At 45.5% G+C, this 71,679-nt stretch overlaps 2 protein-coding genes and 1 pseudogene across 3 annotated transcripts in view; 2 read left to right on the forward strand and 1 right to left on the reverse strand.

Moving 5' to 3' along the window:
• The first annotated feature begins 10,516 nt into the window (after nucleotides 1–10,516).
• Nucleotides 10,517–16,176, forward strand: LOC114886945 (annotated as a pseudogene). Its single transcript, XR_003791462.1, has one exon. The product of XR_003791462.1 is annotated as a keratin, type I cytoskeletal 18 pseudogene (transcript).
• Nucleotides 16,177–27,741: 11,565 nt separating this feature from the next.
• VSTM5 (V-set and transmembrane domain containing 5) lies at nucleotides 27,742–55,041 on the forward strand. The gene is made up of 4 exons (XM_029208129.1): nucleotides 27,742–27,957; nucleotides 52,087–52,413; nucleotides 52,525–52,665; nucleotides 52,796–55,041. The coding sequence occupies exons 1-4, from the start codon at nucleotides 27,867–27,869 to the stop codon at nucleotides 52,837–52,839; spliced, it is 603 nt and encodes a 200-aa protein (XP_029063962.1). The 5' UTR covers nucleotides 27,742–27,866; the 3' UTR covers nucleotides 52,840–55,041.
• A 13,043-nt stretch (nucleotides 55,042–68,084) lies between these two features.
• Nucleotides 68,085–71,679, reverse strand: part of MED17 (mediator complex subunit 17) — a 20,276-nt gene continuing 16,681 nt past the window's right edge. Inside the window, exons 11-12 of the mRNA XM_029208128.1 lie at nucleotides 70,058–70,217; nucleotides 68,085–68,864 (exon numbers count right to left, since the gene is read on the reverse strand). Coding sequence (XP_029063961.1) covers nucleotides 68,653–68,864; nucleotides 70,058–70,217 — 372 coding nt within the window. The 3' untranslated portion in view covers nucleotides 68,085–68,652. The remainder of the gene's footprint in view (nucleotides 68,865–70,057; nucleotides 70,218–71,679) is intronic.

Consider the following 71,679-nt stretch of genomic DNA (forward strand, 5'->3'; position numbering starts at 1 on the left):
CCACTACCATGTCTTTGGAGGACTCTCTTCTTTGGCCTCTTCAGAGAATAAATCTCCTATCTTCTGCCTCACTTTGTGGGTGGAGGAGGGCATCTGGAGTCTAACACCTACTTAAACAGACTTGTAGCCAATCCTCCAATGTTTAGCCTCACCTTTACCCCTCTTTCCAGAAGGACTTGGTGCCACCAATGTGTGAGTCTGTGGAGGGTCTTGTGGCATTAAATGGGTCCTTGGCTTTTCCCCAGAATTTCTCTTCTGCTGACCCAGAATTAGCTCCACTCCTTTCCATCTTCCAAAGCTTTGTTTCTATCATCTCTTTTCTCTTCTATTAATCCTTAAGAGTGTGTGTCTTTTTTTTTTAAAGTCCTCTTCCCATTCTTAATTTAGAGAGATTTCAAGAGGGAGCAGATATGAATGGGTGTGTTCAAACTGCCTCCTTCAGTTAGAAGTCCAGACCCTGGGTTTTGGGTTTTGGTCCCCATTAAGTTAGCTTCAATTACATTATCACTTTTGGTTGAGCATTCTTTTCCTTAAACCTGTCCTGGAATCTTTCATATTCTAGACCTGGGTCTGGGAGAAGAATGGATGGTGTTCATCATCTGAGAAATGTGACACTTGTCTCCACTACTTTCCATGAGGATTTCAGGTGTTACCCCAAAAAGGACTTGCCTTTAATGGCACACACTTTGGAAAGATCCTTTTTAGCCTAAGTATCTCTCATATCCATGTTTAATCACATCATTTACCAATCAAATGAATGGATTGGATGAGCAGTTAAGAGTGGGACTCAGTGATTTTTCTATGGGGAGATGTCTAATGCAGAGACTCCCAAACATCTGTCCACAGGCATCTCCACCAATCCACAATAAAATGAGAAAAATAGGACATTGTATTAATGTTCATTCAGCCAAATGCATTCAGTGTATAAGGCTATTTTGTGATTAATACTTCCCACCTTGGTGTTAAATTTTTTAATGCCATGCTAGAAAGAGTGGATTTTGGTTAGGGTTTATTGCTTTGCTGATTTTTGTTCTTCCTCAGCAAAATAAGACGTTGTCGGCCTTATTTTAGCTAATTTTTTAAAATTTTGCAGTTCCATGAAATTCATAAGCCTGGGAGCTGTGGGTGTAATAAGAGTTCTCAGTGGAGAGGACTTTCTGAGTCATGCGGGGGGGCATGAATGGGACCAGCAGTGGATAAAACAGTGGCGTCAGCCTGCTGTGTTTTTTTGTTTTTTTTTTTCGGTACGCGGGCCTCTCACTGTTGTGGCCTCTCCCGTTGCGGAGCACAGGCTCCGGACGCACAGGCTCAGCAGCCATGGCCCACGAGCCCAGCCGCTCCGCGGCATGTGGGATCATCCCGGACCGGGGCACGAACCCGCGTCCCCTGCAACGGCAGGCGGACTCCCAACCACTGCGCCACCAGGAAAGCCCCCTGCTGTGGTTTTGATGCCTTCCCACAGCCGCCCATTTCACTCTTCCTCCTCCCATGAAGCCTTTCTGGGGTCACACCCAGCTCTGAATGCCTCCCTTAATGGCCGCACTGTCCAGACTTGAGAACTGCCTGTCTCCTGTGACTGCTGTTGCATGTTGAGAGGTGTTCAGGGAAAGAGGCTAGAGGAGCCTCACTCGTCACTGTGTGTCAGGTTTTATTACCTTGTCTCTCACTGGGGTATTTCTACCTTATCTTGGCCCCATATTCTGGGACTTCCTTTCTATATATACAACTTGACACACTCTTGCTGTGAAAACAATGTGATACAAGAGAAAGAACACTGGACTCACAGCCAGAGCCAGGACACCATTTTCCAGCTGTGTGATTGGGGTAACCTCTCTGAACCACAATTTCCTCATCCCCAAAATAATGATGCCACCTTCATGGTGTTGTTGTAGGAATTAAAATTTTTTTAAATGTATGTTTTAGTCTGTTTGGGCTGCTATAAAAGAAGTACCATAGGCTGGCTTAAACAACAAACATTTATTTCTCACAGTTCTGGAGGCTGATTAAGTCCAAGATCAAGGCATTGCATATTCTGTGTCTGGTGAGAGCCCCCTTCCTAGTTCATAGACAGCTGCCTTCTCTCTATGTCCTCACATGGCAGAAGGGGGCAAGGGGACTCTCTGGGGTCTCTTTTATAAGGGCACTAATCCCATTTGTGAGGGTCCACTCTGATGACCTCATCACCCACCTCCTAATACCATCCCATTGGGGGTCAGGATTTAACATATGAATTTGAAGGGGACACATACACTCAGTCTACAGCAGGATGTGAAAGCAGGCATGGTCTCTGGCATCTCAAAAGTGCTCAGCAAACATTATTTCAACCTGATAGTAAGAATACAAGAGCTGGGACTTCCCTGGCTGTCCAGTGGTTAAGACTCCGTGCTTCCACTTCAGGGGGCACGGGTTTGATCCCTGGTTGGGGAACTAAGATCCCACATGTTGCAAGGCATGGCCAAAAAAAAAAAGAATATAAGAGCTCAGAGCAGTTCTTCCTCCATTTCCCTTTTCACACAGGATGAAATGTTGAAACAGAAGTAGCTAATGGTGGAGTTGCAAATGTGGATGACAGGTTACGAGGGAGCTGTGAAGCAGATCCTGACTCCTCAGCTCAAGCCCTTCAGCCAGTCCTTGTCTTCCCATTGTCTGCTCACAACCTCATCACACTTGAGTCCCCTCAGTCACTGACTCGCTTGGCTTCCCTCTTAACTCTAATCCTCATGTTGTAACACCTCGGATTTAATAACTGGGGCAAGAACCTGGCCTGAAAACCTACTGGGCTCCACTTCCATTGTTCCCAAAATTCATGGGTATCACACATCTACTCTGCCCTCACCCAGACCTCCCCTCTGCTCCCCTCACACAGCCGATGGGGGAAGCCAAACCACAAAAAGAATGACAGTGTAACACGAGAAACCAGAATCACCAGGCTTTTGGTGGGGCTTCCTGCCACTGTGCCCAGCAAAGCCCTTCTTTTAGGGTCAAGCAGGGCCCATCCCTAGCAGGTACAGGTGGCTATATCAGAGGGCATTGCCTGCCCAGGTATGTTTGGTCTGATTCCTTAGTCTAAACTTGAGTTACCACAACTAGCTGGTGAGGAGGAGATATCAGTTATAGGAACTAAAAAGCCATGTTTTCTTAGCACATCTCAGTGTAGCATGAAAATGTTGACCCTACCTCAAAGAGAGGGTGGGTTATTCATTTAACAGCTGTCTCTCCTACTGGACCTTGCTGGTTTTACTCACTATTGCATTCCCAGAGCCCAGAATGTAGTAATAATTAAAATTTTTTTGAAGAATGAGTAAATAAATGAACAAAGGAAAGAATGAAAGTGTGGGTGGATAGAATCACCTTGGCCGAAAGAAAAGAAAACTCTTCTAGCATCACGGGAGGAGAGCAGAGGGAGGATAGATGAGAATATGAGTGATGAGCGGATTCAAAGGTGCAGAGTTAGGAAGCTAAGTGAATCTCCACAAGATGTCTTTTTGTTTATCTGTGAATTGGAGGGGGCGGGGGGCGAGGGGTTATCTCCTGAAAGGAGGGGTGGTAAGGAACAGGAGGAAGGATTGAGGACAAAACCGAAGATGTGAAACAGTTACTGTGGGGAATGGGACAAACCGTCCACCAGAGACTCATGAAGGGATTGCTGAACAGAAGGGTGGCCCAGAGGATCCAACCGCGATACCAGGGCAGCAGATGCCAGCAGCCCAGAGAGGGAACAGAGGGGGACGAAGCCTAATTCAGGGAAGAGTTATGGGGGTTCAGACTTGCAGACAGAGCTAGTCATCTCAGATCAAGAATCTGTCAGGCTCCGGGAATAAAGACACAGACCTACTAGAGAATGGACTTGAGGATATGGGGAGGGGGAAGGGTAAGCTGGGACAAAGTGAGAGAGTGGCATGGACACATATACACACTACCAAACGTAAGGTAGATAGCTAGTGGGAAGCAGCCGCATAGCCCAGGGAGATCAGCTCAGTGATTTGTGACCACCTAGAGGGGTGGGACAGGGTGGGTGGGAGGGAGGGAGACGCAAGAGAGAAGAGGTATGGGGACATATGTATATGTATAACTGATTCACTTTGTTATAAAGCAGAAACTAACACACCATTGTAAAGCAATTATACTCCAATAAAGATGTTAAAAAAAAAAAAATTTGTCAGGCTCCTACTGTGTGCTGGACCTGCTCACTGAGTACAAAGAAAAATCGGAGAGCCCTGACTTGGAGGAGCTAGAAAATGCATCAAGTATGAGGGAGTCAAAAATGCCTAAATAGGGCTTCCCTGGTGGCACAGTGGTTGAGAGTCCGCCTGCCGATGCAGGGGACACGGGTTCGTGCCCCGGTCCAAGAGGATCCCAGATGCCGCGGAGCGGCTGGGCCTGTGAGCCATGGCCGCTGAGCCTGCGCGTCCGGAGCCTGTGCTCCGCAACGGGAGAGGCCACAACAGTGAGAGGCCCGCGTACCGCAAAAAAAAAAAAAAAAAAGCCTAAATAAAACCACAGGAGGTGTCAGACGATGGCTCAACTGTGAATGCAAAGGATGCCAAGACCAAGATGTTTTCTCTTCTTTCTCTCCATTCTCCTTTCAAACCAAAAATCACATCCTCGTCTCCGTTTCCAGAATTCTTTCTCAGCAAGTATGACTGACACTAGGCAGTCTTGGAACGCCACCTGGTGGGTCTTCAAGATATTACATATTTAGCTTCCAGGCGAAAGGGTTCTAGATTATAAGAACAGGAGAAAAATGCATTCATTCAGCAATATTTATTCCCTAAAACTCTGTAACAGTCCAGAAATACAGAGATACCCTCAAGTTTCTTCCAAATTAATAAGAGGAAATTTAATTGTTTATTAGGACTTATACTAATTTAGTAATTGAAAGTATATATGAATTCAAATTTAAGAATTAAGATCTGTTGACTGAATTATGGTTCCTCATAGAAGAGGACATAGTATCCACTGTTAAATAGAAAATAGAAAGTCTAGTCCATCTATGTAAGCTGTTTGTTTGTTTTTTTTTCTGAGCCTACTCTCATCTCTAGCTTCCCAAATTTTACTCTGACCAGATACTACAAAACACCATATCTTCAAAGGTGGCAACAGGGGGGTAGGGGAAAGAGAACCAGACTGAAGTAAACAGTCCTGAAGTTGAGCTAAATAAAGCCAGATGAACTTAAGCAAGTCTTTTTATGTTTCTGAGCTTGTATCCTCACTAGCGAAATGAAAATTAAAATATTTACCTTTCAGGATGGTTACAAGCATTAAATAAGATAATAAGGTAGGGGGACTTCCCTGGTGGTCCAGTGGGTAAGACTGCGCTCCCAATGCAGGGGGCCCGGGTTCGATCCCTGGTCAGGGAACTAGATCCCACATGCATGCTGCAACTAAGAGTCCGCATGCCACACTTAAAAGCCCACATGCCACAACTAAGATCCTTTGTGCCACAACGAAAATCCCGCATGCCACAACTAAGACCCAGTGCAGTCAAAAATGAAATAAATAATTAATAAATAAATATTAAAAGATAATAAGGTAGGAAACACATTTCAAAGTGCTGATCAAATTTTGGTTATTACTGTTGTAAGTCCATAGAAGGGTACCTTCCATAAAGGAAAAACACATCCCTTTCTCACTGATGAGCCATCACTGACCCCGGTAAATGAGGAAAAGGTGAGGTGAATGCCATGAACATCTTAACAAAGCCATTTTTCATTTCACAAAAAAATCGAAACTACATAGAAAAATTATCTGTATCTATGGCAGACAGATTCTACCTTTTATAAGCACATCAAAAAATATGAAGTACATAGGAATAAATAAACCAAAAGTTGTGCAAGATTTTAACAAAGAAAATTACCAAACTTATTGAGAGACGTTAAAGATAACTGAATTAAATTAAGAGATAGACCATGTTCATGGACTGGAAGACTCTATATTACAAGATGTCAATTCTTTCAAATCAATTCTAAAGTCAATACAATTCCAGTTAAAATTCCAACAGGTTTTTTTAGTGACATTTGACAAGTTAATTCCCATCTTATGCGAAGATGCAAAGGGAAAGGAACAGCCAAGATGTGCTACAAGAAGAAGAGGAAGGAGGATGGGGGGTGGGAGGAGGAGGAGAAGAACCAGAAGGAGAAAAATGGAGGACTCGTACTACCAAATATCAAGATTTGTCATGAAGCTATAATATTTAAAACAGTATGGATTGGTACATGGGTCAACAAATAGACCTATACAATAAAGTCCGGAAGAAGAACTTTGTATTATGTAAGCACTTGATACCTGATAGAGGCAGGCAAAGGACAGTTTTTTAGTGAGTGCTGCTGGGACAATTAGCTACCCATATAAGTTAAACAGAAATCAATTCCAGATGTATCCAAGCCCTTAAGGTAAAAGGCAAAACTATAAAGCTTTCAGAAGATAAAATGGGAGAATATCTCCATGACTTTAGAGAAGAAAGCTTTCTTAAACAATCATAAGATGTACTAATTGTTAAAGAAAACACTGATAAAGTTTGACTACATTAAAGTTAAGAAGTTCTGTTCATCAAAAGATACCATTAAGAGAGTGAAAAGGCAAGCCACATAATCACGACATACATAACTGATGAAACGATTCGTATCCAAAATATATAAAGTAGGGACTTCCCTGGTGGTGCAGTGGTTAAGAATCCACCTGCCAATGCAGGGAACACGGGTTGGAGCCCTGGTCCTAGAAGATCCCACATACCACAGAGCAACTAAGCCCATGCGCCGCAACTACTGAGCCTGTGCGCCTAGAACCTGTGCTCCTCAACAGGAGAGGCCACCGCAATGAGAAGCCCGCGCACTGCAACAAAGAGTAGCCCCCACTCGCCGCAACTAGAGAAAGCCCGTTGAGCAGCAACGAAGACCCAATGCAGCCAAAAATAAGTAAATTTATTTAAAAAAAAATATATATATATATATAAAGTAATCCTTCAAATCAGTGAGAAAAAACAGACAATCCCATAGAAAAATAGGAAATATATTGGAATGGAATCAGTATTTCGCCAAAAAAAGGGGAAAAAATATATGTCCAATAAACTTCATTTACAGAGAAATACTAGATTACAATGATAATGATACAACACTACAGACCCACCAAATAGGTAAAAAATTTTTAAGTTCGTATTATTAAGTGTTGGGGATGTAGAGCAACTGGAATTCTCAGACACTGCTATTGGGAATATAATTGGTACAACCACTTTGGAACACAGGGGTTATCTACTAAATCTGAATGTGTGTATATTTTCACTCTTAGACACCTTCCTTAGAGGAACATATGTACACCTGTACCAGAAAACATGTACAAGAATATTCATAGCAGCATTTCTCAGGAGCCAAAACACTGTAGACCACTCAAATACCCATCAAGAATGTAACAGAAAAGTAAATGATGGTATACTCATATACAGCTGGGGTCAGGAAACGTTTCCTGTGAAGGGCCAGAGAATAAATACTTTAGGCTTTGCGGGTCTCTGTCTCAAAATCTTAGTTGTTTTTTCTTCCCCAACTTTATAAATATAAAAAACATTCTTAGCTCATGGGCCAAACAAAAACATGGCCCATGGGCCATAGTTTGCCAACCCCTGATGTAGAAGAAAACTATACAGCATTGAAAATGAATGAACTACAGCTACCTGCAACCCTGTGAATGATTATTACAAACGTGACATTGAGCTAAAGAAGCGACACAAATACACATACATATATACAAATCACATATAGAAGAATCATAAATAAAAACCATAGGAATATAATTCCATTTATATAAAACAGGCACAATGACACTATAGGATTTAGAAATGTACAGATAGGCCTTAAAACCACAAAGAAAAGCAAGAAAATGTTACCATACAAATCAGGATCAAGGATACTTATACGTGAGGGAGGGGGTTGTGACCTGAAAGGGACCTCTGGGCGTCTGGCAGTATTTAATTTCTCGACCTGGATGATGGTAACAGAGGTGTTGGCTTTATCACTATTTGTTAATTTGTACGTTTGTGTTTGTTATTTGTCAAATTGTGTGTTTATGTTTTATGCATCTTCCTATGGGTATTGTGTTTGGATGGATCATCACCTAAGGTTGACAAAGACAACAGTACAGGAGAGAGTTGAAGACAAACGTATGGGCAGATGGCATACCACTGAAGTAACATGGGAGGGCGTCTGAAGGGAAGAGGATGATGTCCCTAAGAATAGAGGAGGCTGGTAATGTCCAAATATATGGACTTCAAAGGCGGAGACGCTATTGAACCAGAAGGAGAAGCCCTGGTTAGAAAGCAGCTTTGGGCAGTGGGGAGAGGGCTGCCTGATTTTTCTGGTCCCAGTTGGGGGCTGGTACTGGAAAGTCATTCTACACATTTCACCAGAGCATAGACACTGGATGGGCTGGAAGGACCATCAGGAGAAAAGAACAGGGCTGACAGGGCGTGGCAGGGCAGTTTGGGGCAGGCCTGAACAGTGTAAGATGATAAGCAGTTTGTGCCCCCTCTGACCCCTCAGCCCCCAAACACTCCTTCATGGGCACAGGGAAGCAGTCAGAAGAGCTGTGTGCAAAGGGAAGAGATAGAGATTTTTTTTTTGCGGTACGCGGGCCTCTCACTGTTGCGGCCTCTCCCGTTGCGGAGCACAGGCTCCGGACGCGCAGGCTTAGCGGCCATGGCTCACGGGCCCAGCCGCTCCGCGGCATTGTGGGATCTTCCCGGACCGGGGCACGAACCCGTGTCCCCTGCTCATCGGCAGGCGGACTCTCAACCACTGCGCCACCAGGGAAGCCCCAAACCCGTGTCCCCTGCTCATCGGCAGGCGGACTCTGAACCACTGCGCCACCGGGGAAGCCCCAAGATGGAGATATTTTAAATACATATTTCTTAATCTCTATTTTACAGATCAAGAAATTGAGAATCAGGGAGGTTAAAGGATGTGTCCAGGGTCACAGATTAGTAAATGATGCCTGGGACCCCAACTGGTAGATGTAGTAGTCAGAGTTCCCAAGAAAAACAGAATAAATAGGGGAAGGAGAGAGAGACAGAGACAAAGACAGAGAGACCCAGAGAGAAAGAGAGACTGACTTTAAGGGATTGGCTCACACCATTGGCAAGTCTGAACTCAGTAGAGCAGGCCAGTGGGCTGGAAACTCAAGCAGGATTTCTATGTTTCAATCTTGAAGCAGAACTGCTTCTTTCAGAAAATCTCAGTCTTTTGCTCTTAACACATTTAACTGAGTGGATGAGGCCCACCCACATTGTGGAGCATAATCACCTTGACTTAAAGTCAACGGAATAAATCATAGAAACCTTCACAGCAACACCTAGATTAGGGTTTGACCAAACAAGTCAGCATCATAGCCTAGTCAAGTTGACACATAAAATTAACCATCATAGATGGATATAAGCACCCAGTATTGACGGACTCCGACCTAACACACGGTGATCGAGTAAACTTAAGCAGGTGTCTCAGGTAGGGAGCACGGCCACATATGTGTTCCCACCATACAGTGAGGAAAGTGAGGCAAGGCCATATTAACTGACCTGCCTGGGCCTCCCAAGTAATTAGCATCAAGGCTGGGTCTGGCTCCCAGTATCCAGCCTCCAAACGCCCTGCTCTCTCCTCCCAGCCATTCCACTGTCTGTGCTGCTCCTCACTTTCCCTCTGCTCTGGAGCAGCTCAGGTGCTAAGCCCAAGCCTGCCAGGCTTGGGCCTTGCAGTGCTGTCCTGTTTCACCCTCTTAATGAGAACATTGAACTGTTCTTGGAAATTCATTTCTTTTTTTCTAGACTCTTCAGCAGAACTATATGAGGGATGCTTAATGCTAAATCATGCAAACTCCTGTGTCAGGAATGGCCTCCCTTCTCTCTGGGCACAAAACAATCACTAGCCATCCTGTGGCTCAAGGGTCCACAGAGGTCCAGGCCTTCTCTCTCCCTCTCTTCTCACATGACCTGGTGGCCCAGGTTCAAGAACAATTCCATCAGGTCAGAGACTCTCTCTGGACCACTTGGTGGGGCATAGTACTCATCAACCAAGGATCCCCAAAGGAAGCAGACCACTCCTGAATTTCAAAAATCATGTTCCAAGCAACTTCCCGTGCAACAGTGACCCTTGCTTAGCAAAGCAGAGCCACACCCACTTGCGGGTTCGGACCCAGCGAGCATGTTTGGGCAACTGTTGGCCAGGAGCCAGTTTTACATCAGGAACAAGTAGCATCCTGGCAAATCATTTATCCTAATAGAAGAGTCCCTCGTATTTGAAGGGGTCAGCGACACTGGAGGAGGAGGAGAGGTGTGAATCTCAGTGCTGGGTGATGTCTACCTCTCAGATTGTACATGAGGAGCTGTAATGAGGAGTGTGGACCAAGAAGCGAAGGAGTGGTTCGCCTGCTACCTCTGCAGGACATCTGCTCTGTGGCCTGTGCAGGAAACACTGTGCAACACCAGTGGGAGTGAAATGTACTTTCCCCGCTTGGAGTGAGGGCTGCAACTCTTAGGGGTATGAAAGAGAAATGGTGGGGGATTGTCTCTTCCAGAGAGATATGGCTAGAAAAGCTTAGTGGATCATAGGTCAGTTCAGATCAGATCAATCCCCCTCTATGTGCCAGGGCCAGAGATGAACAGATGAACAAGACACAGCCCTTGTCTTCCCAGAACAGACCAACTGGTGGGGGAAATAGACAGATAATATCAATAAGATACAGTAAGTGCTATGAGAGAGACATACCCAGGGTGCCTTGGGAGCCTGGTGGAGCCTGGTGGAGGGACACCTCATCACGAAAAGGGGTTGGGCTACGTGAAGGAAATGACACTTGGGCTGAGTCTTTAAGTATGAACAAGAACTTACTCATGAAAGAAAGTGAGAAGAGCACTCAGGCAGGAACAACAGTGTAAGCAAAGGCCCAGAAGCATGAACAGCATGGGCGAGTTAAGGAAACGAGCTGAGAGTTCATAGGTCAGAAAGTAGGAAGGTAGGAGGGCAGGGAGCTAAGGTCATTAGTGAGGGAGGCGCCAGGCTCTGTATGCCAAACTCATAAACAGGTTAGACTTTATTCTATAGGCTATAAGGAGGCCCAACAGGCTTTAAGTAGGGGTAGGACCCATTTATAGAGCTCCAAATTGCAATAGGTGTCACTGATTTCCGTATGCCCACCTTCAGGCTATCAGGTTCCAGAGTGATCTTTCTAATGCACAAATCCAATGATATTGCATGAATGAATCAAAAGAGTTATTCAGGAGCAAAGAGAAAGGTTGTCAAGCTGCACTGAGGATCCCGCGGAGATGAGAAATCATGAATTTGCAGAGCCGCCAACTTGCACTGCTGTGTCATGTTCTCCATGATGGAGACAGAGTCAGAATTTTGCCATGTCAGGCTCGAGAGTGAAGAGTGCTGGTGAGAGAGCAATTTTGATAACTCACCACAGTGGTGAAGGTTGGGTAAGAAGGAGCATAGCGACGGCCCAGCACCTGAGTCCTGGCCTCGCTCTTTCCGCACGGGACAAACAACATGAGCTTCAGTGCCCAGTACACCTTCTCCAACTACCGGTCCCTGGGCTCCACGCATCACCGGGCCACGGGGTCCGACTGCTCACCAGCGCTGCCAGCGTCTGCAGGCGCCAGGGGCTCGGGCTCCCGGATCTTTGTGTCCCACTCCACCAGTGTCCAGGGCGACTGGGGATCCAGGAACATGGGCACCAGAATGGCCAGGGGTCTGGTAGGTGTAGGGGGCATCCAGGGCGAAAAGGAGACCATGCAAGACCTGAATGACCGCCTGGCCTCTTACCTGGAGAGGGTGAAGAGCCTGGAGGCCGATAATAGGAAACTGGAGTGTAAAATCCGGGAACACCTGGAGAAGAAGAGACCCCAGGTCAGAGACTGGGGGCATTACTTGAAGACCATCGAGGACCTCAGGGCTCAGATTTTTGCAAGTTCTGTGGACAATGCCTGTCTTACTGCTGATGACTTCAGAGTCAAGTATGAGACGGAGCTGGCCATGCGCCAGTCTGTGGAGAGTGACATCCACAGGCTCCACAAGGTCATTGATGACACCAGTGTCACCTGGCTGCAGCTAGAGCCTGAGATCGAGGCTCTCAAGGAGGAGCTGCTCTTCATGAAGAAGAACCACGAGGAGGAAGTAAAGGGTCTGCAAAACCAGACTGCCAACTCCGGGTTGACCGTGGAGTTGGATGCCCCCAAACCTCAGGACCTCAGCAAGATCATGGTAGACATCCGGGCCCAGTATGACAAGCTGGCTCAGAAGAACCGAGAGGAGCTGGGCAAGTACTGGTCCCAGCAGACTGAGGACAGCACCACAGTGGTCACCTCGCAGACCGCTGAGATAGGAGCTGCTGAGATGACACTCACGGAGCTGAGACGCACCGTCCAGTCCCTGGAGATCGACCTGGACTCCATGAGAAATCTGAAGGCCAGCTTGGAGAACAGCCTGAGGGAAGTGGAGGCCCACTATGCCATGCAGATGAAACAGCTCAATGGGGTCCTCCTGCACCTGGAGTCGGAGCTGGCCCAGATCTGAGCAGAGGGGCAACGCCAGACCTAGGAGTACGAGGCCCTGCTGAACGTCAAGGTCAAGCTGGAGGCTGAGATCAACACCTACCGCCGCCTGCTGGAAGATGGGGAGGACTTCAGTCCTGGTGACGCCGTGGACAGCAGCAACTCCATGCAAACCATCCAGAAGACCACCACCCTCAGGCTTGTAGACGGCAAAGTGGTATCTGAGGGCCTCAGACACCAAAGTTCTGAGGCATCGAGTTAGCAGAAGCAGGGTGCCCTGGGGAGCAGGAGGCCAATAAAAGTTGAGACGTTACTGCAAAAAAAAAACACAAAAAAACAAAAAGGAGCATAGCACAGTGCCTGGTACGTGGTGGGTGCTCAGTACATTTTTGTTGAATGATGAGAAGATGGGAAGATGGGTATGACAGTTACCAATTTTACGCACTGGTGAGTGTGTGTCGTCCCGTCCCCACCCCACCCCACCCCACCCCTGGTCTTCTAGTAAGACACACCCACTTTCCTGACATGTGATCCAGGGCTGGCCAATCAGAGTACTCCACTCCTCTCCCACGACCACGATAGGCCCCAGGATGGTCATGTGACCCACAGCAGGCCAATTAGTGCTCTTCCCAGCACTGCAACTGAGACTAGCTGGAAGCCAGCCTTTTGCCTGTAGAATTATACTGGAAGGATGAAAGTCTAGGGCTCACCGCAACCATCTTCACCACACAGAGGAGCCCTCTCTACAACAGTGGGGAATGACAGAGCAGAGCTGAGAGTTGAAAGCACTGCGCTATGCTCCTTCTTACGCAACCTTCACTGCTGTGGCGAGTCATCAAAATTGCTCTCTCACCAGCACCCTTCACTCTCGAGTCTGACATGGCAAAATTCTGACTCTGTCTCCATCTTACACATCTGTCTTTTCTGCTGGCCTGTTGCTGGAGAACATGACACAGCAGTGCAAGCTGGTGGCTCTGCAAATTCATGATTTCTCATCTCAGCTGGATCCTCAGTGCAGCTTGACAACCTTTCTCTTTGCTCCTGAATAACTCTTTTGATTCATTCATTCATTCATGCAATATCATTGGATTTGTACATTAGAAAGACCACTCTGGAACCTGATAGTCTGAAGGTGGGCATACAGAAATCAGTGACACCTGTTGCAATTTGGAACTCTATAAATGGGTCATACCCCTACTTAAAGCCTGTTGGGCCTCCTTATGGAAATGAAAACACTGGCCAGGGTCATCCCAGCCTATATAACACCTTTGTGTGAATTAGGGAAAAGCACCTTTGCCTCAAGTTAAAAAAGCTCTATGTTAATATATCAGGGTACAGGGAATTCCCTGGCAGTCCAGTGGTTAGGACTCAGTGCTTTCACTGCTGTGAGCCCAGGTTCAATCCCTGGTCAGGGAACTAAGATCCTGCATGCTGCATAGCACTCGGCAAAAAAAAAAAGAAAAAAAAATATATGTGTGTGTGTGTGTATACACACACACACACACATCCATATATATACACATATATATCATTATATATTCCATATATATCCCATATATACATATATATCAGAGTACAACCTGAACAACCATAAGTCATGGGCCCTGGAAATAGAAACAGAGGCGGCTATGCCCTCTGCCATGTTCAGTAACCCTGAAGGAACGTTCTAGCCCCAGTGACCATCCTGCCCTCTGAGGAAGGCTGGAGTTGGAGGGCAGGGGGACAGGAACGTGTCTCTGAGAGCCACAGGTGAGAGAAGCAGTCTTAGGGGAGGCAGGAAGTGGTTGGGACATGCACGGTTGCACCTGTGTGAACATATCTCCTGAGCCTGTTTAGGGCTTCGTATGCCAATGTGGCCTTATTAAAGAGGGGATTCTCCCTCACTGCTCCAGGACTCAGCTGAAACTGTCCCACCTACCTCATGTGGTAGGTGAGATCTGACCTCATTCACATTGTATGTGAATGGCATGTATTTCACATACAATGCCATGGGAATGGTCCCCCCTTAGATGTGGTGCCGTTGTGCAGTATACAAGCTGAACAGTTATACACAGGGACCCTGAGCCTGACAAGCTCCTCTGACCCTAGATACCGTACCCCTGTCCTTCCCAGTTAAAAAGGCAGCAAAACTCTTTCTCTCTGAGCAAGTGTAAAATGGGTACCTACCATTTGCCACTGGAAAAGCCCTGACTATTAATACACACTGACAAACAGAATGAAGTGTAACAGACAGATCAGGGCCCAGACCCCAGGCTCTGGAGGTTTCTGTAAGTATTAAAATGGCAGTGGGAAGGAGACGATAAGAAAGCCGTTTAAGATGTCTGAGGTAGAGTTGCTCTTGGTAACAGCAGAGTTGGAGATGGGCCCTGGGGGTGGGGACTGAAGCAGATGGAGGGAAGGGGAGAAAGTTGAGCGGAGAGGCTGAGCCACCCTCACAGGCACTGAAATTCCCCAGGCTGGTGGCAGGCGTGACGTAATCTACCTCAGAGAATTATGGCTAATTTCCTTTCCCCTCAAACCCTTCCCCTCCTCTGTCCCACTTAAACTTGATTGGTTAGTTTGTGCCTAAATTTACAAGGAAGCCCAGCTACCCCAGCTAATGAGGACTGTTTACTCTTTCTATCGCTGGAGCGGGGAACGGGGGAGCCAAATAAAATCCAGTGTGTTCATCCCACAGGGAGGAAATCCCAAAGTGCCCCTGAGGCCTGGAGACGCACAATTTGCACCCTTCGATTCCCACCCCATGCCAGAGGAACTGTGATTTGCTGAAGAGTCTCAGAAACTTCGATGTTATCACTTTGCTCATCTCTTTCCAAAATCACCTCGAGTAACCATGATGCAGTGGAAAAAATGTGAACTTCAAAGTACAACAGATCTAGTTTGAATTCCAGCTCTGACCTTGGACAAGTTACTTGATATTTCTGAACCTATATTTCCTTAAGTCTAAAAAAAAGGGGGAGTGGGTCACTGCGGAATTCCCTGGTCCAGTGGTTAGGACTCAGCGCTTTCACTGTGGTGGCCCAGGTTCAATCCCTGGTAGAGAAACTAGGATCCTGCAAGCCACGTGCTGTGCTCAGCCATAAATAAATTAATTAAATAACAATTCCCATCTCATAAGGCTGTTGTGATAGTTACATGAAATCATTTCTGTAGAGCCACTCCCTTAGTACCAGCACAGCGTTCCCACTTCTACCACCATAATCCTTCCCCCCGAAGCCCCAGTGGCATCAGACCTCCCCCTCCATCAGCTGTAACTGAACATGAGGATGGCCACACGGAGTGGAGAAAGAGAACTGGCTGAGGTATTAGGAGCCCTGCACTCCAGATGTGGCTTTAGGACTTCAACGGGCAACACCCAGCCTGTCTGGTCCTCGATTTCTTCATCTGTAAATGCAGGTGGTGATTCCAGCCGTGCTCAACTCACAGAATGGATACGAGTTTTAAGGGAGCTAATGTGATTTGTAAATATCAGCAAAAATGGACATATTAAAATACTAGTGAGTGACAGCCGTTTAGAGTGCTACTTTCCTGAGAAGTATCGCATTTTCCCCTGCAGTAAAATGGAACCAGCCATTCATTTAATAAAGCTGAATTGGGGCATCCATCATGTGTCCAATCCTGTGCAAAGGATTAGCTCATCAATAACCCTTCTTCCGGGCTTCCCTGGTGGCGCAGTGGTTGGGAATCTGCCTGCCGATGCAGGCGACACGGGTTCGTGCCCCGCTCCGGGAAGATCCCACATGCCGCGGAGCGGCTGGGCCCGTGAGCCATGGCCTCTGAGCCTGCACGTCCGGAACCTGTGCCCCGCAACGGGAGAGGCCACAACAGTGAGAGGCCCGCATACCACAAAAAATAAAAAAAATAACCCTTCTTCCTCGGTGCTACTGGATACATGGGTTGAACATTCATTTATTCATTAAATAAATAAATCTTTACTGAACTTTTGAGACTTGAAAGGAGTTACTACCATATTTATCTCTTATAGGACATATTTAAGTCTTAATAATTTCGTTGACTGTCACCTCTTTCTGACTAGACTGTGAGCTATTTGAGGACAGGTGAGATTTGGGCAAGATTCAGTTTCTGTTAACTGACCAAATGTACCCACAGGACTGACTCAAATGACACGGTTGCCATGAGTTGCTTCTCTCTGACCGTTAACTATACTCATGGGGGCTGCTTATCACCCTAGTCAGACCCAGGAGAGGGAACTGGACTCACCATGTTTCCATCACCCCAAAGGAACTACTGTTTGCCTTCCAGATGACTCAGAAGTCTCAAGGCCCTGGCCTGGCATCAGACCCCAGGTTAGCCCAGGGTAGTATCCTCTCTGTGAGCACAGCCTGGCATCTGCCCAACCAACATGTAAGCTCTCTGGTCCCTCTGCGGCTCACGAGGTTCAGGGGCCATTAGAGCTGGCTGGGGCCTCTGATATTAATGAGGGATGCTCTCAGCACAACTCAGCGCTGCTTCCTGGGCATCAGCCCACCAGGAGCAGAGACAGATCTCGCTGGCAAATGAGCTTCCCTTCAGGGCTGGGCCAATCCAAGGCAGCCCACTGGATGGGTGGTGTGGGAAAGATTTTGCTTCTCTTTTTCCCTTTGTCTCTTCCCTTCCTCTGTCTCCCATCTCCATCCTCCCTTCCCTTCCTTGTCTTGCTTCACTTTCTTTTTTTGTCCCCTCCCCTCATGCACACTTCTTCTTACTCTCTTTCCTTATCACTTTTCCTGCTGTCCCACTGTCCCCCTCCTCCTTTATCTGGTGCCTACCTCCTTTCCTTTGCTCTTTATTTTTCTCCTCTTTGTCTAATCCCATCTCTCTGCCACTTTGCCTCTTTCTGTCTTTTGTATATGTCTGCCTCTGTCTCTCTTTCCCTGTTTTCCTCTTTCTCCCCTCCCTCTACATTTCTAACCCTCTCGCCCTCAATCTTGCAACCACTACAGAGGCAGGAAAGCATGGTTTAGGGCACAAGAAAACTCCAACTCTAATAGGACACAGAACACATAGAGGGGGTAAGCAGAAGAGCCTGGGATGGTATTTGAAATTATCTATGAGACAACCTTGAAACCAGGTTAGAGAGGGTTTTCTCCTTCCAAAATAAAACACAATATCATTTTGCCCCCACAGGACTGGATAAAAATTTGACTTGACAAGTTGTTGGCAAGGATGTACAAACAATGGAACATTCATACGCTGCTGGTGGAAGTAAAATGTAAAATGGTGCAACCGCCTTGGAAAACTATCTCTTTCTTTTCTCATAAAGTGCAATGTACATCTGCTCTATGACCCAGCAATTGCACTCTTTGGTATAAACCCAAGAGAAGTGAAAAACCATGATCACATAAAGACAAAACATAATCATAGCAAACTGATTCATAAGAGCCAAAATCTGGAAAATACCCAAATGTCCATCAATAAGAAAGTGGATAAATAATCATGGTATATTCATACAGTGGAATACTACTCAGCAATGAAAAGGAACAAACACATAACATAATGACAAATCTCTAAAACGTTATGTTGAGTGAAAGAAGCCAAACACAAAAGAATATGATTCCATTTATATGAAATTAAAAAATAGACAAATTGCTCCAGTTGATTTTGTTTGCAACTTTGTGAGACTCTGAAGGAGAGGGCAGAGGCTTTTCTCATGTCATTAAAACTAACCCACTGTGATAAAAATGAGGAGGGTGGTGGCGTAGTACTGACAAGAGGGCAAGGGCAGAAGGGAGATTAACTGGAGAAGGAACCTTCTCAGATAATGGAAATGTTCTCTCATTTTGGATGACATTTATACAAGTGTATACAGTTATCAAAATTTATTGAACTGGACACTTAATATTCTATTGTACGTAAACTATGTTCACTTTTAAAATCATCCATAATTACATAATCCACCAAAAAATACTGCTATATTTTCTTTTTTTCTATTCATATACAAATATATTTTCATAACTGAGGTTAAATGATATATACAATTCCTTTTCTTTTAACATCATTTTGTGCATTTTCTCACATCTTTAAAATTTGTTGAAAAGCATCCATTTTAATGAATATAATAGATCATCCTAGAGATGTACCATAATTTGTGCCACCATTTCCCTATTATTGGACAGGTATGTTGTTTCCATTTTTTCACTATTATTAATGGCAATGTCATGACAAACATAAACGGAAATGTGTAGGTACTGAAGATTTTCTTACATTAAATTAGTGATTTAAGAGCAGACCAGTTAAGTTTGACTCTCAGTTCCACCATTTACTAGTTGTGGGACCCAGGCAGGTTACTTAACCTTTCTCTGCTTCAATTTCCTCACTGGAAATGATGGAGATGTTAATAGTAACTTACCTCCAGGGTTGCGGTGAGGTTTAATGGGGTAATAAATATAAAGCACTTAGACATGTGCCTTGCATTTAGTAAGTCCTCAAGAGGTATTAGCTATTGTATACAGTATTAGAAGGAAAGAAATACAACTGGGCTTAGAACAATTGATGTTGCAAACAAGTTAAAAAAAAATTACTGTTGTTGGAGGACTGGGGGGAGACTGGAGAGAGTTTTTAGATTACCCCCAAAGTCTATATTTGGGTTGGCAGAGTGTAGACTAGGGATGGCATAGCCCACATTTGCCACATCCCTTGACCTTGGCAGATGTTACTATTCAACTACCACACCACTCCCATGGAGCCCAGATATAGCCTCATAATCACTTTCATCACTCTAGATTCACTACTCTTTAATCAAGCTGAGATAAGGGGTGGGCTTCTTTACATCCTTGTTCTAGAGCAATGGTTCTCAACCCTGGTACATATTGGAATCACCTGGGTGGTGGGGTGGGCAGACTTCCAAAATAGCCCCCAATGATCCCCACCTCCTGCTAGGCAGGCACGTCCTTGTGTACTTCTCCCCTTTTTGAGTGCAGGCTGGACCTAGTGGCTTGTTTCTAATGAACAGAATATGGCAAAAGTAAGATTAAGCTATTATATATAGAGTGGATAAACAACAAGGTCCTACTGTATAGCACAGGAAACTATAATCAATATTCTATGATAAACCATAATGGAAAAGGATACTAAAAAAAAGAATTTGTATATATGTATAACTGAATCACTTTGCTGTACAGCAGAAATTAACACAACACTGTAAATCAACTATATTTCAATAAAAAAAGAATAGGGCAGGGCTTCCCTGGTTGCGCAGTGGTTGAGAGTCCGCCTGCCGGTGCAGGGGACACGGGTTCGTGCCCTGGTCCGGGAAGATCCCACATGCCGCGGAGCGGCTGGGCCCGTGAGCCCAGCTAAGCCTGCGCGTCCGGAGCCTGTGCTCTGCAATGGAAGAGGCCACAGCAGTGAAAGGCCCGCGTACCGCAAAAAAAAACAAAAAAAAAAACGTACAAACTTCTCATTATAAGACAAGTAAGTGCTAGAGATGAAACGTACAACATCATTAATATAATTAACTGCTTTATGTTATGTATGAAAGTTGTCAAGAGAGGAAATCCTAAGAGTTCTCATCACAAGGAAAAAATATTTTTTTCTTTTTCTTTAATTTTATATCTATATGAAATGATGGATGTTCACTAAACTTATTATGGTAATCATTTCATGGATGTATATAAGTCAAATCATTATGCTGTACACCTTAAACTTATACTGTGCTGTATGTCAATTATATCTCAATAAAACTGGAAGAAAGAAAAAAAAAGAAAATAGCTGTTCCCTCCCTGAGGCTTGGCACTGGCTCCTGGCTGATCATTTAACATTGATTGGTTTCCTGTGGTTCTTTGTGAATTGCTTACAGTGCTAACCTGGATACCCTCAGGATCAGACCCCACTCTCAGGCCAGCTCCCAGATTGCCTTAAAAGGGCCTAGAGAGTCTCCTTCTGGGCCAAATTATGAACAAAAATTCACAATCAATGTACTGGAAAAATATGTAATCAAACTGATCTACTTAACAAACTTATTATCCTTCCCAGTACTTAAATCATGTCTCAACACAAGAAACTAAAATGTCAAGAGGATGAAAATAATGCAGTGTATCACAGTCTACAAAATTCTATTGAATTTTACCTGCTGCAATTTTGCACATATGGTCCTGAAATGATAGGTAAATGGTGGGATGTTTGGCATCTTGCTCTGTGACTTTATACCTAAGGAAGAAGGAAACGAATATTTACTGTGAAGGTATTATGTGTCAGGTACTGTGCTGGGCAATTCACATGTTATCTGGTTTACTAGCCTAGAGAAGCAGAATAACAGCGATGGGGAGAACAGTCTCATAAGCTAAACAGCTGGGTACAAGTGAAGCTCTGCTCTTACTAACTCCTGCCTCCATTTTCTTATCTGTGAAACGGTCAGAATTATAATAATAGTACTTTCCTCATAGGGTAGATGAACTGATTAACGAATTACATGAATTATTACTCATAAGACACTTAGGACAGCACTGACTTTCCATGTTTAATAATCTACCTTTAGGGCTTCCCTGGTGGTGCAGGGGTTAAGAATCCGCCTGCCAATGCAGGGGACACGGGTTCGAGCCCTGGTCCGGGAAGATCCCACAGGCCGCAGAGCAACTAAGCCCATGCGTCACAACTACTGAGCCTGCACTCTAGAGCCCGCAAGCCACGACTACTGAAGCTGCCCACCTAGAGCCCGTGCTTTGCAACAAGAGAAGCCACCGCAATAAGAAGTTCGTGCACTGCAACGAAGAGTAGCCCCCGCTCGCCACAACTAGAGAAAGCCCGCGCTCAGCAAGGAAGACCCAACGCGGCCAAAAATAAATAAATTAAATAAATAAATTTATTTGAAAAAATAATAATAAATCTACTTTTATGGTCACAGCATACTTTTGAGATAGTATGACAATGCTCAATTTACAGATGAAGTAACTGAAATTCAGAGATGTGAGGCAATTTGCTCAAGGTCACAAAGTTAATAGTGCAGGAGGTATTTGAACTCAGGAATGCTCCAAGTACAGCCCGACATTAAATTCCTGGCATTATTCAATCCTGAGCTCCCATCATGTGTCAGGCACTGCAGAGAAAGTGAAGAACTAGAAGATGAGGTCCTGTTTGTTTTAGGGAAAAGAGGGGAGCCAAAAACAACCAAACAGATGAAGAAAATTTCAGACAGTGACAATGCAATGAAGACAATGAAACAGACTGACGTCAATAGGCAAAAACGGAAAATGACCCAAATGTTCATCAACAGGAGAATGAATACACAAATGGCAGTAATATATCCATACAATGGAATAGCAGGGAATGAAATTCTGATACACGTAACAACGTGGATGAATCTCAAAATCATTATGCTGGGCGAAAAAAGCACATGCAAAATACTACATGCTGTATGATTCTATTTATATCATTCTAGAGAATGCAAATGAATCTATATTGACAAAAAACAATCCAGTGGTTGCCTAGGGCTGAGGGCAGAGAGAAGGATGGGCTGACTGCCCAGAGGAAACTTCTGGAGTGAAGGAAATACTCTGTTTCCTGATTGTGGTGGCTGTTTCATGGGTGTATACATATAACAAAAGCCATCAAACTGTACATTTTAAATGAATACAGTTTCCTGCACATTAATTAAGCCCCAGTCAAGTTGATTTTAAAACATGGAATAGTGACTGTGCAGGTTGGTAGGGCAGGACTACTTTAGGTCTCTCGAACAGAATGAAATTTGTGCTGAGAATTTAATGATGTTCAAGCGGTAAGAGATCTAGTCCAAGGGCACCCAAATATTCTCAATCCACGGCAAGCCAAGGGCAGGGGGCATCTGGTCCCTGATGCAATGAGGAGGTGCAGTGTCTAAAAAGAACTTAAAAATAAGAGTAAGACCCACTTAAGAAATTTCATTACCACCATGCACCGGCAATTCTAAACAATGTCAGTGACAGAATACTCTGCCCTGCTAAAGCAGACCACTCCTACAACCAGTGTTTTCAGTAATGGTCCATGGGATCAGAAAATTCTGTGTGGCATATAGTTAACCTTAATTTTTTTTGAGTACAGTGGTAAACCATGATTTTAAAATATGTCTCATAAGGCTTTCCTGGTGGCGCAGTGGTTAAGAATCCGCCTGCCAATGCAAGGGACACGGGTTCAGGCCCTGATCTGGGAAGATCCCACATGCCGCCGAGAAACTAAGGTCGTGCGCCACAACTACTGAGCCTGCGCGCTAGAGCCCGTGAGCCACAACTACGGAGCCCGCGTGCCACAACTATTGAAGGCCGCGCGCCTAGAGCCCGTGCTCCGCAACAAGAGAAGCCACCGCAATGAGAAGCCCGCGCACCGCAACAAAGAGTAGCCCCCGCTCACCGCAACTAGAGAAAGCCCATGCTAGAGAAAGCCCGCGCACAGCAACGAAGACCCAAAGCAGCCAAAAATAAATAAATAAAATTAATTAATTAATTTAAAAAAATATGTCTCATAAGCTTTTATCGTACCTATTACAATTTCCTTCACAGTGCCCTGCCTTTGCGACTTTTTCATTGACTTTTATTGAAATTAGACTTGAATAGCTCAATTCCCATCTTGTACATGGGATACCCAGCCCATCTGGGTCCCTAATGGTCATGTCAGATCCTGCTGGCCAACCAGCTCACAAATGCCAGCGAATTCAGGAAAACTGTTATTTGTTTTTCTAATTTTTATTTTTGTTTTGTTGCGTTTGACTGAAAATCTCCTGCAGACCATATTCTGGGATCAAGCACCTGGCATCTGCTCCAAACCATACATTCAGTGACTAACTCCTCATTTTTACCAATGAAGAAACGGAGACCCAGAGATATTAAATCATTTCCATAATGGAACAGCTAAGACCAGGATTCAGGTTAGACTTTTGCCATCCACCACACTGCCCCCATTGCATATTTACTGAACACCTTCTACATGCCGGGCCCTGTGCAGGAAGAGACAGCCCATAGAAGATCTGAAAGAAATGGTCTCTGCCCTTTAGAAGTGTAGTCTTAGCGTCCAAGACTAAAATGGCATGAATCCACCAGGGAAATGTATTCAATTGCTGAGCACCTATTATACAAGACACTGAGCTGGATGCTGTGATAATAACTGACGTGGATCAGGGGTTCCTGTGCAACCATCCTACTTCACACCTGTGTCTTATTTGACCCTCCCAGCAGCATTACTAAGTAGTAATATCAGAATCCCACTTTTCAGAGAAAAAACTGCTGTAAAGGAATGTTAAGTAGCTTGCCTAAGGTCACACAGCTAGGAGTGGAAGCGCTGGGCTTTTCCTGGGTCTGTCAGACTCCAGAGCCAGAGCTCTTATCCAATGTTCTCCCCAGAATCACTATTATCATGCAGAAGGGATATTAAGAGAATAACACTGGCACTTACCCTTAAGGTAACCGTAGGCTAGTAGGGGATAAGGCTTGCCTGCTTCATCACCACAACTCCTGCTCACAGAGGCTACACCCAGGCTGCGTGGTACAGGCAGTTTGGACCAGCCAAGTTCAAGGTAGAAAGATAATTGCAATTTTGGATCTCCCCCTTAGTAGGCTTGGCCTCCATATGGTCCCAGAGTGACATGGGGAACACACACCAGCTCAGCTTAAGAGACTTAGGGCACTGTATGGCACCATAAAAGCCTGGCTCAAAGGAACCAATTTTAATAAAGATTTGTATAGGTCTTTCATACTGTAACATTCAACACAATCCCCTCCCACTTCAACCACCTGTCTGGCACCCTAATACCATACACACATATATAATAAACGACAAGCATATTTTCAAGAGAGACAAAAAAAAAGCCCAAGAACTTACAGGTTATCTAAATGTGGTCATCAATTTTGCCAAACTGAACACCAAGATATATGGTCTCACTGGAAGAGCATATTTAAAATCAGGGCTGTCCTTGAACATGAGAATTATATGGGGATATATATGGCTGTCATAAAGCTAGATCGCTATAAACACACATCATTTTCTTCTTCTGGAAGTGAAGAATGGCTCCTAAGGTTTTGAGAAAATAAACACTGGTGGATGTTTTATTTTTAACCAAGTGGTTGATTGGTGAGAATAGGTACCAAATACCTGAGGGCGATAGTTTATGTCAAAGACTTCAAAGGAGAAGCCTACACTTCATACTAAGTATGAATCTTGAATTATACCCTTATAGCCCAGACCCCTCAAATCTTAGTCCCAACGTGCTTTTCTAGTTTTTCTCCGTATTCCTCCCTCTCTGCCTCAACCAGACTATTGCCATGCCTGGGATCTTGTAGGCACTTAAGTAAAAGTTGTAGGAAGAAAAGAAGGAAGGAAGGGAAGGGAAGGAGGGAGGAAGGTAGGAGAGAATGAACAAATGAAATAGTAAATATAATCAGGGCTTAAATGAACTCATGCTATCTCCCTCCTCCCCTCTATGCAATCCTACTCTATATAAAGGCTCCCATAAACTCAGATCAAAGTATCATTTGAATATGACACTAGAAGCTTCTAACTAACCCAGAACAGTGTTTTTCCATTCTGGCAACACATTAGAATTATCCAGTGAGCTTTCAAAAACCACTAATGCCAGGGCCCCACCCCAGAAAATATGATTTAGTTGAACTGGAGTGAGGCCCAGGCCGCGGTGCTTTTTTTCTAATGTGCAGACAGGGTTGAGCATTTCTGGTACAGCCCAACCTCCTCAGAGGTCCAGAGAGTTGATGTTACTTCTCCAAGGCCAGAGAGCTGGTGGGTGACAGAGGCAGGACAGGAACTCAGCACATCACTGAGTCACTCTAGCCTTTATCAGCTCTTGATCTCATGAAATTCTTCCTTCTCTCTTACATCTCTCAGACTACAGTTTTTCTAATTCATGTGCCAGGTGCCAGGTACATGGCAGTGAGCAAAACAGCCAGTTTGCTCTCATCTCGGCCTCAGCAGGAAGAGCCCATATACCTGGAGGCCTTTCTCAATCTGGATCATGCTGTCTACTTTGTGAGTTTCTTGGTACCAGGAGCCATGAGTTAGTTATTCATCTTTGGAGCTGCAGGGCCTAGCATGTAGCCTGGTACGGGGTCAGATGTTATGACAGTTTGATGAATAAATAAATGAATGCAAGTGATTCCTGAATCCCCTTACATGGAATTAAAAAAAAAAAAAAACAGAAAACTGTCAAGAAGACCCCTTGTATGAGTCAGGACTTTCTCAATTTTATGTCAGAGAAATCCAACTTTTTAATTTTTTGAGGCAAAAGAGGGTATTTATTTGCTCATAACTGGCAAAGGCTAGTGTGCAGAATCCCAGAGCTCAATCCATGTCATGAGGGCTCTATCTCTCTTCTCAGCTCCCAGCTTAGTTTGTACCATCTTGGCTTCGCGCTTAATTCAGGGTCTTTCCAATATTCCCAGTATTCCCAGGTTCATATCCTCTCATTTTAGCAATCCCAACAATGACCACATATCATTCCCAGGGAAGACTCTGAGGGCCCTGTCCAACCATCCCTGAACCAAACACTTTGGCTTGTGAAAAGTGTACTCTGATTGGTCGGCCTGGCTCACAAGCTCACCCAGGGGCGGTCGGCAGGGTACCACTAATGTCAACCTCACCAAGAACACATGAAATTGGCAAGGAGTCCCCCTTAGGAACCAGAAGAAGGAGACAGGAAAATGTGCCGGACTGCCATGGTCTTCTATCTTTCCATCTTTCTGCTCCATCATCCTACTTGGCATGATGGCTTTCGTCCTCATCCATGTAACTTCATGGATACAAGATAGGTGTCACAGATCTAAACGTTATGATGTCTTCAAGGCAGGAAGAAAGGGAGAGGGGCAGCCCTAGCCTTATCTGTCACTTTTATCAAGAAAGCAGGGACTTCCCTGGTGGCGCAGTGGTTAAGCATCCACCTACCAATGCAGGGGACACGGGTTCGAGCCCTGGTCTGGGAAGATCCCACATGCCACGGGGCAACTAAGCCCGTGCGCCACAACTACTGAGCCTGTGCTCTAGAGCCTGCGAGCCACAACTACTGAGCCCACGTGCCACAACTACTGAAGCCCGCGCGCCTAGAGCCCGTGCTCCTCAACAAGAGAAGCCACCACAATGAGAAGCCCGTGCACCGCAATGAGTAGCCTCTGCTCGCCACAACTAGAGAAAGCCCGCGTGCAGCAACGAACACCCAATGCAGCCAAAAATAAAAATAATTTAATTAATTAATTAATTAAAATAAAAGAAAGCAAAAACTTTCCCAGAAACACCCCAAGAAGACTTCCCTTAACATCACTGGCCAGCACTGGACAACTCTGCTACCCCCAGCTGCAAAGAAGGCTAGAAAATCTAGTTTTAACAAACTGGGGTTGAATTTCACGACTAGCTGGGATCAATACTAATTTCTCCTCCACCCTGTACTCTCCCTCCCCAGGGTTAATTACTCTTGCCCTGAGTCCCCATAGCATACTGGGCCTCCCTTATCAAAGAGACGTATGAACTGTACAGCAATTGCTTGTTTTTCCAGCCCTACCCCTCGCTAGGGTTTCTAAAGACTTCTGTCTTATTCATAGTTGTATCCCCAACCTTTAGCACAGTGCCCAGCTTCAATCCACCAATATTTTATGACCGTCTACCACGTGCCAGTCCCTGTGCAGATAAGGAGCTCTCAGTGAACACATCCTGTATGCATGGATGAATGGAGGTGTGGATGGGGGGTGGGTAGATAGTGGATGGAAGAATGGTGGATGGTAGATGGATAGATGGGTGGATGGATGGTGGATGGATGTATAGATGGATGGTTGGATGGGTGGGTGGATGCATGGATGGCTGGATGGTACATGGTGGATAGCTATCATCACTGTCCAGTGGCTCCACCCCGAGCAGCCTGAGGCTCCCTTGTCCTCTTCTCACCCCTCTCACCCTAGGCTGTCATTTCACCTACCTGAAAGCCTTCTCATTTCACATGGAGCCATTAGATGGTCCCTCTTGGTCCTCAGGCAACAGCTAATACCTTCCCTTCCTTCTGCCACCCAGCATCCAGCTGAATCTTGAATCAACACCAGTCAAGTGGGTGTGAACGGAAGGAGACTACTCATTTTTTGCTATTAGTTACCTCTGAGTGTGTGCATTCCAACTGCTTCCTCTCTCTCTCTCTCTCCCTCCCTCCCTCCCTCCCTCCCGCCCGTCTCCTCTTCCTTCCCCACTTCTTGGGAACTGGTTCAACCAGAGTACACCAGCTCATCTGCATCTGGCCTCACAGGACAAGCAGGAGGCAGCGGCGGAGGAGGAGCGGGCGGGCGGGCGGCCAGGAGCCGCAGCGGCTGCCACGTGAGCGCACAGCCGGAGCCGCGCCGCACCGCGCAGCCCGGGACGCCAATGCCGGGCCGGCGGCGCGCGGGGCTTGCTCATGAGGCCTCTGCCGAGCCGGAGGAGGAAGAGCCACGGCCTCTCGCTGGGAGTCTTCGCCCTCTGCTTGGCCGCTGCCCGCTGTCTGCAGAGTAAGCAAGGGCCGGACCGGGCGGGGGGCGGGGGGCGCGGGGCGAGCCACAGCTTTCCGCGGGGCTGGGCGCGGCCTGGAGCGGGGACCCGGCCCGGCGAGGATCCCCCAGGCCGGCTCCCGGGTCACTCTGGGTACGCGCCCCGCCCCGGGCGTTATCAGAGCCGGAAGGCGCCCGGAAGATAACCGGCGCGGCCCGGTGGCCGCCTCCTCTGCAGCATTTTTTATTTCTTTTTCCTGGAATAACCAGACTGCAGCCCAGGCATCCGCGACCCCCAGGGCACACGGGCCCCGCCCCCTACTGCGGGGACCCTCCCCCTCTCTTTCCCGCGCCTTCCCGGGTCCCCGGCTGTAGGCCTCCCCACCTCTCAGAGGAACCCCCAGCAGACTGTCTCGAAGAGGAGGGGTTGTAGAGGTTTGGGTTGGGTGTTGGGGCCAGAATCCCTCAGGCCGGCGGTGGTCCTCACTGCTCTGCCCGGGGCGGAGGGTTTGGATGGGCTGTCCCCGGAATGCCCCGGCTTGGTGAGTCTGCATGTAACGCACAGCCCCACAGACTACCATGAACCCAAACCACAGATTTGAATGCAGTTCTGCTTTCTCATTTAATCGTGATCCTTATGACCATTCTCATTTTACAGATTAGTCATCTGAAGTGTGGAGACTGACCAGTGCAGGGCCACTGGCGGTGGGAGGGTCTATAGTAAGGGGCGGTGCTTACTAAGCACGTTTGCGCTCACTGTCCCCGGGGCTTGACAACACTTCTTTCATTGAATCCTCGGAGCAACCCTATGAAAAAAGTGCCACTCTTATCCCTGTTTCACAAGTGAGGAAACTGGTGCACAGCCGTCACCAGCTAGGCCGTGGTGGAGTTAGGATTTAAACCTGGGCAATCTAGCACGCTTGACCTTTACACCTCTCTAGCTAGAGCCCAGCTTTGGAGGCTGCAGATCTCAGAAACCCAAAAGGACTGGGAGGGGGGCATGTGCCTCTGGCTGTCTGTGGAGCAAGGAATAGCCAGCTAGTCCATCAGGTGGGTGGGTGTGTTTGGCCTTGCAGTGACCTTTTCTATCATTTTTTCAACCCTTCAGCATGTGTTTCCAATCAGGCATTCTCATGCAACATCTGTACAGCTGTCCCAGGCATTCAAGGACCAACGATTCACCACAGTGTATAATTCATTTATTCACTCACTCATTCATGGCACCCTCTGCTTCCAGGAAGCAGGCCACAGTCGTGCTGGGGATACCATGGTTCACAGTCCTGTCCTCAGACGAGCAGACAAGAGTGCCGGCTTGGAGTGGCGAGTCCTGAAAGGCAGGAAGTGCCAAAGTTCTGGAAGCCCTAGAGGCTCAGGGGAATGAGGCCAAGCCTCCCAAAGGGAGCTGCACCTACCCACTGACAGATGGACAGGAGCAGCCAGGGGAAGGGGCAGAGGGAACACAGCGCGTCCTAGGTAAAGAGGGAGCACATGCAAAACCAGGAGGAAGGGTCAAAGTTTTGCAGTTCTCCATTGAATAGTGACTCCTGCAAAGCTGTAAACTCCAGGAAGACAGATTCCCAGCGCTTGTCCAGTGCCAGCCAGAGTCTACCCTTCAAGGATAGTGAGTGGGTGTGCACCTGCCTGATGGGGGCCTGTGCTTCCGGGCCAGCACTGATGATGTAGACGGGGCCTCCTCCCCCTCACCAGCTCCCTCCATTCTCTGCCTTTTCAGCCTCTGCCCAAAGCTTCCACCCAGAAAGTCAGATATTCATCATTTACACTGAAGTCTGTGTGAAAGCATGCTCCACAAACACAAACACATAAACACCCTGCATTTGAGGCCTTTTCTCTATAAATGGGACTGTTATGGACTGAATGTTTGTGTCCCCCTGAAATTCACATGTTGAAACCTCAGCCCCCGATGTGATGCTATTTGGAGGTGGAGCCTTTGGAAGGCAGTTTGGTTTAGAGGAGGTCATGATGGTGGGGCCTCCACGATGGGGGTAGTGTCCTTATAAGAAGAGGAAGAGACACCAGAGATCCCTCTCTCTATCTCTTTCTGCCATGTGAGGACGAAGCAAGATGGCAGCTCTCTGCAAGCCAGGAAGAGAGTCCTCCAAATCTGCCGTCACCTTGATCTTGATGTCCCAGCTTCCAGAACTATGTTGTTTAAGGCACCCAGTCTATGGTATTTTGTGATAGCAGCCCAAGCTAAGACAGAAATTGGTACCGAGAAGTAAAGTGCTGCTGTAACAAATACCCAGAAATGTGGAAGCAGCTTTGGGACTGAGTAATGGGTAGAAGCGGAGGAGTTTTGAAGTACACGCTAGAAATATGGACTCTAAGGGCCATTCTGGTCAGGTTTCAGATGGAAACGAGGAACATGTTACTGGACAATAGAGAAAAGGTGATCCTTGTTAGAAAGTGGCAAAGAACTTGGCTGAGCTGTGTTCATGTTCTAGTGTTCTGTGGAAGGTAGAGCTTGGGAGTGATGAGAAATTAGATGTTTAGCTGAGGAGACATTAAGCAGTGTCGAAGGAGCAACTTGGTCCCTCCTGTCTGCTTATAGTAAAATGCAAGAAGAGAGAAATGACTTGAAGGAGGAATTCTTAAGCAAAAAGGAACTAGAACTTAAAGATGTGGAAAATTCTCAGCCTATCTGTGTTACGAAAAAAGAGAGCATGTTCAGAAGAGAAGACGTAGATTGTGGCCAAACACTGTGTGATAAGATTAGCCTGGGTGTGAACCACGGGCCTAATCAGCCACCCCAGCAGAAACAACTCCAGGGTAACTGAAGGGGGTGAAGACAGAATGGAATGAGGGAAGGCTGTCAGGTTTGATAGATCCTACAGGGCTGACTGTATCACTGTTTAGCTGTGTGCACTTTTTCAGGCTAAGAAAAGAATGACTCTGAGGACAATTCAGCCAGCATCAGAGCTGTCTCCTCGGTTTAAAAAGGTGGGGGTGGGGCATTGCCTTGGTTTCAACAGGCAGGATGGAGGCCTTGCAGAGTCTCCGGGGGACATGGAAATGCCCAGCAGAGCTGCAGGGGTGAGGACGCACCCCTGTCTCAGTGGGTCCTAAAGGCAGAGCATCGAACCAAAGAGCTAACGGCATTTACCTTGCTAGGTTTTGGGCTCACTTGGGACCCGTCACTCCTTCTTACTTCTGATTTCTTCTTTTTGCAGTGGGAATGTCTATCCCATGCTTGTCCCACCACTGCATTTTGGAAGTACATAACTTACCTGGTTTCACAGGTTCACAGCTGGAGAGCAGTTTTCTTTTAAGATGAATCATACCCCAAGTCTCTGAAAGGATTTAAGACTTTTGGAGCTGTTGGGATGGAATGAATGTATTTTGCATTGCACGAATTCATTGCATGAATTTTTGGGGGCCAGGGGCAGGGTGTTATGGACTGAATGTTTGTGTCCCCCAGAAATTCATATGTTGAAGCCCTAACTCCCAATATAATGGTACTTGGAGGTGGGTGGGACCTTTGGGAGGCTTAAGTTGAGATGAGGTCATGAGGGTGGGTCTTCCATGAGGGGATTAGTGTCTTTATAATAAGAGGAAGAGACCAGCGCTCCCTCTCTCTACATGTGAGGATACAGCAGGAAGGTGGCCATCTGCAAGACGGGAAGAGGGTCCTCACCGAGAACTGAGTCTGTTGGCACCTTGACCTTGGACTTTGCAGCCTCCGCAGCTGTGAGAAGTAAACGTCTGTTGTTTAGGCCCCCCAGTTTTTGGTATTTTGTTATAACAGCTCAAGCTGAATAAGACAGGGACTTAAAGGCATATCCTCTCTGAAAGCTGGCAGGCCTCTCGCACCTGGCCAAGGTAGAGCACTTTTCCAGGACCCTTGTTCATCTCTTTCCTCAGCTCTCGACATGGGAAGCTATCCATCAGGCCTCCTCCCCATCAGTGCACCCGCTCACTTGGAAGCAGATGACCCAAGACTCAAGCAGGAAAGTCTGGGGTTTTTTTGTTGTTGGTTTCTTCGTTTGTTTTTAATTGAAGTATAGTCGATTTACAATGTTGTGTTCATTTCTGCCGTACAGATGATTCATATATACATATATATATATTCTTTTTAAAATATTCTTTTCCATTCAGGTTTATCATAGGATATTGAGTATATTTCCCTCTGCTATACAGTAGGACCTATTGTTAAGTAGGAAAGTTTAGCTAATGGCCCAGGCCAAGTCAGCTTGCTTCCTGTGCTCCAACCCCAGCTTCTAAAAAGCAGCCTGCTCCCCCAGCACGCGCACACAGCCACACACGTGCACACATGAGTACACACACGAGTGCCCGTTAACATCCCCACCTTACCAGGGTGGAGCCAGGGATGGAGGAGCTAGCCCCACTGAGTCACTCATGGCCCAGTGCCCAGCAGCACAGAAGAGCAGCATGGGGGCTGAGCCTCGGTCTGGGGAGGGAGTTGATAGGCAAAAGCGGCCACAGCCAGATGGAGCTATGGGTTCTGGATTAGCTGGAGGTGCCATGGGAGGGGAGGGAGAGCCGGTGTTGGAGGAATCCCCTGGAGGCCCCGGGGAGACACCGGGATCCATCACACCAGGACAAGGCCCCACTGGTCACCTATGTGGCCGTCCACAGTTACTAAGCAGTTATGGTGTATCGGGCTCTGCACTGGCCCAGGTGAAACAAATGAGGCGTGGTCTTTCTCTGCACTGTCCTCTCTGATTTATAGACAATGGTCTTGCATACCTATAAAGGTACCCACCCAAAAGAGTGGTGCTTGGGTGTGCTTTTAAAAATGCAATAAAAAAAAAATGCAGTCATGCTGTGCTTGTTACTCAGCAACTTACTTTTTACAGCAATTTATTTATTTATTTATTTTTGGCCATGCCACACCGTTTGTGGGATCTTAGGTCCCTGACCAGGGATTGAACCCGGGCCTTTGGTAGCGAGAGCGCTGAGTCCTAACCACTGGACCGCCAGGGAATTCCCTTTTTACAGTAGTTTTTGAGCTCTGTCCATGTTGATAGCCTAGATCTTGCTCCTTCTTCTCAACTGCTATCCGTATGTCATTGTATCCACAGGCTACTTCTTCCTTAGCTAGCCCCCTTCTGATGGACATGTCAGCTTTCAGATTTTAGCCCTCCCTGGGGGGAGAACAGAGCCCTAATACAGGGTGCTGAGTGCAGTGCTATTGATATGCACACTGTATGGAGGATGAGGAAGGCCAGGGGCCACCTCCAGGCTGACAGGTACCCCCTGCATACACACCTCCTCCCCTTGGGGGCAGTGCTCAAAAAATCCCTGGGGGATTACACTGAAGCTATTGAGGGAGGGGCGGAATCAACCAGAAAGTCATCCAAATTTCTTCATTTCTGGTCTCCAAGGGAGTCCTGAGTATATTCTCTGCTGGTCTGGGAAGGGGCTGCAGTCAGGAGACTCTCCTATCTCTATTGTCCCCAGGACTTAAGGACCCCTATTTATTGCATCTGCTCTAAGACTTTTTTTTTTTACTTTTAATATTCCGATATATCTAAAGTCAAGATGCATGTTACAAATAAATAACTTTGCTGTAATCTCTGTCAGCCTGGACTGAAATTGAGTCCTTCCCGAGTGTGTGTTGCTTCTGTCGGTCACCGTCACCGGGAAGCATCCTCCTACCTGGGGAACGGGAATGAAGAAGGTGAGCTTGAGTCTTGAAAGATGAGTAAGGGTATACAGCAGGACAGGGTGGAGGAGAGAGTTTTAGGCATACAGCAAGTGCTCAAAAACTAGGTTCAGGACTTCCCTGGTGGTGCAGTGGTTAAGAATCCACCTGCCAATGCAGGGGACATGGGTTCGAGCCCTGGTCTGGGAGGATCCCACATGCCACGGAGCAGCTAGGCCCGTGCGCCACAGCTACTGAGCCCGTGTGCCACAACAACTGAAGCCCGTGCACCTAGAGGCTGTGCTCTGCAGCAAGAGAGCCCACCGCAGTGAGAAGCCCGTGTACCGCAACTAGAGAAATCCCGCGCACAGCAACAAAACCCCATCCTAACGAAAAAAAAAAAAAAAAGTAAAAAAAAAAACCCTAGGTTCATGCTTCCTCTTGGGGCCTGGCAGGGTCTGGGTGTGCTAAGCGAAGGAAGAGAAGTGGGGAAGTGGGAGAGTTGCCTTGGTAGGCACCTACTGGAAACTTAACTGGTCCCCCACTCAGAGACACCACTGACACTGCACCCCTGTAGCCTGTGCTCTTCAACACTGGGCTACCTGCACCTGGGTTTTCCCTGGAACACAGTCTCAGGGTCAGAAAGTATTTACTTACCTAGCAGAAATTGGAGTGGGAGAGAGGCATCATTGGCAAGTATGAATTTGGGCAATGATTTTCTCCCGTAACTGGTTTGCTGGGCTGGGAAGGCACCGGTCAGCCCTGTTGGCAAAGGGGAAAGGGCACACTGGACCGTAAAGCGAGCACAGAACATTCCTGCTGTTCACTGTGGTCCAGGGAGCACAGTGGCCTTTCCCCTGCTGAGGCACATCCCTAGGGGCAGCTCAGGCCAGTGACATGCTAATCCCAGAGGAGCCCTGCTGCTCTGGGGCTTCCTGGGGAGTCCCCAGCTGGGAAGGGGCAGGGCCTGAGGGGCTGGTTCCAGTCCCGTGCTGGCAGTAAGCCCTGTATATGGGGTCACCTTCATTCTCTCAGTGCACAGGGCCAGGAGGGTGGGTTGTTTAGTGGTTCTCAGCCAAGGCTGCACATGAGAACCTCCTGGAGGGCTTGTAAGACCTACAGATGCCCACACCCTACCCCACATGGTTACATCCGTCTCTTTGAGGGCAGTACCCAACACTGTTTCGTTTCAAGTTAGGCTCCTGGGGTGACTCTAATGTGTGGCCAGGCAGAGAGTTCCTGGACTAGACCATTTCCATGTCCCCTCCATTCATCTTATCTTAAGGAAAGAGCTGGGCATGAACAGTGCACCTTTCTCCCATCTTCCCTTCTCAGAACACCCACCATTGTATGCAGACGAGTCTCGCTTATGCCTTATTAGTAGTTTAATCCTGACAGACCCATGATACTCTGCCACCGGGCTTAGGTCAAGAGAGAAAGCTGCTTTGCTCTGAAGTTTGGTTTGGTTCGGTAAATGGTTCCTGAGCATCGACTGTGTCGGGAGCACCATGGCAGGAGCCAGGGGTACTCAGCACGGTCCCGGCAGTGGGGGGAATCACATGACCCAGAGGGGAGGTCAGATCCTACCCAGATGATTTGAGGTCAGATGCCCAGGGAGTACTGAGAATAGCATTTAGCTCAGCTGGGAGTTAGAAGGAGTCTTCTCAAAGAAGAAGCCTCGAAGGCAAAGTAGGAGGAAGCCAGGTGAGCCAGGAGGAGGAAGGTTCTGAGCGACAGGAAATAATGAGCACAGACACCGCACCGCCACCTTCTCGCTCTTGGGCCAGTAGTGGGTGACAATTCTTTAGTGAAGTCAGGTTTTTCAGCTCTGGTCAATTTCTTCATATTCAATCTGATAAGTTGTCTTAACAGTTAAAGGACTAGGGCTTGGGAAGGTCTTGGATCTTAAGTGCTGGAATATTTCCTCTGATAGACTCTTACTCTAGTGCCAGGGGATCAGGAGAGAGATGTGGGTCCCTAGGCACCAGACACTGGCCAGGGGACCTAACGTGAGCCTTCTCTGGCTGTTTGCCCTTCTGTCCGATTGCAGTATCCCCACCCCAGGCTCACTGTGGGACTGGAGCACATTCCTTTTGGAGGCCAATGCCCCAAAGCAGAACACCAGACCCGCTCTTCCCTCTTGCCATCAAGCAGGCCTTCTGCATACTCTGGGATGGGAGCTCAGGAGTCCTTGAACCAGAGCTTGTTATGTCAGGTAGACTGTCGATTCAGTTTGACAGCCCCAGTTTGAATGAGCCATCGTCATGTCACACACTGCTGGGGTGCTGGCGGTTCGGACCTAAGTGTGTGCTCGCCTGCTCCTTCTAGCGGGGGAGATGGGCAGTCACTCATCCAACACGAACGCAAAGCCAGCCGGGAACTGTGCTGTGGGAGCCGAGTGGGGCCTGGCAGAGGAGTGACATTTAAGATGGGCCTTTAGGAGTGAGCAGAAGGCTGAGAATGGGGATGGGTGATCTGAGCTGAGCTAGAGGGAGTAAGCCACAGTGGGGAGTGGTCCACAGTTTGGTGCAACTGGAATTGGGGGATGGCAAGGAGTCTTGGGAGATGGGGGAAGGAAAAGAAGGTTGAGGCGAGACTTTTTAGGTCTTTCAGAACCAGGAGAGACCCAGCAAGATGTGTAGTTTAGAAAGATCACTAATAATAGCCTCTAGCCAACTGAAGAGAAGAAAAGCCAGTACCTCCCGAGTTTTTATAATTGTTAATAACAATGACAAGGCAATAATATCTGTGACTATTTATTGAGCACCACATACTTTGTGCCAAGCACTGTAACAGCTGCTTTTCCATGCAACTTCACAGTAATCCTGCAAATAGGTATTATTAGTCCCCATTTTATAGATGGGGAAACTGAGGCTCAGAGAGGTTGAGAGACTTGCCTAAAGACATTCATTCCTTCATCAGGTGTTTATGGGAAACCCAAAGTGCCAGGCACTGTGCCAGGCCCGGGGGAGTCAATGAAGAACAAGATAGACCAGCCCCTGTGTTTATAGCTGAAAGTTGATCTGGGACGATGGAGCATTAATCAAGAGAAATTACAATGGACAGGGATAAGTTGATAGAGAGGGACAGAGAGCCATGGGAACCCAGAGCTGGGACCCCTAACCTGGTGTTGAGGGACTATGGAAGGCTTCCTGGAAGAAGTGATGTTTAAACTAAGACCTGTAGGATGAAGAGGGATTGGCCCTTTAGTCTCGTTGAAGGAGGAGCTTGGTACTCTAACTGTGGTACCCAGTCACATGTGTGCCTGAATTATATTTTGATCACTCGACACCCCTCTTCCAAGAGCCTTCAGGCATACTGTAAAAAGAATTGTTGGGAGGTCAGCCACCTCATTTCCTCCTTCATCCTCCTGTTCCACACAGTGGAACAGCTGTTGATCCAGGGTGATCTCCTGTTCCACACAGAAGTGGAACATTTCCACAGAAGTGTCTGAGGAGCACCCCACCTCCTGGTTCCCCAGGCTGGCCACTGACTCAGGCCCACCATAAGTCCTGCAGCCCAGATCTGCAGAGGGAAAACCCAGCAGCACCCCATCCCCCAAGCTTGGGCAGGGCCAGGCAGCCACCTTTGCCATACCTGGCTTCCTTGACATCCGAGTAGAAACACAGCAATGACTTGACCATAGCCTGTGACCATTCAGAAAAGTGTTTGGCTTTCTAGCAAGGGTGGCTCTTGCTTAAGTCAGAAAGATTCCGGAAGGAATTCCACAGGGAGGAATTTCGGGTCACCCAATCTCTTGCCACACCTCCATAAGTGGATCACAGATTTACAAACGCTGATTCAAGTTCTATACGTGTTACATAATTTGGGCTGGAAGAAGGAGCGTCTTTCACTCAACACTCCAGCTCCCAGTCTCAGATCTACTGCTTCAGTCCCTGGTACAACTCCAGCTTCTGCTTACACACCCATGAGGATGGGGAGCTCACTACCTCAATAAGCAGCTCAGTGCATCTTCAAAGAATTCTCGTTCTTTGAAGAATAATCGTTCAATAATGATTGAATGGGCACCAAGTGTTAGAAACTGTGATAAGCTCCTTATATGTCTTGCCTCCCTTAAACTTCATTCTGCTGCCGGAGGTGGGCACAACCCTATTATAGTATACTTATTTCATTGGTACGGTAACAGAGAGTGAAAGAAACAAATTTACCCCACATCACACAGCTGTTATTGGCAGACTTAAACGTTGAGGATAAGTCTGCCTGACTCCAGGTCTATGAATGCATGCGTTATACACACACGCTCTCAGTTCTCTTCACCGGAACCCATCTTCTTTCAATCTTTACACACTGGTCCTCGTTCTGGCAATGATTGGGTGTCTCAAGTCTTCCCTTCTCCAAGATGAGAAGTTCTGCAGCAGAGGCTCTTCCCCTGGCTGGCAGAAGTGGTATTAACTGTGCTCGGGAAGGAGAGGAGGGGCCAGCTTTCAGGGATCCTAGGAGTATCCTCAGTGCCCCCTTTGCCCAAAGTTCTAAGGGTGTTGTCCTGGGACCAGCAGCAGCATTACCTAGGAACTTGTTAGTGATGCAAACTCTGGGGCCTCACCCCAGAGGTGCTGAATGAGAGACTAGGGATGGGGCCCAGCAATTGTTTCAGTAGGCCCTCCAGGTGATTCTGATGCAACTAAATGTTGAGAACCATTGCCTTATAACATTGCAGAGAGTAGAGGAGGCAAAGGGAAATACTTAGGTCGCTCGTTCTTCCTCCCTAACCCAAAAGCATCTCTAGAAATAGGACCAGATGTAATAAAATTTGAGGGATGCCAGAAAGAGCCCATTTCCCCCAAATATATTGCTGAAAGGCTGTCACAGTGCCTCAAACATTCCTTTTACACACAATGGTCCTTCATTCCTTTGGTTTAGGCATTGTTAAATGCCCCTAGGAAGTGGGTCTGGGCTTCAGCTGCTAACCCCTTAGTGCGGGTTCTTTCAGTGGTTTTCAGTCTTGGCTGTACGCTAGAATCATGTGGGGAATTTTAAAAATTACAGAGGCTTTGGTCTCACCCCCAAAGATTCTAAACTCACAGTCCAGGGTAGGATTTTTAAAAGCTTCCCCAAATGGTCTAATATTCAAAGCTTGACAATAACTAGATTAGATCAGGTGGTTCCCCTTGGTCCAGTCTGCTGGCTGGGGAGGTGCGTTTGCCGGGCCTTCTCTGCGGGGCTCTGAGAAGAGATTGGGTGGAGCTGATCAGATGCCAAAGGAGCTAATTATGGATTTGCATGTAGCGTGTGTGACTCCGGGCTGGTGCTCCATCAGTGTCAGTCCCCTTGCCTTACTTTCCCAAATGCTTGTTGAATGGGGAGAGACTGGATTGAGTCTGGGTGAAAAATCAGAGAAGGGAGCTCCTGTGCCCCCTGGAATTGTTCCTGGCCGTCAAGCTCTCTCACCTACATTTTTTTTTTAATTGAAACTTTAACAGCCAAGCCATGATAATCCTTAATTACAAATGAGGAAATAGTGGCTCAGAGAGGGGAGGGGATTTGCGCAGTTGTTCAGCTAGGGCCTGGCGCAGCTGAAACAGTACCTGGGTCTTCTGATTCCAGGGCTTCCCCAGCCGGCATCTTGCCCTCCTCTGCCACCCTCTGTCCCCACAGGCAGGTGTGCCTTCCCGGCATCTGGGGAGAAGGGTGGCGTTTCCTCTCTGCCGGCAGAAAAGGAGCTGAGGAGAGCATCGGGTGAGTGTGGTGGCCCAGGAGCCACAGGGCGTTGCAAGCAGGAGACGGTGCTCAGTGGTGTCCCAGGAGGACGAGGTCATCTGCTGGGAATGAGGAGGAATTTGGAGGTCAAAGAGATTGGAGGGACATAATAACCATGGAGAAAGGAAGAGTGAATTTACGTGAACAATACATTAAGATGGGCAGTCCGGAGGGCCCTCTCGAATGTGCACTGGAAACCGTGTGCGCTGTCGTTCCGGAGAGTGTTGGCCGTGGGATGTTCTCCTGCCCTGCTGACTGCTCAGGTCTCAGGTCTGGGCAGAGAGGAAGTGAAGAGCTGTTGATCCAGGGTGAGGGTTTTGCTAGTAGATGTGATTAAAAGACAGAGGCCACTGGAGTTTGAAGAATCTTGGCAAGAGTGTTTGGGACATGATGGGCTATGGAACCCAGGCTGGAGAGGGAGGGATGTGAGAATGATGGATTGGGAAAGGTAGAGAGAGTTGGAGTGGAAGGACTGAGGAAGCCAGTGGGAGATGTTGAACAGTAAACAGGAAGGAGAGAAGGTTGTGGCCAGAGCAGGCTGCTCTACTGGAGACCGAGGTAGAGGGAGAATCTTCTTGTAGATGCTAGGAGAATAGAATTAGGAGAATCTCCTAATGCCGGAGGTATGTAGGATGATGCCATACCTTGCAGTAGAGTTGCCAACGTGTTTGAAGAGTGAAGAGGAGACTGGGGGAACAGAGCACTCACAATGACGAGGAGGCGAGAGGGTGAAACAAACTCAAGGGAAGAGGACTTTCCTGAAGCGGGTGGAGGAGTGATGGTCTAAACCAATGGTATCCAATAGAAATATAATGTGAGCCACACATGCAAGACATGTATATAATTCTAAATTTTCTAGTGGTCACATTAAAAAAGAAATAGGCACAGTTAATTTTAATATATTTTGTTTACCCAATATGTCTAAAATATTATTTCTACATGTATTCAATATAAAAAATTATTAATGAGATATTTTACATTCTGTTTAACATGCTAAGTACCAAGTCTTCAAAATCTGGTGTGTATTTTACATTTAGAGCACATCTCAATTCAGACTAGCTAATTTCAAGTGCTCAATAGCTACTGTGGCTTGCACCTACCATATGGGAAAGCGCAGGTCTAAACTCTTGCTTCCTGTCACATCTGTCTCCCAAGTCCTTACCAGCACTGAGTGATGTGCTATTTTGGGAAACATAAAAGAAGTGAAAAACTCCACCTCTATACTCAAAGTGCCTTATCTTATTAGAGGCAGCTGTGGAGCAGTGAAAGGAGAGTTGGGTTCCAGTCTCAGCTCTGATTTTCTACTTGTCAGGGATTTGGACACTAATAGTGTGACTCAGCCTCAGTTTCCTCATTTTTTTTAATGCATAAATATACTACTGGCTTAATAAGATTTTGATTGTAAAACATTCTGATCACCAGCTATCTTTTTTTTAATTGAAGTATAGTTGATTTACAGTATTAGTTTCAGGTATAGAACATTGTGATTCAAAAATTTTATTGATTATAATCCAGTTATAGTTTAAAATATTGGCTATATTCCCTGTGCTGTACAATATATCCTTGTAGCTTATTTATTTTATATACAGTAATTTGTATCTCTTAATCCCCTACCCCTATTTTGCCCCTCCCCCTTCCCTCTCCCCACTGGTAGCCACTAGTTTGTTCTCTGTATCTGTGAGTGTTTCTGTTTTGTTATATTCACTAGTTTTATTTTTTAGATTCCACTTATAAGTGATATCATACAGTATTTGTCTTTCTCTATCTGACTTATTTCACTGAGCATAATACCCTCTAAGTCCATCCATGTTGTTGCAAGTGGCAAAATTTCATTCTTTTTTAGGGCTAATATTCAATATAAACTGTGTATTTATACCACATTTTCTTTATCCATTCATCTGTTGATGGACACTTAGGTTGATTCCATATCTTGGCTATTATAAATAATGCTGCTATGAACATTGGGTGCATATATCTTTTCAAGTTAGTGTTATTGTTTTCTTTGGACATATACCCAGGAGTGGAATTTCTGGATCATATGGTAGTTCTATTTTTAGTTTTTTGAGGAACCTCCCTAGTGTTTTCCACAGTGGCTGCACCACTTGACATTCCTGCCAACAGTGTCCAACTGTTCCCTTTTCTCCACATCCTCACCAACATTTGTTATTTGTAGTTTTTGATGATGGCCATTTGACAGGTGTGAGGTGATAGCTCATTGTGGTTTTTTTTAATATATATATTTATATTTATGTATTATTGTTTCTTTTAATTAATTAATTTATTTTTGGCTGCGTTGGGTCTTCGTTGCTGCACGCAGGCTTTCTCTAGTTGTGGTGAGTGGGGGCTCCTCTTCGTTGCAGTGCGTGGGCTTCTCATTGCAGAGGCTTCTCTTGTTGCAGAGCATGGGCTCTAGGAGCCTGGGCTTCAGTAGTTGTGGCACATGGGCTCAGTAGTTGTGGCTCACGGGCTCTAGAGCACAGGCTCAGTAGTTGTGGCACACGGGCTTAGTTGCTCCGTGGCATGTGGGATCTTCCCGGACCAGGGCTCGAACCCGTGTCCCCTGCATTGGCAGGCGGATTCTTAACCACTGTGCCACCAGGGAAGCCCCTGTTTGCTGGTATTTTGTTGAGGATTTTACCTCTATGTTCATCAGTGATATTGGCCTGTGTTTTCTTTTTTTGTGATATCTTTGCCTGGTTTTGGTATCAGGGTGATGCTAGCCTAGTAGATGAGTTTGGAAGAGTTCCTTCATCTGCAATTTTTTGGAATAGTTTCAGAAGGATTGGTGTTAATTCTTCTCTAAATGTGTGGTAGACCTCACCTGTGAAGCCATCTGATCCTGGAATTTTGTTTGTTGGGAGTTTTTAAAATTACTGATTCAACTTCATTACTGTTAATTACTCTGTGGATATATTTCTTCTTGCTTCAGTCTTGGGAGATTGTATGTTTCTGAGAATTTGTCCATTTCTTCTAGGTTGTCCATTTTATTGGTATAAAGTTGTTAGTAGTAATCTCTTATGAGCCTTTGTATTTCTGTAGTGTCAATTGTAACTTCTTTTTCATTTCTGACCTTATTGATTTGGGCCCTTTCTCTTTTTTTCTTGATGAGTCTATCTAATGGTTTATCAATTTTGTTTATCTTTTCAAAGAACCAGCTCTTAGTTTCATTGATTTTTTTCTATTTTTTAAATCTCTATTTATTTCTGCTCTGATCTTTATGATTCTTTCCTTCTAATTTTGGTTTTTTTGTTCTTCTTTTTCTAGTTCCTTTAGGTGTAAGGTTAGGTTGTTATTTGAGTTTTTTTTTTGTTTCCTGAGGTAAGTTTGTATTGCTATAAACTTCCCTCTTAGAACTGCCTTTGCTGCAACCCATAGATTTTGGATCACTGTGTTTTCTTTTGTCTCCAAGTATTTTTTTTTTATTTCTTCTTTGATTTCTTTAGTGACCCATTGGTTGTTTTGTAGCACATTGCTTAGCCTCCATGTTTTTGTGGTTTTTGCAGTGTTTTTCCCTTATAGTTGATTTCTAGTCTCATAGCATTGTAGCCAGAAAAGATGGTTGATATGATTTCACTTTTCTTATATTTACTGAGACTTGTTTTGTGGCCTAGCATGTGATCTATCCTGGAGAATGTTCCGTGTGCACTTAAAAGGAATGTGTATTCTGCTGCTTTGGGGTGGAATATTCTTTGTATATCTATTAAGTGCCTCTGGTCTAATGTGTCATTTAAGGCCAGTATTTCCTTATTGATTTTCAGTCTGGATGATCTGTCCATTGACGTAGTAGGGTGTTGAAGTCCCCTACTGTTATTGTGGTACTGTGAATTTATCCCTTTATGTCTGTTAATATTTGTTTTATGTACTTAGGTGCTCCTATGTTGGGTGCATATATTTAGTGATCAAATAAGTAAGTACCTGTGAAGCAAAAAGCATTGGTCCTTACCCCCAGTCCCCTGCCTGTCTCACAGGTTGAGATAGTGCCTGTGAAGTACTTTGTCAATTGTGTATAGTGAATTACTAACATTATCAACTGTGAAAAATCTGGGACTCTGACCAAATCTTGGCATTCATTTTATTTGTTGTTTTTCTTTAAGTAATTCACAAACTCACTAAAATATTCTAACTGATCAAAAGGATATAAAATGAAATGTAAAGCTTTCTTCCACCCCAGACACCCAGTCCCCTAGTCCCCTCCCCAAAGACAACCGTGGCACCTGATTTTTAGAATACCCTTTGGGAGATGTTCTGTGCATTTTATGGATAAATGTGCAGATCTCTGTGTGTGTGTGTGTGTGCACACGCATATATACATATCATTAGTTTACTCAAATGGAAACAGTCTCTACACACTGTCCTGCTCTGTGCTTTTTCATTATTTTTGAGATCATCTAATATCAATGCATATAGATCTACCTCATTTTAAAAGTGCCGCTGTAGTATTCCCAAGTGTGAATATTGATAATTTATTTAACCAGTTCTGACTTAATAAGAAATATGTATTTGGTCTCTGCTCCTGATTTCTGACACAGAGCTCCTAAAAACCTAGTAATTTCCTGGGTGATAGCAGCGATAGGACCATCTTTTGTTATAATATTTGGTCTTAGTCCCTGGTTCCAGACACATAAGCTTCTAAGACCCATGGATTCTCCAGAGTGATGAGTGGTGGTTTTTTGGTTTTTTTGTTTTTGTTTTTTTGCAGTATGCGGGCCTCTCACTGTCGTGGCCTCTCCCGTTGAGGAGCACAGGCTCCAGACGCACAGGCTCAGCGGCCATGGCTCACGGGCCCAGCCGCTCCGAAGCATGTGGGATCTTCCCGGACTGGGGCACGAACCCGTGTCCCATGCATCAGCAGGCGGACTCTCAACCACTGCGCCACCAGGGAAGCCCAATGAGTGTTTTTTTGATTGTTAATGATGTGACTCTTGGAAGATGAGGGTTCATTTGCAGAGAAACCATGTGATTAGAAAGTTGGAATTTTAGCCCCATCCCTGACCTCCCAGGAAGGGAGAAGGGCTGGGGATTGAGTTAATCACCAACTGCCAATGATTTAATCATGCCTATGTCATGGGATCTCCCCAAAAAAACCCTAACTGAAGGGAGTTGGGAGAGCTTCTGGGCTGCTGAACACATGGAGGTATTGGGAGGGCAGTGTGGCCCAAGAGGATATGGGGGCTCCACGCTCCTTCCAACATACCTTGCCCTGTGGCATCTCTTCCATGTGGCTGTTCCTGAGTTGTATCCCTTATAATAAAGTGCTCATAGTAAGTCAAGTGCTTTCCTGAGTTCTGTGAGCTGTTCTAGCAAATTATCAAACCTGAAGAGGGTGTCATGGGAACCTCCAGCTTATACCCAGTTGGTCAGAAGTATAGGAAGCCTGGACTTGTGATTGGTGTCTGAAATGGGGAGCAGTCTTGTGAGACTGAGCCCTTAACCTGTGGAGTCTGCACTAACTTCAGGTAGTAAGTGTCAGAAGTGTTCTTTGTGGAGTAAGAAACAGTTTTCCTTTACCTATGAACACATAGGCTGTCACCAGTCTTTTGCTGTGCTTCAGTGACAATATGTACACTTATAACTTTGCATCTATGTGCCCTTATTACTTGTAGGATAAGTTCCTAAAAGTAGCATTTCTGGGTCAAGAGGTAGGTGCTATTTAATATTTCTATAGGTTTCAACATGTTGCCCTCCAAGCAGATTATACCCTTTTATAATCTCCACAGTAATGATTGGGTATAACTTCTGCACACTCGTGGCAACATAATGTTATCAAACTTTCTCATTGTTCCCTGTCTGATAGCAGCCAAGTCATTCAACTTTCCCAGCCTGGGTTTCACTGAGCTGTGATAAATGTGTATGACAGCTAGTACTTAACAAGTGTTACCAGTAAAAATGGTGGCTCTTGCTATTTTGGAGTGATTTTTCTGGTTGGGGTACAAGTACAGGAACCCGATGAAGGAAAGCAGCCTGCCAACCTCGATCTAAACCTGCATCTGTCCATTTTGTTTGGGTTTGGCTGATATCTGGGTGACTTCCCAAGGCCATTATATGGCAATATGGGGGAGGGGGAGGAGCTCCTCAGGGAGGAGCTGAGCTCTTTGGTCTCTGAGTAATCAGGCACCAAGAGGGGGAATTACTACCTGAGCTAACAGGAGAGATAGGTACCCTGTAAATTGTATGCAAATGTCAGTCATCAACACTAGTCATGGCATCTAAACCTGAAAGCCATTATTTGGGGTTTCTGTGTTGGCCCCTCATGAAGCTGTGTGTCGGAAATTCCAGGCTCGCTTGTTTCAGGAATGGCAGAAGTTAGGCAGGGACATGGATATATTAGTTGCAGCTTAAAACCATCCCATTTCTCCTCCTAGCTATTTGACTCTCAGCAAACTTGGGGCTGGGAAAGGGGTCTTGCCAGCTCTCCCTCAGCCAGACCTGTTGCCCCCTCAACTCAATACAGATCCAACCCCTTACTTTCCTGATCTCTCCAAATGGGCAGCAGTTCAACAGGCAGGACATGCATATTTGTTTATTTTATTTATTTTATTTTTTAAAGGAATTTTGCCTTTTTTTAAAATTTTTATTTATTTATTTATGGCTGTGTTGGGTCTTCGTTTCTGTGCGAGGGCTTTCTTTAGTTACGGCAAGCGGGGGCCACTCCTCATCGCGGTACACGGGCCTCTCACTATCGCGGTACACGGGCCTCTCACTATCGCGGCCTCTCTTGTTGCGGAGCACAGGCTCCAGACGCGCAGGCTCAGTAATTGTGGCTCACAGGGCTAGTTGCTCCGTGGCATGTGGGATCTTCCCAGACCAGGGCTCGAACCCGCGTCCCCTGCATTGGCAGGTAGGTTCTCAACCACTGCGCCACCAGGGAAGCCCTGTTTATTCTTTATTCATTCTTTCATACAGGCATATCGTGAGCACCTATGAAGTGCCAGACCTCTGCTGGACACTGGTGTTTCTGAGATGAATTGGAAACGAGTTCTCCCAGCAAAGATCTCACAGTCTAGGGCAGATCTACCACACACGTGTGTGCTTCCTGCTGCTCCCACCACCCCGTCTCCCCAGTCCAGGCCAGAGACTGGCCCAGGTCTGGCCACACTCAACACCTTAGGCTGTTCCCACCTGTTTGGGCTCCAGCCATGAGCTCTCCTGAAGGTGCATAGGATAAGCACATGCGGTGAGCCCAGGGCCGCGCAGGTGAGGTGTGTAAATGATAAAATCGTGAATTCTGCTGCCAGATTGCCCTCCCTGAAGCCCAGTTTAGAGCATGCCATGCTCCTACTTGAATACCATCCTAGGGCCTCACTGCCCGCGGATAATTCCTTCGGTTGATCCCCAGCCTGTGACAGATTCCTCATGGTATAGTCCATCTTTGTTTCTTACTCACCAGGTCCCAAACATGAGGATCCATCATGCTCCTCTAGGTGGGCTCATTTCTTTCTTAGCTGGGATTGCCCTTCCTCCCTTTCAAAACTGGCTGGATAAGTGGCTTTCCAGATAAGTCAGATGAAAATGAGTTGTCCTGGGACTTCCCAGGTGACGCAGTGGTGAAGAATCTGCCTGCCAATGCAGGGGACACGGGTTCGAGCCCTGGTCGGGGAAGATCCCACATGCCGCGGAGCAACTAAGCCCGTGCGCCACAACTACTGAAGCCTGCGCACCTAGAGCCCGTGCTCCGCAACAAGAGAAGCCACCGCAATGAGAAGCCCGCGCACCGCAACAAAGAGTAGCCCTCGCTTGCCGCAACTAGAGAAAGCCCGCGCAGCAACGAAGACCCAATGCAACCAAAAAATAATAATAATAATTAATTAATTAATTTTAAAAAATGAGTTGTCTTGATTAAGGTGTATCCTCCATGGCAGGCAATATATGTCTCCCCTTTAATTGATGCTGTTGTCCCCCCAAATTGTGGTGTGAACAGTATTAACCTTTATTGTGATTTCAGGAAATATATCCTTCTTAAATAATAAATTTTTAAAAGCAGCAAAGTGCTACCTCTGTAATTTACTTGAAGGAAAAGGAGTAAGGATTACTCCTTTTAGGTTAGAGTATTAGATTCCAGCCTGTTGCTCAGTAGCTGGCTTCACCTGCCTGGTACTTTCTCTTTGATTAGTTCCCAAGGGGTGTCACCAGCTCTAGGAAATCAGGCTTTCTGGAAGCCCCTTGGTTCAGGTTCCAGTGGCTTCTGCCCTGCTAATGTCTTCAGTTACGTGACCTCTTCCTTAAAGGAAGCATCTACATCTTTCTGGGAAACTGGTAGAATTTAGTTTTTCTCTTCTCTCCACATAGAATTCAAGTAAAGATGAAAAGCAAGGTAAACTTTTTATAAATTTTTTTTTTTTTTTTTTTTTTTTTTGCGGTACGCGGGCCTCTCACTGTTGTGGCCTCTCCCGTTGTGGAGCACAGGCTCCGGACGCGCAGGCTCAGCGGCCATGGCTCACGGGCCCAGCCGCTCCGCGGCATGTGGGATCTTCCCGGACCGGGGCACGAACCCGTGTCCCCTGCATCGGCAGGCGGACTCTCAAGCACTGCGCCACCAGGGAAGCCCCAAGGTAAACTTTTAAACTTTAAACTTTGCTCACCAGATATCTTGGTCTAATCAGGAGAACTTTAAATGATTTTTAAAACTTTTTTTATTATCAATTTAATCAATGTGAAAATGCAAAATGATATAAATGTATAACTTGGAAGATTTCTGGTGCCGTCCAATCTCTAACGGATAATCCCTGTTAATATAGTATATATTACTCCAACACTTTTCCATACTAAATATATACATATTAGCACACAGTTACACAAATGTAAGTAAGATCATAGCTTATTGTTTTATTTTTTATTTTATTTTTTTTTTGTGGTACGCGGGCCCTCACTGTTGTGGCTTCTCCCGTTGCGGAGCACAGGCTCTGGACGTGCAGGCTCAGCGGCCATGGCTCACGGGCCCAGCTGCTCCGCGGCATGTGGGATCTTCCCGGACCGGGGCACGAACCCGTGTCCCCTGCATCGAAAGGCAGACTCTCAACCACTGCACCACCAGGGAAGCTCTATAAATTTATTTTTTAACTGAGTAACATGTCATAGACATCTTCCCTTGTCTGCACAAAGTTCATTTTTGTTCATGGCTGCCTGGCATCCATTTTACACGTAAAATCTGATTTATTGCACCAACCTCCTTGAGTAGAACATTTGAGCCAGGTCTGACTATTGGCCTAGCCACTAAGTTTCTCTTGTTCGGGAATGATTTTAGCATGAGGTGCAGGAGTGGTTACTCATTAATTCAACTTTTTAAACAGTTGACAAGCAGTTTGCCTTTAAACTCTTGGAACTGTTCATGTTCCATCTTTGCCATAGACCATTTATTCCTACTTCTATGTGTCAGGAAGAAGAGGAACTCTTTGTTCCTAAAACCTACTTAAATGCCTGATTAATTTGTCAGATTAGGAAGAGGGTTTTCTAGTCAAAAGAAAATATAGAAGCTAACAAGGACCAGTTGGCCAGCTTCCAGCTGTGTCAGCATCTGAGAAACTTGGGCATGTTATTTTTGTTTTTCAGTTTTGCCATTTCTTGGGACAAAATAACTGAAAGGCTCAAAATGGAGGTCCCTAAGGCTATTAAAAGGGCTGCTACTCCCCCAGGAGACTAGTCTGTCAGTAACCTTGACTAACATGGTTAACACAGGATGTACATGTAATACAAATAGTTGATGATCCAGATTTGTCATTAGCTCTAAATATGGTTTTCCAAATCTTATGGTAATCATAATCCCAGCTGCTCATATGTGAGGTCAGGGAAATCAGAATAAATAGATGATAGATCAGTAGTCACCAAGTAGAGTGGAAAAACTGTGGGTTTTGAATCAGACAGAACTTCATGCAAATCCCACCTTTGCCATTTCCTAGCTACATGGACATGTTGCTGACTCCTATAAAAAATAAAAGAGAAGGATTTTAAAACACATAATAAATAGATAATAAAGCAACGGACACATAAAGCCTTAAGTAAATTACAGTTCTCTTTGCTATATGTGTATAAGCTTTTAGATGTGCTTAACTTTTCAAACCACCCAAGCAGCAACATTTCTATCAGATCGGCTCGCCTTCTTGCTGCTATAATTAGTCATTCACTTATTCATTCAACAAACGTTTATTGGCCAATCACTATGTGTCAGGCATTGTGCTGGGTACAGGGAACACTGAGATGAAGAAAGCACCTAATTCCTGCCCTCCAAGGGCTGACCTGGAACTTGACCTCTGTTTTCTACCTGAGAGAGAGAGAGAAAAAGCAAATGTGGCAAAATGTTAATAATTGGTGAATTTAGGAGAGGGTATATAGATGTTAATTGTACTTGGCTTTCAATCTTTCTGTGAGTTTAACATTTTTTAAAATAGGGTTGGGGAGAAAATATTTTTCTGTTACGTGGCAGTTGTAATTTTTTTTTTTTTTTGGCTGTGACAGTTCTTAACTGCGGCATGTGGGATCTTCATTGTGGCATTCAGGATCTTTCGTTGAGGCGCACAGACTTCTCTCTAGTTGTGCTGTGCAGGTTCAGCAGTTGCGGCACACGGGCTGTCTAGTTGTGACATGTGGGCTCCAGAGTGAGCGGGCTCGGTAGTTGTGGTGCACAGGCTTAGTTGCCCCATGGCATATGGGACCTTAGTTCCCCGACCAGGGATTGAACCTGTGTCCCCTGCATTGCAAGGCAGATTCTTAACCATTGGACCACCAGGGAAGTTCCGGCAGCTATAACTCTTGAAAGCCATTATTACCTCCCAGTTTTTCAGCATGGAACCTATCGGATTATCTCCAGCCACTTAGCCGAGCCTTAGGAGAGAGATGGTAATGGGATATCCTGGGGATGGGAGAGGACAATGAGAAAAGTCTGGAAAAGTAACAGGCATGGTTACCTGGAGCCACACAGCAGGGGCCCAGGGGCAACTGGGCACCCAAAGAGTGAGGGGCTAAACAGGAAGTAGAAGTGGAAACAGAGGCATGGGCTCCAGCTTGAATCCTGCCCTATTCACTATCCAGTCTCCAGCCAGCCCTGACCGTTCTCTGTGTGGGGAGGGTGGAGGTGGAGGGGATTTGTCACATTCTATACCCTTAACTGCCAACCACTGACTTTTGACTTGAGCATAGAGGTTAAATATCTGACCTTTGGAGTCAGCAGCCCTTGTGTGAATCTCAGCCTTTGCAGGGTCAACTTGGACAAGCTACTTAATCCTGTTGACACTGAAGTTTCTTATATCCTTGATGGAATTCTAGTGGGTTGTGTGACACTTTAATGACGTGGCGTGTGTAAAGCAGTTAGCGCAGGGCCTGTGCATGGTACCTACTTAATAAAATATTTCATGACATATATCTTAGCCAGTGGCTCTACTGTTCATCTACACACTCGTGCAGAAATCTCGGCTTGATGCCTCTTTGCCTCGCCCACTGCCACGGCTAGTTATCAGCATGTTCTGTCCTCTTTACTCCCAAATGCATCCTAAATCAGACCACCTTTCACTGTCTCCAAGGCTATGTCTCCATCTCCTATCTAGTCTCTACGGCAGCCACCTGACTGTTCTTCCTGCCTCCACTCTGGCCCCCTCACCCCCAGATGCTCTCCACAGTGGACTTTCTCAAGCTTAATGGAGAATGTCACCTTCCCACCTAAGCCTTCCTATGGTTTCCCATCACCCTTGAGTAAAACCCACCCCTGACTCTCACGTCATGACCCAAGTCCTGCCTAGCTCTCCAGCCTTGTCTCCTGAACTCGCCCCATGGCCCCCTGCATCCCGCGTTTTGGCCTTCTTTCTGTCCCTCAGACATACCAGTTCACTCTCACCTCACTCTCTGTAGTTGTTCCCTCTGCCTGAAATGTGTGTCTTCGCGTGGCTACCTCCTCGACCTCCCTGTCGTTTGGGTCCCAGTTCATTTCCTCAGCGAGGTCCTCTCTGACCATCCTGTCTCATGTTGTGTACCACCTCCATCCCCACCCGCCACTAGTACCCTATTTTATTATCTTTAAAGCACTTGTTATCTAAAATGATCTCATGTGTTTATTTAACCCTTGTGTGTCTCCCTTATACAATGGAAGCTCTAGGGAATAGTGAATAGTAATCTTGTGTTTTGTTCACTGTCCTAGCTTGGGCTGCCATAACAAAATACCACAAACTGGGGGCCTTAAGCAACAGAAATTTATTTTCGCACAGTTTGGAGGCTGGAAAGTCCAAGATCAAGGTTCTGGCAGGGTTTGGTTTCCGAGGAGAACTCTCTTCCTGGCTTGTAGACAGCTGCTTTCTCTCTGTGACCTCAAATGGTCCTTTCTCCATATGAGCCCATGGAGAGAGAATGAGAGAGAGAGAGAGAGAGACTTTTCTTATGAAGACACCAATCCAGGGGACTTCCCTGGCTGTCCAGTGGTTAAGACTCCACGCTTCCAATGAAGGGGACTCAGGTTCGATCCCTGGTCGGGGAACTAAGATCCCACATGCCATTCGGCACGGCAGGAAAAAAAAAAAAGACATCCAACTGGAGCAGGGCCCCACCCTTATGACCTCATTTAACCCTAATTACTTCCTTAGAGACCCCATCTCCAAATACAGCCACACTGGGGGGTTAGGGCTTCAACATAGAAATTGGGGGGCGGGGGGCGGATACAAACATTCAGTCCATGACATTCACCATTGTAGCATCAGCATTGGAACCTAGAAGAGAGCCTGGCATGTAATAGGCACTCAATAAATGCGTGCTAAATAAATGAATGTGTTATAGAAGTTCACTTCACTGTGAGTCCATATGAGTGGCGCCAAGTCTAGCACTCCATCCCGCAGGTCAGGGGGTGTCCCTGTACATTCCCCAGGCAGCCATCAATGCCACGGTGGAAGAGGACATCCTGCTCTCGGTTGCATACTCCTGCCACGGCATCCCCACTATCGAATGGAAGTATACGTCCAACTGGGGAGTGCAGAAGATCGTGGAGTGGAAGCCAGGGACTCAGGCCAACATCTCCCAAAGCCACAAGGACAGGGTCTGCACCTTCGACAACGGCTCCATCCAGCTCTTCAGTGTGGGTGTGAGGGATTCCGGCTACTACGTCATCACGGTGACCGAGCACCTGGGGAGCAGTCAGTTTGGCACCATCGTGCTGCACGTGTCGGGTAAGACACCCCCAGGGGCCCCAGCGCCTCTCAGAACTGTGAGTGTGCGGAGGCCGACTTCATGATATTAAAAGAGACGTTATCTCCCCCTCCCCTCCCCCCGCCCCGTAGAGATCCTCTATGAAGACCTCCACTTTGTCGCTGTCTTCCTTGCTCTTCTCGCTGCCGTGGCTGCAGTGTTAATCAGCCTCATGTGGGTTTGTAATAAGTGTGCGTATAAATTCCAGAGGAAGAGAAGACACAAACTCAAAGGTAATTCTCTGGGCCTTGTGATAATCGATTCATGGCTTGGATGGCCAAAAGTGGCCCTTGTCATCTTGTTCTCACCAAGAAACCATGCCCGGCCGATTGGCAACTCATGGATGTGTCTTTTGCTTTGCAGAAAGCACAACGGAGGAGATCGAGCTGCAAGATGTGGAGTGTTAGCCAAGCCTGGGCCCAGTTACATTCCTACCTCAAGAGGAAAACGTTATCTCCCAATGAAAGGAGCAAACACGGCCAGTCCACCCCGAGTCTCTTGTGCCACACACTGGTTCCTGATGGGACAGCTGGATGTTGACATGGTTGACCGCCTGAGCTGGACTCTGGATTGGACGAAGGCAGTTCCAGTGGCGTGGAGTTCAAAGAGGAGAGGCGTGGAGGCTCTGAGCCAGAGCTGTGCTTGGCTGCGGCTCCCAGGCCATGTGGACGCATCAGTGGTGGCCCCGTGCAGGCCCTGGCTGCTTCCTCACTACGCTCTGCTCTGGTGGGGGGATGGCCATTGGAGGGCTCCCCGTACCAGAGGCCAGAGTACTTCCAGATCACGTGTGCAGCCAGCACCAGAACAAGCTCTCTGTGCTCCGGTCTTCTCTGCCTGTGGGCTCCTCCAGCCCGCTGCTGTGGGAGCTATTGTGAGAGCTGAGGTATTAGAGCACCTGCTCAGAGCAGGGGAAGGACCACCACCCCCCCGCCACCTACGTGGCCTGGAGCTTTAGGGAGAAGAGTTTAATTTGTTCCACGGGAACCAGCACTGGGAACAAGGAATAGGGAGAAGATTATCTTTCTCGTTCTCTCTTACTCCAATGTTAATTAGATTTTCCCCTTCTATGGCCCCAGCGTAGGCCAGTGTGAGGAACAGTTCATCTCCACCATGGGCAGAGTCTGGCTTCCAAATGGCCCCCTGACAAGCTGGGTGACACTACCTGTGTGAAGGCACGGTGGGAGGGACAACTGGAAAGTCAGCGCGGGCTTCGAATCTGTCCCCCTCAGCCACTCACACTTCCTGTCAAGTCAGAGCCTTGCTTGCTGCCAACTGGGCTGAGGAACACTTGACCCTCACCTACCTCACCCTCAGCGTATCAAGTGAGGCCCACAGTAGCACAGAGCACTCCGAGCAATGGAAGGAAAGCATGAGGAATCTTCCAGAGCCTAGAAAGCAATAAGCACTATGTTGAGTCCTGGAAAATGTAAAATACCCTGGGGTATTGGGGCTCCAGGTGAAAGTGGGGATCACAGCCGGCCTTGGTCGTTATTCTCTGAAGTTGTTGGCCACCACGTTTGCCTGAGTTTCTCCATCCCAGCTTCCTTTCGGCAAGCTCTAAAGCAGGCATGAATTTATCTTCCATTCTCTTTTCCCTCTCCAACATTCTTAGCTACAGATCAAAGGTACCATCCCGATTATTGGTGGAATTTGAGCTTAGTAGCTGTGTCCCCAGCCCTCAGCTGCAAATTTACCCACACAAACATGAAGGAGAGCTAGAACATTCTCTTCTCCCTCTCTTCAAGTCCCCAGTGTCCACATCTTTTCCAGAAGTTACCTGGAGACGTTAGTATGAGGCTTTTTTCCCTGAATACTGAATCCGGGGTTACAGGAAGGGATCTTTTGGGGCTATCAGTGATCTAGAGCAGAGCTCCAAAGGCACTACTTTGACTCAGAAGGTGAGAGAGCAGTTGATCTACACGACCGATTTGTAGCCTAAGTATGTGACACACAGAAGGGTCTCACCTCAGGCCACCTCCTGGACACATGTGTAAACACACACACCTGCACCCTTTTCCCTGGACAGCAATCAGAGGAACCAGACCTATGCCACGAAGGATGGGTTTCTTATACTGGTCTCCAGTGCCACGAAGAAGCAGGATAGGTGCCCGAGAGGGTCAAGGATAATCTGATCATTTCTTCGTCCTTTTTCACACAGCACACCGATCAGCAGGAAACCGGACTGGATCTGGGTAGCTGCTAGAGCCTCTGTCCTCTTGACACTACCTGCTTTCCAGAACTCTACCTCTCAGCTTATGAGAAGTCAGGGGTGGTAATCTTTGGAATAAAAGGAGAAATGGAAAAGAACACCCAGCGAGAGGCACAAACCCAGATGTAAATTAAATCTGTGCCCTGCCCCGCCCCAAATCTTCATGAAAGTTTATTCCCTCAGCTTTCGGTGTCTTTATTTTGCACTTTTAAGCTCCCCCCATCTTGAATATTCCTGTGGAAAGTTCTTGATTCTTGAGCCTGGGGGTTTTGTCTATTTTAAAAAAAAGAAAATGTTAAATCATAGAGGTTTAGCCACTGAACATGTTAAACTATAAGTTATGTTTCAAGCTGTGAGGAAAAAAAAAAAAAGTTTTAAAGACTGAAATAAAGCCTGCAAACAAAGCTCTGGTCCTTTGTGTATGAGCCCATCCCTGCGGAGAACTCAGAGGCCCTGGGAGAGGTTTCCATCAGCTGTAGACAGAAGCAAAACCCTCAGCCACAGCCAGGGACCTGAGAGGTTTTCTTCATGACCATGGAATTAATCACATCGATTCTAACCATAAACATTCTTCAGCAATTCAGAAAAGCCACACTTCACTAACGCCATTATTCTCCCCTGTATTGTAACCAGAAGACTAATTTGAAGTTTTTGCTTCCGGAATGTGACTTGTGATTCAATAGAGTCCTTCCTGCTTCTAGAAGGGGCTGAAACGAGGATGCGGCAGTTGTTATCACCTCGTTCAACGGTGCATAAGACGCCAGAACTTTCCTGCTTTGTCAGAATGTCCTTTCAGAGATTGTGATCTAAGAAACCCAAAAGGGACACACAATTCTTTCTCATTTCATGGTGTTCCAGGTATGCAAGGATTGCTGAAACAGAGCACCCCTGTCCTCTGGAGCCCTCATGAGATGCTAAATACTCCACAGGACTTCACGCTTGCTCTGATTTGAAATGGTACCACACGAAGCTGAGGAGCTAAGGCAGTGAGAGATAAGAAGGTTATCAGGATATCTTGCTCAGTGCAGGGATGTAGAGACAAGCCCTGAGAGAGGATAGGGTTTGGAAAGGCTAGATAACTGTAACGAGGGCAGAGAAGACGTGGCAGAATAGAATGTTAGGAGATGGAACCAAGAGGAACCGAATGTGATGGGGCGAAACCCCAGGGCCCAGATGCAAATACAGCCCCCTTTGACAACATGGCAGGGGAGACTGGGGGAAGGGAAACCCTCTCTCTGTCGTCAGCCTTTATATATCCAGCATGTTTCTTCTGCCCAGTTTCCAGGGAAGCCTCAGACGCCTCTAGTTTACTGGAAGCAGAGCAAATCCCTGTGGTAGTTGATAGTGTGTCGATCCAGAGCTCAGCTTCCATTAAGGGACAGTGCGAGTCTCCAGCACATGCACCTCTCTGCACACCCATAACCCATCCCCACTGTCAACTTTTCCAAACCCTGAGAACATGGATACTGAGTCCACTATTTCCACTGCCTTTTATTTTATTTTAATTTTTTTATTAAAATTTTTTTTATTGGAGTGTAATTGATTTACAATGTTGTGTTATTTTCAGGTGTACAGCAAAGTGAATGTTATATATCAGTTATATATATATATATATATATATCTCCATTGTTTTTCAGATTCTTTTCCCATATAGGTTATTAGAGAATACTGAGTAGAGTTCCCTGTGCTCTACAGTAGATCCTTATTAGTTATCTATTTTATATATAGTAGTGTGTATATGTTAATCCCAATCTCCTAATTTATCCCTTCCCCCCATGTTTCCCCTTTGGTAACCATAAGTTTGATTTTGAGATCTGTGAGTCTGTTTCTCTTTTGTAAATAAGTTCATTTGTGTCATTTTTAAATTAGCTTCCACATGTAACTGATATCTCCACTGCCTTTATTTATTTTTAAAAATATTTATTTATTTATTTATTTATTTGGCTATGCCAGGTCTTAGCTGCAGCACGCGGGATTTTTATTTGCAGCATGCAAACTCTTAGTTGCGGCACGTGGGATCTAGTTGCTCCCTGACCAGGGATCCAACCCGGGCCCCCTGCATTGGGAGTCTTAGCCACTGGACCACCAAGGAAGTCCTTCCACTTCCTTTTCAACATTAGGTGGGTGATCTTTAAAATCATATTGGAGTCCATATATAAAGTAAAAAGTAAAAGTTCTCTCTCCTTTTTTCCTATGCAATAGTTAAATTCAGGTGTATCCTTTTAGACTTGCTCACGCATATATGGACATATCTGTCTATATATACATGGACCACAATACACATATTTAATCTATTTTCTTTTTAGGCACATGGGATTCTATTATACACTTTACCCTACAACTTGCTTGTTCTCCCTTAATGTTTCTTGGGCATTATTTCATGTCTCTACCTATTCCTAAATATTCTTATTGCCTCCACAATGCAATTAATAGCATGGATACATTGTAATTGTTCACTGAAAAATTTTATTTCAAATGGTATATACAAAAATAAATATCTTGGGCAATCTTCCTATCACATCAGACTTGTTCCTTCAGCCAAGATGGCTTCCACTTGTTAACTAAGATGCTCAACTCCATCGCCTATGAATCTCTTCCTCTTTCAGGAAATTCAATGTTTTATAATATTAAAATTTTTTTTTGAAATATAGTTGATTTACAAGGTTGTTGTGTTAGTTTCAAGTGTACAGCAAAGTGATTCTGTTATACACATATATATTCTTCAGATTCTTTTCCGCAATAGGGTATTACAATATATTGAATATAGTTCCTTGTGCTATACAGTAGGTCCTTGTTGTTTACCTATTTTATATATAGTAGTGTGTATATGTTTTTTTTCTTCTTTGTTTTTGCTGTGCTGCACAGCTTGTGGGAGCTTAGTTCCCCAATCAGGGACTGAACCCGTACCCCCTGCAGTGGAAGTGTGGAGCCCTAACCACTGGACGGCCAGGGAATTCCCAGTAGTGTGTATATGCTAATCCCAAACTCCTAATTTATCAACCCCCCTCCCCGCCTTCCCTTTTGGTAACCATAAAATTGTTTTCTATGTCTGAAGTCTGTTTCTGCTTTGTAAATAATTTCGTTTGTATCATATTTTTCGATTTCACAAATAAGTGATATCATATGATATTTGTCTTTCTCTGAGTTACTTCACTTAGTATGATAATCTCTAGGTCCTTTCATGTTGCTTCAAATGGCACTATTTCATTCTTTTTTATGGCTGAGTAATATTCCATTGTGTGTATGTGTGTGTGTGTGTGTGTGTGTGTATATATATATATATATATACACACCATATCTTCTTTATCCATTCACCTATTGATGGACAATTAGGTTGCTTTCATGTCTTGGCTATTGTAAATAGTGCTGCAATGAACATTGGGGTGCATGTATATTTTTGAATTTTGGTTTTCTTCAGGTATATGCCCAGGAGTGGGATTGCTGGATCATATAGTAGCTCTAATTTTAGTTTTTTAAAGAACCTCCATACTGTTCTCCATAGTGGCTGTATTAATTTACATTCCCATCAACAGTGTAGGAGGGTTTCCTTTTCTCCACACCCTCTCCAGCATTTATTATCTGTAGACTTTTTGATAATGGCCCTTCTAACAGGTGTGAGGTGATACGTCATTGTAGTTTTCATTTGCATTTCTCTAATAATTAGCGATGTTAAGCACCTTTTCATGTGCCTGTTGGCCATTGGTATGTTTTCTTTAAAGAAATTTATTTAGGTCTTCAGCCCATTTTTTGATTGGGTTGTTTGTTTTTTTGAATGTTTTATAATATTGGTGGGTTTTATGTAAAGTTTAGCAAAGACTGAATGTTGGGAGAGGGAGAAAGAGCACTACTAATGTACAATCAAAAGATTTAGCTTGGGCTTCCCTGGTGGCACAGTGGTTGAGAGTCCGCCTGCTGTTGCAGGGGACACGGGTTCGTTCCCTGGTCCGGGAAGATCCCACATGCCGCGGAGCGGCTGGGCCCGTGAGCCATGGCCGCTGAGGCTGTGCATCCGGAGCCCGTGCTCCGCAACGGGAGAGGCCACAACGGTGAGAGGCCCGCGTACCAAAAAAAAAAAAAAAAAAGATTTAGCTTCAGATTTGACCTTATCAAGTGCACCCACAGGTAGGTTAAATTCTTTTGATGCAAGACTCCTGGTTGTTCAGGCAGTTCTGTCCCTAAATATGCTAGAAAGTACTTTTCCCTCAGGTACCTCATGGTTTGAAAAGACTTTTTCTTACTAAACAAAGTGAACTTATTAAATAATAATTCAGTTTCCTGTTTTTATTCAATAACAATGCATAAATGCCAGTTAGAATTCCCGGTCAACATGAGATTATCAGGAATACCACTTTGATTTCATGGTGTTCTGGCAAAGAAATCTGATGGTGAAGTTTTAAAGGGTAAATATATGATTTCTGTTAGGCTTGTTACCACTGATCAGAGCTCTCTCTTACTGCCTCTTTGGGTCTCAAGGGGATGGGGATGGGACTACATGTAAAGGAGGTTAAAAGAGAAGCCATGAATAGAGTGGAAGAAGAAATTCTACCCCTGGCCTAATCTCCTTGGTATACTCACTAAGTTATCAGGAAGTTTTCCAGATTGTACATTACTTTTCTATCTCAAACTTCTCCCTCATCTACCAAATTTCAGGCCAAGTATAGTCTGTTCTACAAAGCTCAAATCAGTAAATAGGGAAACAAAGACAATATAACATGGAAGTTTTTCTGGTGCGTAAGCTAGGGAAGCCAGAATACCGGGAGTAGAAAAACTCCTCAGCCATTTGAGCTCAACTTTTATAGAAGGAAAAATGAGTGCCTGCGTCTGGGACCCCTCTAGCATAATTTTAGTCATTCTTTCAGATGTTTAGATTGGTCTCAGTTTTTCACTTTTACAGACCTCCTTGATAATCCTTACACAATGATCTTTGTGAAGTATGTCTATAGGATAAATTTCTGGTAGTGAACTTGCAGAAAGGAAACAGCAAACTTTAAAGCAAAGACCCAGCTCTGGTCGCTGACTTTTTTTTTTTTTGTGTGGTACGCGGGCCTCTCACTGTTGTGGCCTCTCCCGTTGCGGAGCACAGGCTCCGGACATGCAGGCTCAGCGGCCATGGCTCACGGGCCCAGCCGCTCTGCGGCATGTGGGATCTTCCCGGACCGGGGCACGAACCCATGTCCCCTGCATCGCAGGAGGACTCTCAACCACTGCGCCACCAGGGAAGCCCTGGTCACTGACTTTTGAGTAGCACTTGTGTCACTATGTTTGCTGCTTCGAAGAGACAGGGTTTCTCCATGGTGAACTTCCTCTTAGTTCCCATCCTAAAGTGAGACTCAGAGACTTGAATGTAGCTCCAAGTATTTAAGGTATCAACAAAGAACAGGAGTAGGAAAGTAAAAGTGAGTGAAAGACCAAGAGAGAGGGTATAGAGAGAGGTCAACCACAGGGAGTGGCTTTAAAAATAAACTGGAGAAAACAAATCTTCCACCCACAAATGCGCGCCCTGTCTTTACCATCTGTAAATTTGAATATAGGACACGCTAAAACATTTTCTCCTAATGATAAATAAACATAAAGCTGATGTCTTAACCATTTTTCCAACTTCTAATTAGCTCAACTTTTAGAAAAAGTTGCTTAATGCTTTATATTCGCACAACACTTTAGAATTTAACATCCATTACCAACCATATTGAAACCTTTGAACCACCGCTACGGTTACCAGAGGCATACTTGTCCCCATTTTATATTCATGGAAACAGCTTCAGAGAGGGTAACCCTGCCAAGCAGACACAGCTGAGAAGATGTAGAGCCAACATTCCAACACAGCTCCTTTGCCAGCCTATTAAATACTTGGTGAGGGACTAGTTGGTTTTCTTCCAGACTCTCTCCCAAATTCCACAGCACATCCTTCCAACTCCAGGTAATTCAGGTTGAAACATTAAGCTGGAAAATGTAGAGTTGCTGCCACAGCAACTGAGCTGCCTGCCATTTCCCCCATATTTACTTTAGTTTTCACTATTCTTCAAGTGGGAAGTGGCTATTCTCTAAACAGTGACTTAAGATAATGGGGACAGGAAGGCACTTGGAGATCTTGTTGTTCTTAAGTTATCCCGGTCCACTCAGATGAAGTGTAAATGAGCAGGTGGTAATGTCTGTGCGTGTATTCTCATCAGCTCTACTCAAAGTGTGGTCCTTTTACTGGTTTATGACAAGATAATCATAGAAACAGAAAATAAAACATTCAAACATTTTTATATTTGACAGCCATTTTATGTCTATTATAATAAATGGGGCTTTTATTTTGTATCTCAAAATTTTTCTAGTAATTAATTTTTATTGTATTTTACCAAAGTATCAATCTGCAATGGATGGAAATTTTAAAAAAAAACAGTCCTTTGGTGAAAGCTTGAGAATCACTGTACTGCAGTGTGAGCCTTAAAAGACTCCTTATGTGAGTAGAAAGGTACAGATTAGCTTAGTAAGATTAGCTAAGGCTACTTTTGGTCCACCATAACTTATGAAGCACAGAAATTTTTAAAATGACTGCAGATTCATACCAATCTTTCAATTTCCATGGGTAGAAAGATGTAGTACCTTAATCAGGAGGAAAAAAAAGCAAACAGAAACAGAAAGGTGTTAGGTATTTTATGGCTTACAAGCTCTATTTATCTTTTAAAAGGAAAAATGTAGAGAAATACAAAGGGCTTTTTAAAAGTTACTTCAGTCATAAATTATTAGAAAGGTATCTTTTAAAAATTGAAAGCTACAGATTACTTATAGATCGTTTATAGTGGCACCAAAAGGCCCATAAGGCTAAATCTCTTATTGAAACAAGAGGGAAGGGGACAGGGCATAACCATGAGAAGAATGACATGGCCATAGGCCTGACAAAAACTGGTTAGAACTCACTAGATCCAAGATGGCGGGAGATTCGATTTCCGATGGACCTTGAGCCTCATTATATGCTCATTGTAATATATTAGGATGCTAAATGACACACCCACCAGCACCATGACAGTTCTGAGGCTAACCATAAAAGGCCATAAAAGACCAAAAAGTGGGCAGTGGCCCAATTCCTGGAAATGTCTGCCCCTTTCCCCCAAATAATTGGAATAATCCTCCCACTCATTAGCCTATGAAATTACCCAGCCCATAAAAACTAACCACACCATATTTTGGGACCCTCTCTCGCCTTCTGAGATGGCCCACGCTCTGTCTGTGGAGTGTGTTTCTCCCAAGGCCTCTCATCTTCTGAGATGGTCCACACTCCACTTCTTACCTATCACTTCATCTCCAAATTCTTTTAGAATGAAGCAAGAACCTCAGATTCACTGGGAACATATTGGTGAGCTAGCCAGGAGAATTCGGTAAGCCTCAGCCCCTCGCCTCCCTTGCGCTTGAGAGGGACTACTTTATTTCCCACCATTACTCTCCCATTCTCTCCTACTCTCTCCCTTACTCTCTTTCTTTTGCTTTCTTACTCTCTGTCGCCTTTTTGGAATGAGCCTCTCACCTCCCTTGGGCTTGAGAGGCACAGCCTTACTGCCAGTCATCCTCACAGGCATCTAGGGACCTGAACCACAGGATCTTTGCCTTCTGGGTTTGCCTCATCCACCATTTAATTAACTGTTAACAGGTCCAATTGTGTAAAAATACGGAATACAACCTTACTTAGAGTTTGTGCCGTGGTTACAGCAGCTGCAATCCCTTTGGGAGCTCCCTGAAGCAGTAGGCTGTCTGTGCGCATACCCCTGGGTATTAGGAGGGGGATGGTTCCTCCCCACCACAGTGGTGGGACCATCGTTCACCACCTGCCTCCTGGCATTTGTCCGGCCCCCTCCAGAGTCCACCCTGACCCCACTGCCACCACGCCCTGTTAGGGCTGGGCAGGCGACTCAAACTGCATGACCACGCCCCAGGGATACTTGCCTGAGCAATGACCCGCATCTGCCGTGCTTACCTCCCTGAGGTCACGTGATTGGGAGTGTTCTTCTAGGGTTGCAGGGGCCCTCCATCCCCCTAACGACAGTCACGGTGCCTCTGCCTCGGCTGCCATGTCAGCCCCTGCACCCAGCCCCACTGCCCGCTGGCCAGAGCATGTGTGGGAGGGGGTGAGGGGGAGGATGGAACCAAGGTCCCAGGGGTGCTGCCTACAAAAGGGAAGGGAAAAGAGAAGTTTTTTCTTTCTCACAAACCATCTGCCTTAATGGCCAGTGCCTGTTTTCTGAAACTTACCACCTTTTTAGGGAAAAAGGCTGGGACTTAAATAAGTCTTAGAGCCATGAGGATGTCCATTCCAGGGGAACATATCCCAGAACACAGGAATTAATCTATAGACTGTATAGAGAAACCTTCAGGAAGGTCACTCATCCTGGGTACCACAGACGCCAGGATAGGATACAGGCCCCAGGACTTTGGGGCCAACAGGACCGCCACATGGGGGAGTAGCTAACTTTGTGGATAAAGTCAACAGGACTAGGTGGATGCGGATGCCTGGAACCAGTCCTGTCTTAGAGAACCCCCATGGGACCTCCCAACCCTAGTGCTCCTGTCTGGTACAGGAGCATCCTCTCCCTGAAGGAACCATGGGAAACACCTCCTCCATCCCCAAGGACTCACCCCTTGGTTGCAATCTGAGTCACTGGGACAAGTTTTCTCTAGATTCTTTAAAACGAAAAAGCTCATTTTTTTTGCAGTGAAGCCTGGTCCCAGTACAAACCTGAGACCGATGAGGCCTGGCCAGCAAATGGGAGCCTCAACTATAATACCAGTCCTACAGTTAGATATCTTTTGCAAAAGGCAGGGGGAATGGGACAGAAGTTCCTTATGTACGGGCTCTTATGGCCCTGAGAGAAAACCCGGAGCTTCGCAAGTCCTAGGTTAGGGAACCTGGCTGGCTGGGACCCATTTAGGCTACACAAAAGCCCTCTGTAGTGGCACACCTGGACGAACAGGAGCCCCAGACCGAAGACCCGAGCCCCAACACTCTTCCACCATCTTCAGCCTCTCTCCCGCCCTATAAGCCCCTTCACCCTTCCGTACCAGAAATGCAGCCAGAGCCTCTTTGCCGCCTTCAGGAAGTAGTAGGTGGGCCTCAGGGAATTACCAGAGTCCACACCCCTTTGTCCTTGTCTGACCTTAACCAATGCCACACCTGCTTAGGCAGATTCTTGGAGGACCCTGGCCAGTTCACCGAAGAATTCCAGGCACTGACTCTCTCCTTTGACCTTACCTGGAAGGATGAAAATATTGTCCTTTCCCACTGCTGCACTAGTGAGCAAAAGGCCCGTATTTGGGCACAGGTTCAAACATATGCTGATGAATTACAGGTTGCCCAACTACATCAATATCCTTTGGGCCTGACAGCAGTGCCTCTAATGGATCCCAGTTGGGACTATCAACCAGGCCAGCCTGGTATCACTAGTAGGGATCACATGATCCTTCACCTCATTGAAGGGATGAAATGATGCGTAATTAAACCTGTTAACTATATTAAGGTTAAAGAGATCACCCAAGGCCAAGATGGAAATCCAGCCCTATTTCGGCCCCGATTGGTAGATGCCCTCAGAAAATATACGAATATAGACCGAAATATTTTCAAGGGACACATTGTATTTGCAACCCACTTCATTAGCCAATCAACCCTGTCGGAAGCTTCAAAAGCTTGCCATGGGGCCCTAAACCCCTCTCAACCTTCTTATTGACACAGCCTTCAGTGTTCTTAACGATAGAGACCAGGCTGAGGAGGAAAAGAAGGAACAGCATGATTTAAGGAAGGAACAACAGCAAGCCAGGCTTTTGGCAGCTGTCATGACGAGACCTAAGCCACCTCCTTCCTGGTCACCCCAAAAGTACCCCTAGAAGACCTCCACCAGGGAAAGGAGCCAGTTTCAGCTGTGGGAGTCCTGAACACTGGAGCAAGGAATGCTCAGGAAACAGGTCCCAGCCTACACCCAAAACGCCATGCCCACTCTGCAAGAAGATGGGCCACTGGAAGAAGGACTGCCCCCAGCTCCAAAGGGAGTGAGGATATTCCCCCATGCCAGTCATGGCAGTGGTTGATTGACAGGACCTGGGACCTCCCAAGGCTCCTGAGAAGACAGTCATCATACACGGGAGGAACTGCGGGTGACCACTGATGTGGCAGGTAAGCTTGTCCAATTTCTAGTGCACACAGGAGCCACTTATTCTGTCCCGACTTCTCGTGCTGGGCCCCTTGCCCCTTGCCCCTGCTCTATTGTTGGGGTTGAAGGAAAGCCAAAATTAAAACATTCTACCACCCCTCTAACTTGCACCTGGGGAAAGGGTCTTAAAACTCACAAGCTCCTTGTCATGCCTGAATGCCCCAGCCCATTATTGGGAAGGGATTTTCTCAGTCTTGGGGGCAACTCTTACTCTCCCTGAAGACCAAAGCCAAGGAGTGTTTTTGGCTGGACTATGTATTATACAAGACATGGACAGTCCAACCCAAAATATTCCCCCCAGAAATTGAAAAACTTACAGATCCACAGGTCTGGGATCAGGGAATCCCAGGGAAAACAAATTTGTCACTCCTATAAAAATCACCTTACAGGAAACTAACAACTTCCCTTCCGGGCGCCAATACCCCATAAAACCAGAGGCTCGAAGAGGCCTCCAACCCCTAATCTCAAAATTCATTAATTATGGGCTTTTGGTGCCATGCCAATCTCCCTGTAATACTCCAATCCTACCTGGTCTTCTCAGGAATCCTTATCTCTGCCACCTTTTTAAAATGCAAATTTTGAAAGAGGGTAAAGGTCTTCTCAGGAACCCTTATCTCTGCCATCTTTTTAAAATGCAAATTTTGAAAGAAGGTAATTTAGAACTTGACTTGTCAAGGATAAATAGAAATCCTAAGCGTCTTTTCTGTAAATATTAGTAAAGAGGGTTTAGCCATCTAGACAGGTGACTTGGATTTGTTCCATCTGCCAGAAGCCCAATTTGAATCCAACCCCTTGTAAATGATGGGTTTTATATTACTGTACCTGACTCGGGGCTGAAATTTTGAAATGGGAACTATGAGGTCTCTGTGTTTGTGTGTTCGTATGTATCTATGTGTGTTGTAGATGTATGCTATTACCAAAATTAATTCATAAAAGAGCTCTGTTTCATTGGCTTAAAGGAAATTAAGTCCTTATAGCTTATATAAATACTCAGAAATATAAAACTGGCCAGAATGAATTTCAGGCTCACGTCATCTGGGAAATATTCAATACTAGACTGATATCTGGTATTAAAGGTGGCTTAAGCTGGTTGGTCTAATTAATATAGACATGTCTTTAGAGTCATCAATGTTAAGTATAGTACTTCTGTTGTACCCAGGTTTACTAGAGGTCAAATAAGACCTTATTCTGTTACGGATTTGTCAACAAGAAAAGTAACTGATGTGAAAAAAACATTTAAGGAAAGTAGATTGTTGTGTGTTTTCTTTCAGTAAAGAAAGTGTGAGGAATGGAATTGCATTCAATTAAGGGAAAAGAAAGTCTGTCTTCTGGTTGTTTCTGGATGGAAAAAAATAAAGTGATGGATATAGGTGATAAAAGGTTTGTGGAAAGTGGACCCTGAGAAAAGGGTTTTCTGCATGGTCAGGATTGACTAAGTTTAGAATAAATTGAATTGAGTAAATGAATTTTAAAAGTAAGCTGGTGCAACATTTGAATTTGGCCTTTCTCTCTCTTTAAAAGGACAAGTTTTCTTAAAATGTTGAACTATCTTTGGTAACAGGTTTTAAGTTCTTTACCTTTTAAGTGATCTGTTCTGTATTTGTGTTTGAAATGTTTTATTGTCACTTTGGCTAAGTAACTATTGTCTCACAACTATGATCTTATTTGACCAAGTGTTTTAAATCTTTTTGACAGACTTCCCAAATACCAAATTTTAATTAAAGTTCTTTTGATTTCCAGCTAACTTTGGGATACTTTAGAGGGCCCCTGAGGTATCTCAAAGTATTTAACTAGGATTATTTTGTATGTTAAATTAAATGTAATCAGAGGTTTAATCAAGCCTTTTAAGTCTTTTGTCATTTATAGATATTTTTGTACTCTGACACTGTTACAAAATGTGCTTCATCATCAAGAAGATTCATAGGAAGGCTAAGGAAACAGTTACAACAGTTCCACATCAAGATGACGGCCCATACGGACTTAAAACAAGCTGTCCTGCCCTTGTGGCCCCTAGATCAGGCATCCAGAGATTTTTTTACTCCCTGACAGGCAGGGTCGATGCCCCTACTCAGCCCTGAAGCAGTTGTAGAAGACAGACCGTCACCCCTCTGCTTCCCATAAGAATATGGGAGTAAAATCTCTGAGGGGGGAATGAAACAGGAGGGAAGGAGAAATGGCACAACCTTTAAAAGAATGACACGGCCATAGGACATGAAACTGGTTAGAACTCACTAGATCCAAGATGGCAGAAGATTCGACTTCCAGTGGACCTTGAGACTCATTATACACTCATTGTAATATATTAGCATGCTAAATGACACACCTACCAGCACCATGACAGTTCTGAGGCTAACCATAAAAGGTCAAAAAGTGGGTGATGGCCCACTTCCTGGAAATCTCCACCCCTCCCCCCAAAAAACTGGAATAATCCTCCCACTCATTAGCCTATGAAACTACCCAGCCCATAAAAATTAACCATGCCATATTTCAGGGCACTCTCTCGCCTTCTGAGATGGTCCACATGTCTGAGTGTATGTCTGTCTAAAAAAATCCACTTCTTACCTATTACTTTGTCTCCAAATTCTTTCTCGACAAAGCAAGAACCTCAAATTCACTGGGAACATTATTAAGTGAAGTTCCTCAGACATATTTTAGGACTGGGGCACTATTTCCAAGAAGTTCATGTTATTTATTCTTTGCAAAATGTATTCCATTACTCCATTTGTATTTTCCCTGGGAAAATGCAGAGAGCTAATGGAGTAAGAAGGACAAATCTTTAGTCGGAAGAAGCAATCCAGGGTTGCTGGCTGAAGCTGGGGGCTGCCAGGGGCAGGGCCAGGCAGGAGCAGGTGCCTAGTGTGGCAAGGCAAATGAGGTCTTTCAAGTGGGAAAACAGACCAAGGAGGGACCTGAGGAAACAGTAAAGATACACTCTGCCTTCCAGGCCTTCAGCTGGAACTCTCCAAGGAATTTCTCAAAGCAGTAGACCCAGGCATGCATAACAAAGACAATCAGAGGAAGAGGTACTTTTTATCCACTAATACAAGAACTCGCTTTAATAGCTCTGGTAGGGAGTGGAGAACAGGCTCCTTTGGCTGGAGAGTACTTTGTTGCACTTCAGGGGAAGGATCTGCTTCTCTCAACTGCAGGGAATTCCTGTATGAAAGCTGGGTCTTAGGAGTGTTTAAAGATTCTTAAGCAATAATAGTGGAATGAGACAAGTCAAAGACACAATTCACTGAGGTTGAGTTCAGACTGTCTGGAATTTGTAACCATATGCTTTATTTGATGTCAACATCAAAGGAATATTTTAAAAAGCAAATTCAAATCCATAAGTTAGTAACAGTTCAAGTTAACTGCATTAAAAAAAAAAGTATTGGGCTTCCCTGGTGGCGCAGTGGTTGAGTCCGCCTGCCGATGCAGGGGACACGGGTTCGTGCCCTGGTCCGGGAAGATCCCACATGCCGTGGAGCGGCTGGGCCCGTAAGCCATGGCCGCTGAGTCTGCGCGTCCGGAGCCTGTGCTCTGCAACGGGAGAGGCCACAACAGTGAGAGGCCCGCGTACCGCAAAAAAAAAAAAAGTATTTACATCTCTCCATACTTGTATACCCTATAACTGTACATAAACTTTTGCATTTCAAAGCACTTGTCACTTATAAAGTGAAAGTTTTCAAAATGCTAGGTAAACACTTGCTAATTATGACTTTTTAAAAACAATACTCCTTTGGAAGATTCCTCTTCCTTGTGCTTATAGTTGATCTGCAAACATTTCTCAAAGTTTCTGGAAACTTCTCAGGAAAAAAATATCTGGAAACTGGTCTGGAAGAAAATCATAGTAGACAAGGGCTAAGTGCAGACATAAGCAGCTCCATTTTGTAAACAAAGTTCCGGCCTTCCATTTTATTCCACTGAACTTCTTTGAACGGTCCACGAAGATGATTCCATTTGCTATCTTGTAAGACATCACTTTTTGGAAGGTCTTTACACTGGTTACGGGGAAACTGAACCATAATCTTGCTGCCACTTTCAGGGCCATTACGAACTGTGGAACAAAACCAGAAATTCGATATACTCATTTTCCAAGCTAGAGACAACAAAGATCACACAACTTCATTTTCCATGAGTATAAAAACCTTGTTTGTCTATCAACTTGAAAGTGCTACTTTAAAAGTGCATTTCAGGTTCAATATGCTAAAATAAAATTTACTAATTTATAGATACTAGGCTGGTATAAATATTCATGAATTACCATTTGTACTATAAAAATGTGGCAATATGAATGTTGGTTTAGGAAAGTCAAATGTCCTATACATTTTCAGAACATCATTATTTTTTTCTAAAATACTTGACAACCCAATCATTCAATAACTTGGTTAATATATACCTACTATGTGATAAACTCAAATGTCCAAAATCAGAACTGGAAAGAATGGAGGAAAGATTATTCCAAATATGAACTTTAGGTTTTAATGAGGCTTTATAACCCAGGAAAGAAGAAAATAAATTATCAATAAGGGCCTAGCAATGATCAAGCCTGCAGATTCACAAGCTCTGATCCTGTGGGGAAGAATTTCTAATTATCCACTCTTTCAAATATTTAGAGCAGGTATTAGAAAAGATCACACTAAAACCATATATGATTTTCAACTAGACAGTATGTATACATGCCTATCAAAGTGCCCCACGCATAGTAGGTGCTTCATAAAACACCTCTCTGTTCCATCCCTTGACCATCTTTAGGATCAAATATTATTCTTGCATATTTGCAGCAGTATAGATATTTTACCTATGTATCTATCTATCTATTTTTGGCCATGTGGCTTGTGGGATCTTAGTTCCCTGACCACGGATTGAACCTGGGTCCATGGCAGTGAAACCATGGAGTGACAGCACTGAGTCCTAACCACTGGACTGCCAGGGAACTCCCCAGCAGTGTATTTTTAAAAAGCAATTATCCATTAAAAGTTTTGAACTGCAGGAGCAACAATGCTGATAGCACTTTTCAGATAATCTCTTAGGAAAATGTGTTGCCAAGCGAGACATTTTTTATAACTACTAGAAAGAGAATAACCTGTTGCTCTGAATAACGGCTATGATGAGATAAATGCTCAGTATAATTACTGCGTGAACTCACCTACTGCAGAGATAAATTACTATTAATACAGTAACTATTAAAGCTAAATGTTAAGGCCAAACTCCCAAAGGTCTCTTCACATTCAGAGAAGCAGAAAGTACCTGAAATAGCATAGTCACCATTCGGGGAGGCCACTGTTATGGCAGAGGCATTGCCAATGCTCTCTATGGGCCCAAGGCCCACGTGATTACTGAAGCTCAGGACCTGCCAGCCCATAACCTTGGCTAGCTGCTGAACTGCATGCACCTGATGCTGTGACATCTGTGAATGAAAAAGGAAACTTCATTGACAATCAGCATGGGTATTTACTTTGCAGTGACTTGACATCGTGACTGTAAAATAAACTTCTGTAGGGGTTTTCAGTGCCTAGCACAGGAACCCTGTCTTATGTTTGAGGAATCCTCCTGTGTGACCACTGAGGGAAGCGAACAGCACCCCACCTTCTACTGCAGAAGTTAAAACAGCCTGATACTCGCTTTCCTGTCCACTGGCAGCTGGAAGACAGGCATACAACCTGAACTTGGCCAACTGGAACCTCCCACCTGGATCACTGATTATGAAGCAACATTTAAGTAGTAGCAGGGTGTGCAGCTGAGTATCTTCCATTAACCCCCTCAAGTCCACTCTCCACCCTGCTCTGTCCTGGGAGGCTGATCCATATGGCTACACTACCAGCTTTTATAACTAGGTCCTTAGTAAACAGACACTCCTGAAATTATCCTGAATGTGCCACTTATTTCCAGTTAAGACCCCGACAGGTACATGGGGCAATTCAGAGTGCATTCTGTCCCAGCGATGAAGGCAGTAGTGCTGGGATGGCATGAGTAGTGGCATTGCCCTGGCTGTGGTTCTATCTAGCTTCCTTTGATCCTGATCCATTTGCAAGTCTTATTCTCTAGACTTCTCATCAATTCTGGAAGCTATTCAGTAGGCTTTCAATATGTTCTGCGTGTATGCGTAAGCCGACCAAAGCCATTTTAGGTGCAATCAACCAAGAGCTGCCATACCTCACGAATGCATTTTATTTCCTTGGTACCACGTAAGCAATCAGTATAAAAGATTATTGCTTCTAGGATGGAGTGTCAGTATTTTCAAAAAATTTTATGTGAAACATAAATATGTGTTTTATGTGAAAGATTCATTAGCATTTCAAAACCTACCCTTTCTCCCATAACTCATATTTCAATGGGTCATCACAACTCCATGAAGAAGGTAGGAAAAATACTGTTCTTACTTTACAGATGAAGAAAGTAAGGTCCAGAAAATTGTCCAGTGTCACAAAGAAGGTTTGTGACAGCACTCTCCATACTGTCCCTTAATAAGAGGAACTCTTGCTTAGGGCTCAAGAGGAAAGCATTCCATTTATCATTATGGAGAATGGACACTATAGCTTCGTATCTGATCTCCCTTTCTCTGGTTTTCTTGGGTTAGTAATTCTAAACTTTCATGTGGTCCTGGAGGGGTGGTATATCTTGGCTAACATGAGAAATGAAAAAAGTCCGATAGTCTCAGAACTGGTCCTGCATCTTAAATACAAACTAAGAGTAGAAACAAATCTAGGATAGTTTGTCAACACTTTCAATTAGCCCGTAGGTTGTAAAATGTGCACTAGACATTAGGTGGCAGGAAAAAATGGCTTTTTAAAAATAACTGTACTTCTTCCCCACTTTGTTCGTTCACTAGTTATGAGTGGAAGGGGCTCGAGACCTGTAGCTGCAACTGT

The sequence above is a fragment of the Monodon monoceros genome, unplaced genomic scaffold (genome assembly GCF_005190385.1).
Source record: "Monodon monoceros isolate NGI ecotype Baffin Bay Population unplaced genomic scaffold, NGI_Narwhal_1 Super_Scaffold_7, whole genome shotgun sequence".
Taxonomy (NCBI): domain Eukaryota; kingdom Metazoa; phylum Chordata; class Mammalia; order Artiodactyla; family Monodontidae; genus Monodon; species Monodon monoceros.

What these genes read in the sequence shown, in the direction of transcription:
- VSTM5 (XM_029208129.1), top strand. Translation starts at nt 27,867, where the DNA reads ATGAGGCCTCTGCCGAGCCGGAGGAGGAAGAGCCACGGCCTCTCGCTG. An exon ending in CGCTGCCCGCTGTCTGCAGA is followed by an intron (nt 27,958 to 52,086) that starts GTAAGCAAGGGC and finishes TCCATCCCGCAG; the next exon opens with GTCAGGGGGTGTCCCTGTAC. An exon ending in GAGAAGACACAAACTCAAAG is followed by an intron (nt 52,666 to 52,795) that starts GTAATTCTCTGG and finishes TTTGCTTTGCAG; the next exon opens with AAAGCACAACGGAGGAGATC.